The sequence below is a fragment of the Achroia grisella genome, unplaced genomic scaffold (genome assembly GCF_030625045.1).
Source record: "Achroia grisella isolate CSIRO2021 unplaced genomic scaffold, CSIRO_AGI_Agris_v1 utg359, whole genome shotgun sequence".
Classification (NCBI taxonomy): Eukaryota; Metazoa; Arthropoda; class Insecta; order Lepidoptera; family Pyralidae; genus Achroia; species Achroia grisella.
Window position 1 is genome coordinate 911,439 of NW_026712817.1, and position 72,089 is coordinate 983,527.

The 72,089-nt window shown below is 31.5% G+C and overlaps 4 protein-coding genes across 4 annotated transcripts; 2 read left to right on the forward strand and 2 right to left on the reverse strand.

The window, feature by feature from the left end:
• Positions 1-15,826: 15,826 nt before the first annotated feature.
• Positions 15,827-22,231, forward strand: LOC131843935 (transmembrane protease serine 9-like). Its single transcript, XM_059192721.1, has 6 exons — positions 15,827-15,893; positions 17,776-17,953; positions 18,625-18,741; positions 19,697-19,863; positions 21,289-21,440; positions 22,001-22,231. The coding sequence occupies exons 1-6, from the start codon at positions 15,827-15,829 to the stop codon at positions 22,229-22,231; spliced, it is 912 nt and encodes a 303-aa protein (XP_059048704.1).
• A 446-nt stretch (positions 22,232-22,677) lies between these two features.
• On the reverse strand, positions 22,678-30,498 carry LOC131843965 (SET domain-containing protein SmydA-8). The gene is made up of 5 exons (XM_059192751.1): positions 30,460-30,498; positions 26,814-26,998; positions 25,876-26,001; positions 24,038-24,160; positions 22,678-23,776 (listed from the first exon to the last, which is right to left on the reverse strand). The coding sequence occupies exons 1-5, from the start codon at positions 30,496-30,498 to the stop codon at positions 22,678-22,680; spliced, it is 1,572 nt and encodes a 523-aa protein (XP_059048734.1).
• A 7,000-nt stretch (positions 30,499-37,498) lies between these two features.
• LOC131843945 (SET domain-containing protein SmydA-8) lies at positions 37,499-40,469 on the forward strand. Its single transcript, XM_059192731.1, has 3 exons — positions 37,499-38,864; positions 39,457-39,641; positions 40,244-40,469. The coding sequence occupies exons 1-3, from the start codon at positions 37,553-37,555 to the stop codon at positions 40,388-40,390; spliced, it is 1,644 nt and encodes a 547-aa protein (XP_059048714.1). The 5' UTR covers positions 37,499-37,552; the 3' UTR covers positions 40,391-40,469.
• A 176-nt stretch (positions 40,470-40,645) lies between these two features.
• On the reverse strand, positions 40,646-45,683 carry LOC131843972 (ultraviolet-sensitive opsin). Its single transcript, XM_059192759.1, has 7 exons — positions 45,660-45,683; positions 44,749-45,052; positions 44,158-44,336; positions 43,197-43,319; positions 42,448-42,642; positions 41,332-41,505; positions 40,646-40,843 (listed from the first exon to the last, which is right to left on the reverse strand). Exons 1-7 carry the CDS (start codon positions 45,681-45,683, stop codon positions 40,646-40,648), a joined length of 1,197 nt encoding a protein of 398 aa, XP_059048742.1.
• Between the last annotated feature and the right edge of the window lie 26,406 nt (positions 45,684-72,089).

Consider the following 72,089-nt stretch of genomic DNA (forward strand, 5'->3'; position numbering starts at 1 on the left):
AACCACTAGATAAACAATACATACATATCAAAATAGTATTGAAAAATAAAAATAATTATTTCTCTATTATCTCTCTAGCACGTATTTTTCTAAGCTTTCTTTAGTACATTGATTACCTTTTTATATTGTACCAAACCTATTATACCTTACTACTACATTACCTTTTGTATAGAATTACGATTTATGTTGATCTCTACTTAACCATATTTTCTCTGAAAATTTCATACTAATTCCTTCAGCTATTTTTATATGAAATGTTAACACATGAACATACAGTTTTGGTCTCCTCATAAGTTTATATATATTAAAATTAAATTAAAATTAAAAAAGCCTTTTTATTTCTTGCTTATTACAAATTTATGGTGTTAGTAACTTAGAAATATATATTTACCACTATTTGTTAATTTATAATTATTCAAGTATTTTTATTATTATTATTATTTACTATATGTATTTGTATATTTACATATATTTAGTTATCAAGAACCCTACTTTGGGTAAAGGCCTCCTCCAAAGATGTTCATTTGTCTCTGTTTTGTGCTACTAATGTCCAGTTTGAGCCAGCTACTCGTTTGATATCATCCTCCCAGCGAGTCAAAGGTCTTCCTTTACTTCTCTCGCCTGGTGGTCCGCTCCATAAAGTTCCTTGCGTTGTCCATCTCTGGTCTGTTTCGCGATTGCCCATTTCCATTTGAGCTTCTTTGCATATCTCTTAGCATTAATTGCTTTAGTTATCCCTCTAATCCTGGTGTGTCTTATTTTGTCTGATTTTTTAATATTAAGCATGCTTCTCTCTAGTCCTCTTTGACATACGTTGATATATATAGCGATAAGTTTATATATATAAAGATAAATAAAAGAAGATTACCGTTAAATCTTACACCTTCCGTAACATAAGCTCTATTATTTCATAATTCAAGTTACCATATCGATAAAAATAAGCAGCCGCCGTTTCACCTGAAATATTAAGTTAAAACGTTTAAAATAATTACAGGACAATTTAGATAAGCTCCGGTTCCCGTAGTGCGATTCGACGAGTTCTTTTTTTCGGAATTTTGCCGCCACTTATATTAGTAGCTAGTTCGTAGACAATGCAGTGTAATTATCTGACACGAATGAAAATTAAGGTGTGGCGTGACTAAATCGTAAAGGGAACCTGCGTCGTACACATTATTAAGGAATGAGGATTTTGCTAAGTTATTGTTGAGTGGTAGTTGAAAGCGAAATTACTGTAGGAGCAAGTTTTAGTACACTATTCGTGTACAATCTAAAGAGAGAGTCCTTATAAACTAATGAATTGGTAAGGGTTTTATGTAAAAGAAAGAAATACTTTTTATTGACAACCAATAATACACAAATATTTCGACTGTATCGCATTTCACCCAGTTTTGCTATATTTTTCATTGCAGCATTGCTTCTGAGGTTGTAGCGTGATATTATATAGCCTATAGCATTGCTCGATAAATGAGATATCCAACACTAAAACACAAATATTTGTATAAATAAGGGTTTAAGCTGTATGTAGGTAAGAGGGTAATACATTTTTATGTCACATTCTAAATTATGAAGCGTCAGAGAACGAGCGATTCATAAGTCTGTTGAAACACGACAGATTGTAAAAAAAATTGTAATTCTGTTATATCGGAAACTAAAATAAACATAAAAGAAACAGATGTAGGTAGCATTAGTGTTTATTTTATAGAATGCGAGCGGTAATCAAGTACCCTAAATTTCCTTTATTTGTTTTAAACTAAAATAAAATAGTCCATATACGGCCCTAAAATCAGGAACAAGTTTGGAATAGCAGGGGAGTGCCCTGGATTGTTCCCTAGTTCGTCTCGTGTGTAGACGAATCATTAGGAGCAATTATCCCCTAAGAAGCGTTGTTGTCTCGTGAGTAGCGTAATCGGATCGATTTCATATCAATCTGTTTGTTCACAGCATCCAATTTTACCTCCATTGTTCCAGTATTACCTCTAATTATATGTGGAGTCGTATGTAGACCGTTTTACTGTGTGTCTATTGGAACTTTTGTTGATAAATTTATATGTAGTCAATAGAAGACAATGCGATTAGAATTATATATATTTAGAAAGTGTATTCGGTGTCTACAATTGTTCGGAAGTTTTGCTGTTGACAGGTTGTTGTGAGCCTTTTACTGTTATCAAATATATATACATATTTTACTTTTGTATTTCACTATATTTATCAACACTACGCATTAAACCCCTACCGTGTCGTTTATACCTAATTCTATGTGCTTGTTAATAGATTACTTCAATACCATTGTGTGGACTGTCAATTGTGTATTCTCAGTAGAAATTAGAAAAACCCAGCCTGAATGATCGAAACGCCCCTTAAGAATTATAAAGTGGTGATCGAGTGGATCGCAAAAATTGCGTTTCTGTGGAGAATGCGATCGGCGGAATGTCATTAAATTTTATGACCTATTTGAGAGGCGGTGAAACCGCATTCGACTTAGTAGGTACACGATGCAGGCACGCTTGCACGTACAAAAGTTTAGACTGCAATATAGTATATATACTGAGTAATCACCAACAATACTAAAAACGATATCACCAAGAAACAAAATTTTTATTTTTTTTTAATGTTAATTTTTTATTTTTTTTATATTAATTTGATTAAATTTGGCACACAAATAGAAATAGAATAGAAAAATAAAAATAAAAATTCTTTATATAAAAAATATCCAAATTTTTAATGGATAACCACACGTATTACCACACATCTTTCGCAACAGAACGATAGATTAAGGATGAAGTCAAGTCAATACCAATTTGGTAATCAACCAAGTAGACTTCAATATTTGAAGTTCATCTGATAGGAAACATACCCACTACTGGTAATTCCTTCCATGGGTGAATCCCCCTTTAATCGATTACATGTTTTCTGAAAAGCGAAGATGATGGTGTCAGTTTCTCTTAGCGAAGCGGGATCGGGTAATTAATGTAATCTAAAGTAAAAGTATTTATAGTTATAAATAGAGGGCACTGTGCTATATGACAGCTACTTATTTATTCATCCACTACTTATGTCTACAGGTATCGGTAACTGCCTTCAACTTGTTTACCAATAATGCTGCTTGCTATAACATAAAAGAATCATTACATAAACGCAACATTGTTGTGATCCAGTTTTGAAATCAATAAATTTAATGCACGCATGCAACAACACTTACGAGAATCCGCAAGGTGACTCATCGGTGATAGCTCTGGTTAACATTTCACTCTAGTGGTAAAAATAATAATAATTATTATTATTGCACTCTCCTCTACTTACATACACAACACACTCATAAATAGTCTGCAAACACTAAATATTTATCCTGCTAAAGCATATCTGTTACAAAAACCCACGACACTAAATGCCTGCCGCATTACTAGGATATTTCTGACTTCTTCGGTAGTTACTTTCTTATAATCCGCTACCTTTCCTACACTTGGCTAAGGTATCGATGAGGATTACCTTCTATTATCTATACAAATAAATAAAATTGGTGAGTCTGTTTATAACATTGAAATAACCGTTTTGACTACATGCATATAAATACGGTACATACACCAAAATAACATTTTTTTCAATTTTTGTCTGTTTGTTCCGGCTAATCTCTGAAATGGATGGACCGATTTTGACAGCACTTTTTTTGGCGGGTAGCTGATGCATTAAGGAGTAACTTGGGCTACTTTTATTTTACAAAAATAAAGTTAAATGACAAGCGGACGATGTCGCATGTGCAGCTAGTAACAAATAAAAGAAAAGCAAGAAAAAGAAAAAACATACCCATAAAACAAGCTCTACTTACCTTGGGACTAGATGACGGTGTGAATTATCCAGGGTTGTAATATTATTATTCAATAATACAATTAGAATTTTTCTGCTTGTCTTAATTTTAGTTTTATTATTATTATAAAATATAATAATTATTGAATTTCCGTAATTGCGTATTATTTCATTCACGTAGTGATTTCTGCTGTAAACACGAGTCATAATTACAACATGAAATAGCTCATCAATCAGTGCAGCGTGCATCCACTTTTTGTCATTACATTTTAATGTACTCTATATTTTATACAACATAGTTAATAACTCTTGTACAGTACATCTTATATTTAAAATGTAATCATTCAAAGACGGTCATCATAAATCGCTATAATATGCAGTGGTTAAATAGACAAATTACATTTTTTTTAATAATATATAGCATCCTCATGGAACAGACTGTCTAGTGTGATGGCGATGACCAGAATTCGTAATTCGTATATAAAAAAATCTGTCGGATGAAAAAACGAAAACTTTTTAGCTTCAATTGTCGGATGACTGTACTTTAAAAGTGAAAACTTTTCAGCTTTAGAAACTTATGAGCACAGCGGTCAGAGTTTGAAATCTGCCTAATGAAGTTTCAAAACTGCAGTCAAATATAGGCATCAAATTTTCTGATATCGGTTCTTTATATACGAATATAAATTTTTAAAGTAAGTTTTGCGTTTAAAAGTCAGAACAGAATTTAATAAAATTACATATGAAGTTAGATTGTACCATGAGGACGGACATAGAACTAACTTTTGTCTAGAAAAATAATTTGGAAGGGGAGAAATAAGGGATAAAAGTTTATACAGACGACGTTGGGTGTAATCGTTATATTAATGCATGAAGCTTTTGCTTCCTCTTTTTAGAAAAATTGCACAGACAGAGGACCATGAAATTTACCACCTAAACCTATGTGTTTATGTATTAAAATAAATTAAACACAGTACCAAATATTTGACACACACGCACATAGAAGTATATAGTATAATAATCATTTATAGGCGACAAAAAATATTAACAAATATATTTAAAAATTTTGGGCGACCGCAGTAATACATAAAAATAGTATATTACATGAAACTTAGATACTTGTCAACATTATCTAAATACTTAGATATGATACTATAACAATTCTATTCAGCGTTAGCTGCGCATTCAAAAAGAATTCGCCATTAGCACAAAAGAGATTCCATTTCCTCTGTAAGATGAAATATTGGCATTATTACGTACACTCCATCTCTGACTTCCGTGGCTTTAACGGTACACCAAAAGTATGTTACGTGTTCATATATTAGGGTTCTCTTGCAAAATAGGAAAACGGTATACGAAAATAGCCTTAACACTCGCATTATCTATCAGAGATATAGAAATGCGCGATATTTCATATATGGGTACCCCTGTCTTACCTATTTCAGCTGCCCAGTATAGCCTGATTTATAAACTGCGTTGTGAGGCATTAAAAAGATAGGTTGATTAATTAAAAGTAGACTTTTTATAAAATTATATAGGTCGTCTATTTAGCTGCCAAATATCCTCTTTAGAAACTGTTTTTTATTTAATTTGAAAATTACTTTTTCTATATGTATTATAACTGGAATGTAAACAAGCAGATATTCTAATTGATAAAAGGTGGTAACCGGTTATATAGTAAATACGACCATGTATGTAAATTTTGTGATATACAGCGCAAAATTTATTCAGATCCGCTAATTTAATCGCTAATTTTACCGCTAATATATAGTAACCATTTCTGGAAACTAAGGGCATGCTTCCGTACCCTGAAATATGACTGCCATATTTCATCCCACAACCGAAACCCAACTTACAAAACAAGATACTTGGCGGCTGAGATAAGTGAGACTGAGGTGAGTACCTCAGTAAAACTTTATTTACTAATAAAATATTAAAAGTAGATACATACAGAAGGCGGTCTTATCGCTAACGCAATCTCTTCCAGACAACCTTAAGAAAGAGAGTATTACTAAAAATAAAGCAGGTGGCACACATTTATTATAATAAATATAAAAAAAATATTCTGATCATTTCTGTTTGGCATACGGAACAACCATCTCGCGCGATCGACACGCTCTTGGCCAATTTTTATTTTATGTATCTATGTAGTGCTATGACATCAATGGCATTAATAAATGTTAACTTGAATATTTTGAATTACAATTGAATTTTTTACAATATTTTGGAATTCAGTGACGTGCCTATGTGTATAAGATTACAACCAGTCGGAAGTTATTTTAAACATCTGTAACTTTATATCTATTGATACGTTTATTTTTCTTACTAGTGGTCTGCCCCGGATTCACACTGATCCTACTAATTTTGTAAGTTTGGATATATTAACATAATATGCAATATATATCAGGTTAGAATAACATACCCTTTAGTCAGTAAAAAAATATGTTTTAAATATTTATACGGGACGTTTTGTCTCCGTGGGCAACACACACTTTACCAGTTGTCTTTCAGTGTAAATCCATCTTAATATAACCTACAAATTTCTTTGTATGTAATAAATTTCAAAGACTAACCGGATGATTACCACGTTTTGATCTTATTTAGTTCCCAATACTTCTGTGTTCCTACCATCCATCTGAAAATAAACTAGGAAGCAGTATCTTACTTTTTTCTTTCAATATTAAGTATGCGTAAATACGTCAAATTAAATTAGTATTTTTTTAAATATTTTATTTAATTACTACTAATCAGAATCTAAATATCTCTATCAGTTAAACCTGATAGAGATATTAAATATGATTAAGATTATTGTAAATATAAACCATTTGTACATACAAACTGTTACTTAGCAACAATACTTATTTTAAATGTGATGGATTATACTTTTTTTTCAATCAATGTGCTAATATAATTATTATTTGATTAAATCTCTACATTTAAATAATATACATAATATAAAACAATATACAGAAGTTTAAACAATAGAACTACTAGCAAAAAACGTCAAAATTAAATCTGTTAAAATACCAATAATTTCTGTTGTACTAACAGTCGCGAAAGTATATTTATAATATATTATATATATGTTTAATATCTGTATTGTAGTTTGTACACATTGTCTCTGTAGTGTTTAACTGCTCCAATGTATTTATGAATACAAAAACTTTAGCTAATATAAAATACAGGATTCACCTGCCGTTAACATTTCTTTGTTCCGCAGTGATACCGAAAGAAAAGGTCCATCGAATCGAGCTCATAATATTACCATAAAAATTATGCAGTCACCTAATAAGTTTTTATTGAAAACAACCCTTATAACTTTGGTAATAAGGCCGCTATAAAAAAAAACATATATTGTTGTGTGTAAATCGCAAAAGCATAACATTGATGAATCGCTTTCCGTATTAGGCGCAGCCAAAACTGATATATACACGAAGTTGAATTATAATTTTAAATAAACACAAGAGTTTTGTTGTCAAGCATGGAAATTATCGATAAAAATGAACCTGCTCTCGGAGTATAGTTTGGACAGAGTTTCGACCGTCTGGGTAAAAAGTGTAGGTGCATGCAGTTGTTTAAACGCTGGTATAAAACAAGATTACATTGTATTCAATTGATTATATCAGGACTAACTGTCTGGTCCGGCTTCGCTAAGGTACTTAACAAAAATTACAATTAATATGTATTGTAATACACACACACATCTTTCAATATTGATTGTCATTTCCTGAAGTCTATTCCAATGTTATATATTATCCGCAGAAATAAGGATTTTTTTTGATATATTTTTCACACGTTGGATTACATTATTGAATCATTTATAAGGGTCTTTGTTTCGATTTTTGAAAATATTCTATCGACTATAATTCATCGGGGATAACTTTTTGTCAAAAGAATTGGTTTGTATTTCAGACTCTATTTCAATGCAAACAAACAATCAAATTTGTCCTCTTTATAATATTATTATATACTTAGGAGAATATGTATGTGTTAAATACACAGCATATATTAATCTACAACTTTTACTAATAAGACTTTGTATAAATTGGATTGCATCTCACTTTCAAACTTCAGATGCTTCCTGAATCTCACCTATTTCAGTTGCCTATTGCTTGCTTCTTAAGTTGCGCTTTTAGATTTTAACTAAAATTACAGAGTACATAGACATGACATCATAGTGCTCCGGAATGGTTACCATTTACCATCAGATAAATCGTAAATTTGTTACTCACTTTAATGATTTAAAAATAACTCTCATTCTGCATGATTGCACAGATACTAGGTACTGTGAAGATATCTAATTTTTATAAGAATATATACAGGACATTTTACTAAATAATTACCAGTTAGTAAAATAAAAATTCCACGAATGCATTACTTACTCTTCTATTTTTCTGAAATATGAACGTATAATTTTCATATAATCTGAAGGAGGTACTTAACTTTCATGTTTATGAAGAGGGCTGCTCTCTTGATGAACTAAGTTCTGCTCATTACTCAGTTTCTGTTCATTACATCCTCTGATACTCTTCTGAACTTATATCATGAAAAAAGGTTTATCTTTTTGTACCTTTTCATGTAATGGATAAACTTGGCACGTACAATTAAATTAAAATTTATTAAACTCCCGCCATAAAAAGCAAATTACTTCATCCATTAGTTGTCAAGCATCTGAATACATTTTTATACATTATATATAAGAACTATCCCGACCATATCGACTTTCTACCATAAAAAACCTTATCAAAATTGATACATTCGTTTTGGAGCTATGATACCATAAACAAACGCACATATTAACTCCGATAGACGCATTAATTTTGTAACACATTACACTATTTGGAGGTTAAAAAATCTTTAATCTAAAAAGATCTACTTCATGAAGAATTAACTAATTACTCGTATTATGTTTAAAAAATATAAAATGCTGCCGCATATATATAAGTCCGCTAAATGTACTTTACTATATTTTGTATATTGTGTGCATTGAAGTTAAATAAATAAAAAAAAATCCTACATACGTTACGCGAAGTCAGGGCAGGTGGCGAATATATAATAATAATAATTTATTATTGTCAAAGAACATAGTCCAATTTGTTAGTAACGAGATAACACCTATCTTAGTAAAAAAAAATATTTCATACCTGTTATATATATGTTTCAGAATTTCAGAAGGACAGTCTATTTTACAGGCAATTGACTTAATAATGGAGTACCATTTTAAATTAATTTGAAAGTTGGCAGTACGCATTGATCCGTAAGCAATTAACATACTTAAGTTCAACAAGAGACAATGCCGCGATGCATATTTGACATTGTCCTAAATGCTTCAACGTCCTTAGCCCTGACAGTGTACCACATTTGTCCGTAATGTTTGTAGTCTGCGCGCGCATCGCCTTGATGCGCACGCGCATGATTATTATGAGAGTATTCCTTACCGACCTGTCTCACCGACGGGAAGGAACATTCATTTTTAGTCCATTGGAGGAATAAAAAAATCACAAATCTTTATGAATATAATACTGTACACTTTGATCACACTATGATCTACCCTTAGCTGTAGTGATAAATTGTAAATAAATACTACAAAAAAATTTTACAAAGCTTTATTTCTTTTTTAATTTTCTTATTACATATTTATAATTTATTTTATACAAAGTCGCCTACTACTACAACTACCGTTGTCCGAGAAGGACTTTGCTTTATAAGTTGTATTTAGTTATTTGACGCGACACTGCTGAGAAATTACAGTGACATAACCTCTTAATCTTGAGGAATAACACCGAATGGTGTCAAAAGCTATAATGTCGGTCGTGCTTTTTTGCTTTTTGTTTATGAGTACAAAATACGGTTGCCACTTATCATCAGAACTTCCTCATCTAATTATTTAATATTTATTCCAATTGCATAAAAACATATTTAATTTCATATATAATATATCCTTATTATTAGGAAGGCCTTTGAGGTTATTAAAAAATCAACAACAACTAACTAAAATTGAACTATAAAAAAGTTAATAATAAATCATATAAATAATAAAAATAAATCATATAAAAAAACTAGGGACAAGATACTTGCAAAAGTTATATTTATGGCAATCAGATGAATTGGTAACGCTTACTATTTATTTCTAAACTGTAATTGGTAGTATAAAAAAAACTATGAGAAAAACAATTTCCGAATTAAATATTTATTATATGCATAAAAATAAGGATGACTTTAGTATTTTTGTTTTAATAATATGGATCTGAACAGTACCTTATGTAAACCAACAAAGTGCTTTCAAATTTATTCCCCATATATATAAGGTCAATTATTGAATACACTACATAAACTGAAAGTAAGGATTCACTCACTGGATTGCGTAAACGATTGTTATATAATTTGTAGGCAATAACTTTATTGTCCTTAGGGCGTCGTTATTCTGAAGAGGTAATTGACTATAAATTTTGTTCATGATTAAAGTTTTTTATAAAATTGATATGAAAAGTACAGTGTATGTTACGTTACAAAATATGTGTAGGTTTTGTATTTGCCAACAAAATTCTATAACTGAATCATTTCAAATTTTGACCACACTGTATATTGTTTCTGAATTTCTGAAAAATTAATTAATACAACTTGCCTTTATAAGTTTCCAATTGTGTGTTGTTTTTAAACTGTTGGTACAGCCATACATAATAATAGATAGTTATATTATACGAAAATTACAAATCGCATAACTCTAGTGAATTATTTCGACTTCACTTGAGCTGAAGAAAATACATAATGTATATTTTTATTTGGGTTTAAATAAAAAAAACAATAATTTTATGAGATATAGCCTTTTCCATCCGTGATACAATTTATTTCAAGTTAAATTTTATAACCAGCTATGCCCATCGTTTCACACACGTGTAATATATGCTATTCTGATGTATAAGCTATGTTATTGTAAAGTTTCATTAAAATCCATTAAGTAATTTTTGCGTGAAAGAATAACAAACATCCATCTACACTCACAATCTTCCGCGTTTATAATATTAGTAACATATTAGCAAAAATGCTTTTTTTTTATTCCTTCGGGAATATTGTTATTATGGGCATTTAAAATCTCTATATATAATTAATATAAATATGTAGGCATGTATGTTGAAGGAAATCAATGCGGGTGAGGCTCGACTGCAGGCAGGCCTTGCCTCGACCTCAGTTGCGGAGTTATCGCCGCCATACAAAACAAACAGACAACTTTTCCGCAATTGCAGTTCCGTCTTTTTATTTTTAAAACTAAGGTCGTTTATGATAAGGTTTTTGACTCATATTAATCTGCTGATAATTAGATTAGTTGTTAGGAAACCTTGTGTTTTTTATCCTTGTATTAAGTCATAGATAAGTTAAACCAAATTGTTGTTTTTATTATATTTGTTAACTGTGTTTTTTAATGTCATCGAAATGCACGACGCTTCAAGATAGGGAAAGCCGACCCCCTTAACAGGAAGCAGCTAGGATGAAGAAGAAGTTATGGGTGTTTATTATGAACGGAGAGTAAATGACTCTAGTTTGTTATGTAAATTATTGATTGTTGTAATGATATCGTGTCAAGTATGATTAGTACTAAGCCTTTGGATAAATAGGTAAATGGCACAAGATAGTTCCAATTATGTATACACTTGACCAAGTAAAGTGCAATCAATATTCACTCATTACTGTAGGATGACCATGGCTTACTAACTATTGGGACATATTTATAAATATTAAATATACAAAAAATATGTTAAAAATAATAAATGACAATGAATATAACTCAGTCATGATATAGTAATTTACCTTTTAGAAAATATACATACATATTCGGGCCTAAATATTTTTGTATCTAGAGCCAAATATGTATCTATATTGGTATATGCGTATATATTTTATTGAAATGAATAAAGCTTTTATTCTAATTAGCAAAAGTTACTGTAGTCTAGCTGGCGAAGTAATAGACTAAATCAAAATATTTCAAAGGGTGTAGGAGATTTAGGAAAAAAAACTTTATACCATTTCAATATATACTCGTAATACAATAAACGACAATACCTTATCGTATTTTTGATATAAAACATTTACAAAGTTGTATTGTCATACAAATATATATTGTCATAGCTGTATTATTCCTTACACTGGACATCATGTAATAAAACTCCTCGAAAACGGCTTGACCAATTGTTATGATATTTTGTATATATAATAAGTGAATAAATAAGAGTTATTATGTTTTCTCATATATTACGTCTGAGAATAAAGAAAATAGCATATAAACTATTTTTCATTCCCCTAAGTGTTAAGGATAGCCAACACGATTTTTTATATCTTATATACAAAATTCTCAAACATCCATACATCCATCTTCCAATCTTCCCGTTTATAATATTAGTAACCGATTCAAAATGAAATTTTTTTAGCGTATCGGGAATAGGTTGAGAATCGGCCAACATCTATATATTTTAATATAAATGTGTAGGCATGTAGTCCAGGAAATCAATTTTTTTTTTTTCGATTTTAAGGCAAAACAACGTTTGCCGACTCAGTTGCGGATGTTATATATTTTAAAACCACCAACATATAATATAATTCTAACCTTTCATGTCTCTACCATCAACCCCTATTTTTAAATAGCAATATTAGTGTTTTAAAATTTATCTCCTCATACCAGTCGATAACTGTTTAATTTATATAGAAAAATAACGTTTTTAGCTTGTATTAAGTCTACTTATTTTTAAAAATTCTTCTTTTATTATATTTGTTAACTGTGTTTATGTGGGATCGTCTCTCTTAAGTTTGTGGCGCCTTAGGAGAATCTGGCTAGGTTGTCGTGTATGGGTGTTTTTATGAACGGAGATAAATTACTGATTTGTTATATATATATTGATTTTTAAAATATATATAGATGCGTATATTATCTTATTAATAAATATAAGTGGCACAAGATAGTATGGATGTGTGTACACTTGACCAAGTAAAAACTGCAATCAGATTTTCACTCATTTGTAGTAATATACCATGGCATTAGTAACATATTGGGACATATTTATAAATAAAATATACAAAAAAATATATTAAAAATAATAAATGACAATGAATATGAGTGTAATGCAAAAAAAAATTTTTCATTTTTCATTTTCAACATTTATATTTTCAGTCAAGTGGCGAAGTAATAGACAAAATCAAAATATTGCAAAGGGTGTAGGACATTTCAATAAAAAATATAACCATATCAATATACAACATTTTTGATATAAAACATTTAAGCCTTTTACTTTTTGACATCATGTAATAAAACAAACATCCATACTCACAAACTTTCGCTTTTATAATATTATTAAGATCATAAACATACTCACCCTATTTTGTGTCTCATTTGGCATTGTATGGAAATATTTCGTGAATACCAACCCATGTATTATTGACGGATGACAACCTGCAAGTTCCGCTTTCGTTATCGCTGTTATCGGCTGAGGTTGTGTGAACCTGACAATGAAATGGTCGTAGTGATGCGCATAAAAAAATCACAACTAACATTTTATCGAGGTCGATAAAACGTTTATAGTCATAAAAATTCGCGAGTAGTATGTAATAAATTGAAATAAATATAGAGTTATATTAGTTTATTAATTATATATTGTATAAATACGGTTTTAAACCTTTTTTTATTTTATACACTTGGAAAATTCACGTATACGGAAGGCATTTATACAGTGTAATCATCCATTTCTCTTATTTATTATCTCTTCAGTGGCTTCTGTTTTTACCTAATGGTTAACTTGTAGAATTGTCATATGGCATTAAGGAGTAGTAAGTAAATTTTCGGTTTTAAAAAAACAATCTAATGCTAGTAAGTATATTTTTATATAATAAATCTATCTCTTTCAGTATTACAGTTTAAGCAATGTTTAATTTAAGAGTACACGATCTCGCTTGGTAGGTAACTCGTGCATATTGTTTTTCTTCCAAGCCACATATTTACTAGACGTGACTTTGTAACTTATCCAAACCACAGAATATATAAGATTGCTGTTCGTAACCAAAATGTTTTTTGTACTTATTTTTATCCTTCTTTCTTTCACTAGATTGTTTTAATATTAAACTGGCTAGTAAGGAGGATCCTAGTATTTTATTACTAATATCATATTATTATACTGCTTACTATAGAGACTATTAGTTTATGTGATATTTGATTTTCTCGGATAATTTAGCAATGTATCACACCGCCTTACTGGGTTGTTGGTTTAATTCTCGACGATATAAATACGTGTATAAAAATGAATAGACTATATATTATTAATAACATTCAAATATCATTTTCTGTAAATTTTATAGTAATTTTATAAAATTACTCATTATTTGACCAAAAAACGTTTTCATTATTTTATTCTTAAAAATCTATAATATAAAGTATCTATCTAAAAATTGTTTCGTTGTCTACTCGGGCAAGGAACTCCAAAAAGAATAAATGAATATATTTACATATATAATACCTATTTAACATAATAGTGTTCCTACACAAAGGACTAACTAATAAAAACTTCACACTTTTTTCATAATCTGTATTTATATGATATAACGTCTTTTAAAGAACAAACGAAGGCTGTGCCAAAGGTGACCATAGTGGATAATTCAAAAATATATTATTGTATAGTATCATCACAATATACAAATGTAAATTAGCTTGACATTGGCCTACATATAAAATTATATATTCTAAAATTAGAGGGCAATGAATTTTGTTGAGTTCGTTTAAATGATAAGTAAACATACACGTGCCTTATTTAAAAAAAATCTGAAATTGGCTTATATTTTTTTAAATATGACTATAGAATGGTGTACCCATCTTGCACTAACGGTATATGCTGAGCATGATAAGATGAACATGAAGTCAACTCAGTGACTCATCGCGATAAATTCGCCACGGATTTAGCATGACAGTTTTTCTAAGTGGAACCGTGTGGAGATCAACCTAACGAAATACATTGCTAGCAATAGGATAAACAGTCCACTAACAATCCCCTTTCCCTCCAATCGACCAATATTATATAATATGTGCTACTTGTAATAAACACAGGTATAAGTATGTATAAAAAAAGTATTCAACTAACACTGCCCTTAAACGATGGATTAGATTGAAAATTTAAATTGTGTTCTTTTAAAACTTTATATTTTTTCTAAGAAACGTAGTAATAATATAGTATACTCTTACTATATACGAATATAATCTCTCATCAGAGATGTTTGCACGGCGCGTGCAGATGGATTTCAAGCCATAATGCGCAAAAGAGCTGCATCACTGATGTCTAGAATTCGGGGGAGCATAAATAGCATCCTAACAACTGTTGCGAGTATATCTGATTGTCTGCTGGCACTGGATATCGTTGCATTGTGGACCCAGTGCTTCTGGACGTGGACACAGAAATATGAATTAAATGTATCTCTGTATTATTATAAGTTACTAACATAGTTTTATAAGTTTTTACTAACACAATATGGATGTAATCCGAATTTAAATAAATAATAATATGTATTATAGCATTCATACTACTACTTTCTTTCTTGGTTAATGAATCATATAATGCCGGTAGACGGTAATATAGGTAAGCTTCTATATTGCTTCAAATTTATAATTTATATATATCTATGAATTACGTTTTAAAAATTATAAATCTTTTCTATTTTACAATTATTAAAAGAAAAATACATTGCATAAATATCGACTACGCGTTCTACTACAGTGTAGCATCACTAAACTGTATATAGGGGTCAGACCTTCAAACCAACGGAGGGTCATTTCAGTACAAGTTATTAGATCTTTATAAATCCTTAAGTGTATTCCTTATTGATCATTGGTGCACACACTTCGATAGGGTGTGTGCACTGATTTATTATATTATATTTATTTTTTATTTTTAGTTATATTTATTTATTTTACTTATCCTAGACCTAGTTAGTATTGAGGAAATATAAATACAACGATACAAGTGTCATCATCTACAGATAATAATTAGTAGCCGTGAAAATGTGTCGTTTGTTTCTTACTGTTGTGTTATTGTTGCTTTTCAATAATGGATTTTGTTTTATTAATCGTAAGTACTATTTTTCTTTTTCTTCTACATTTTATGATTTATTTTTAAAGGACTTATCTCTAAAAGAGATCTCTATCAAAATGTAGTGCTCAGTAGATACAGTACGTTATTGCATATTTGAGCTATAATTATTTAATATAATAATTATTAATAATATTTTAATATATATATTAATATATAATGACTCTAAACAATAAAAATTACATTTATAATAAATATTAATATATCACAATATAGTTTCTATCCCAGTAGATAAGTACGTTAGCAAGCTATAATTATTTAATATAATATTTTAATCTGTACCTAATAATGGGACAAATTAAACTAAATAATTTATGCAGATAGTTTTATAAATACATATAAATATAAAACAGATGTATACAAAGCGTATGTAAATAGTATTTGTTCAAGACATGAATTTAGTTTAAATGTTTGTCTCCTCCAAAAATCAAACCTGATACCATCGAAAGTAAGCTGGTGACCTAAACCATTAATTCACAGAGGATATTCTATAATATTTACTTAATTTAATTGCTAATACATTGCGATGATGATGATGACAATGCTCTTAAACTGCAAAGAAAAATATTTACCACTAAGAACAAACTTTAAATGTGTTTTCTGAAAAATATGATTTTTCAATAACACATTGTAGCAACGTATATGTCGCAAAACGTATTGTGTTTGCGACATTTTCGCGCAAAAACATCGTGTTTCATACATATTTCATAACATGTATAAAAAATTGTATAACTGCTCCATAAGTAAATATGTCTCATAAATGAATACAAAATCCATTTTTGTGTAAAACACTGCGTAAATTTACGCTTTATCTATATTAGTTATTTTATAGTTTTGTTGTAGTAGTATTAGTAGGAATATGAAATAAATTAATAACTATAAACATGATGTCTGTCTGTCTCCCAAACTCTTAAATAATATACTTACTTTTTTTTATAATATGCCATTATTTACTACGAACTTATGAAAAATTACCTAGCGGTATCCTAGGTCACATTGTTAATTACGTTTAAATAAATACCATAACTAATTAATATTTATAACTTTAACTTATGATCTATTCAATATTTTACAATTAAACATTTAATAACTAACTATGATAATACCTGTAAATAAATTAAATTACTTCATTAAATCTTATTTATATTATTGAAATAAAATATGAAATACTTTAAAATGTATATATATATATATATATATATATATATATATATATAATACAACATCAACGCAGAAGTAGAATTTTATTTTATATGAATAATTTGACGGCCTCGGTGATCTAGAGGTTTGGCACACCGTTTTCCTTCCGACGGTCGCGGGTTCGTTTCCTCGCACAGTACAAATATTTGTGTTAATGAGTATAATTGTTTTATAACGGTCTAGGTATTTTCTATATGTATTTTATTATTAATGATAATGGACACGACTGCGCTAACGCTTTACTCTGGTCGAAAACCAGTGGAGGATGATAAGATGAGCAGTGGAGGTTGATAAGGCGTCAGTTAGTCCATCGTAACAAATTCACCAGGAACTTATTATGATGGTTTCAAGGGGGAACCGCATAAAAGTCAACCTGACATGGTTCATTGCTAGCATGGGTGGGTTCATTAGTCCACATTACTGAAAATCCCATTACCCCATTTCTATGTATATTATGTATGTATTTATAAAAAAATATCTATATATATAAATCAGCTGTCTAGTATTCATAATACAGGCTGTTACCTTGGGACCAGATGACGTTTTATGAATAGTCCAGAGGTATTATTATTTTTTAACTCTAAAAAGCTTCATAGAAATTGGTTGTCTTTCCTGTCAATCCACAGTCATATGACAAAAACTACATATACCAATGTTTCAGTGTCTAACATCGAATGCGGCATAAGCACAGCCAGACGCGGCCGTATAGTGGGCGGTGAGAATAGCCTGCCCGCCGAATTTCCCTGGGCTGCCAGCATCTGGCGTCAGGGTGCGCACCAATGTGGCGCGACAGTATTAACTGACAGGTGGCTGCTTACTGCTGGACATTGTGTTTGTAGGTATGGGAGAGAATAATACACCTTATAATATTTTTTCCATATCAATAAGATGTTTAATTGATTACCGTAGGTATAGTAGAAACTTACTAAAAATCTTACGAAAATTAGAGAATGATTTTTGTATGCCTCGGTGGTCTAGCGTTACTTCCAATGACCGCGGGTTCGAATCCTCGCACTATGCAAACATTTGAATTCATTAGTATGATTGTTTGTATTGATTTTACTGGGTTTTTCTATATATATAATGTAAGTATTTACTAAAAAATATAGTTCTATCAGTTGTCTAGTACCCATAACACAAGCTTAGTGAGAATTATTTAAAGGAACTTACATTTCTATGTTCTTATTAATTTTTTTGAGAAGATTACTAAGAATACATTATTTCTTGTATACATACCTTTCAAACTAAAATTAAACAGCGAAATTTCAAAGTACAGAATTTTGTTTCTTCATAACAACCTTTCTCTCACTTTAAAATATTAAATACTTTTTTTGTCGTGGAAACATCTTCAAAAGACCGTCCTCCCTCGACGAGGGAGCGTGTGAGAGTCTTACTCTATAAAAATATGTTTTTAATACCGGTTTAGTTTTTAGTGCTGCTTGAGTAGACCTTCACGGAGGTAAATAATCTTTATTAAAAAAATATAGACAACCATATCTTTAAATTTCAGTGCCTTTGACGAGTTCTACAAAACTAAACAGTTGACGGTCGTTGTTGGTTTTACTGACATTTCGTCGACCAAGTCTAAAGAACCACTGTCCCTGATAGTACCTCATCCAGATTACAGGTAAGTGCGAACAAGTATGTACCTAAGAAAATATTCAATATTTATTTTAAAAATGACAAATTTACGGAACTGATGTAAAAGTTTTAATCTTTGCTTAATAGCTACACTTGAGATTTTCAATAATGTCTTTTATGTATGGTATATATTTTTAAATTTTTAAATGATCAATATAATCAATAGGTCAAATTCCAGCAAATTTAATAGACTTTAAATTGTTCTCTTAATATACTCTCTAATATGATCTTTAAATTATTTTATTTACTGTTTAAATTGTAAGAAACAAAGCGATAGGTATTTTACAAGCGAGATTCAACAATCAACAAATTCAATAAGTTTCAAAGATAATTTAATGAAAATATTTCGATTAGTCCACAAAACATGGAATGTTTATTAATAACCAAACTCTTGGCTTTATCTGTTCAAAATCAAACGACAAAACGCGAGCGTACGTAATTCCACAAAGCAGTTTCAAATAAAATTATAATCAATTTAATTAAAATTTAAGCAAAAGTTTTGTTTATAAGCATCTTGATTTGACAGAATTAATCGTTAGTATTTAAAACGACAAATATTGTTCGTAAGACGATTAGATACTGGTAATAGAAAGTTGTTTTTTCATAACTGAAACCAAATTATTTGTTTTTTTTTCTGTATTTATAATCATAGTAAATAGTGTTTTTAATAAATAGTCTAGATTATATTTTAATTTTATATATCTCCGTTTAATGTGGCTGCAATTATGAAAGTGTTATAAATAAAAAAAACTCAAATTAAAATATATCTATTCGTACAAAATATTTACGACAAAGCAGTGTATTTTTAACATATATAATTAATAGAAACATATAAATAAAGATTTAAATAATTAATAAATTACTGGTACTGTAAAACAAGTTACTAATTTAGAGCTATTGCAGTGATAGAATTACATTATATAACCAATGTATTGTTTTAGATGCAATCGAAAGTCAAATGATGTCGCTCTTTTGAAAACCGCCAACCAACTGCAATGGACGAACGCATTACGACCCGCGTGCCTACCGCAGGCACTGTCTGATGACTTCAGTGGAGCATTAGCCACTGTAGCTGGTTGGGGATTCACTAACGAAGATAGGAATATTGGTATTTATTTTGGGACTCATTATATTTTCTTTGAGCTCAATGTCCATCGTCAATGAGTTCCAATAGACGAACTCCTAGCTTCCGTACACAATTTCAAAATCCGGCTCGAAGGACTATAAAGATATATGAGTGTGACTCATGTAATCTGGATGATATAATGTTGTATAAATTCCAAGTTCCAGACTGCGTGCTAACTTGATTTATTGAGTACACGATGCTTGAATGTGGACTGGATGCTTAGTTATGTGTACTGAAGTGACAACGGGATGTTTGGGTGTTATATGGATGTAGAATGGTGTCAAATGCGAACGGTTGCACGGTGACGTACCGTATGTAATTTAAATTCAGGTCTCTTTACAATATTAGTGTTTTAAGTATTAATTATTTCCCTACCCTAATAATACTTGTTTTGTACCAAACATAACCAGTGCAATTTTATTTTGATCATATGTATTAGTTATTGCATAGAAAGATACCTCGAAAAATATGTATATTAGAGTAACATTTTAACATTGACAAAGTTTTATATTTTTGTTTTTTGTCTAATCAATTTTTTCCAAACTAAAAATTAAATTCGTGTAAACATCCGGGTTTAGAACTTTCCATTTCGCTCTTCGTTTTCCCGCGGGAGCACTCCGGCACTCGTGTTTGTTCAATATTACTTGTTTATGATTTTATGAAATATTTGATCGATTATATTACAATGAATCTATAGAATTTTTATCCTGTTTAATATGAGGAGTGGCATGAGTCAGTAAAATGTCATGTCACAAACCATGTCATAAAACTATTTTTGTAATCTTGCCCCATTAGAGGACTTCTAGATATCATGTTAAGAACTAATTTCATTATTAAATCCAACCTACTACGAGAAGATTTCAGGATCTTTAGTTTATACTTTAACGACACTAAATTTTTATCAGTACTGATTTGAGTATCTGAATATTTGAAAAATTTCGTATACCAAACAAACATTTGGTGCTTTTATAACTGATCATAGTACGGTACACCATGATTTTATCAACATAATTTAATTATAAAATAAAAAAAAGTTTAATATTCCGGAAAATAGACCTTATCAATATCTGGGGGATCATTGGAGAAATTGAGAATGTTTTTGAAAGTATCTTACAGTAAATAATATAAACGCAAGTTTAATTGTGAATTACTTAATATATTTTCACTTTGCAAACCTAATATATTTACATATTTAATAAAACCCGTTTTGTTGTATAATAAAATTATCATTTCACATATCACCAATTATATTTTCATAGCTAGATAATACTTGGCTACCTCTTTGATAATGAAATAGCAAAGCGTACTACCTCGTTCAATCGTTCTTACTCAAGCGTGCGGCAGAGTTAGCGTATTTAGATTTGCAAGTGTCTGCCAACTGCTTTTAATTGCCTGACATATTACCAGGGTCAAGACCTAATATTCTTCAGAAGACCAACGTGCGTGTAGTCACAAATGACCAATGTAATGAATGGTACCATTCACAAGGGAGTAAGATCAAGGTGATTCCGACGCAGATGTGCGCAGGTCATAAAGAAGGTGGTCGAGATTCTTGTTGGGTAAGTATTAGAAAAAATGTAAGGAAAATTGTATCGGCCAGTTTATTATAATAAAGATTACTATTTAAAAGAAAAATTGGCACGAAGTTTTCTCAGTACCACCTATGTCTATTGTATTAAGCAGTTAACTTTGCAGGCTAAGTTCTAGTATGAAGACTGAGATATACCCTGTAATTTTAGAATACGGAAGCGAAGAATTTCTAATCTTCTAAAAAGAAATTGTGCATGTCCTTACGTGCCATTGCTATATTAGATATGTAAGCTTGTTTGCTATTATAATGGTATAAATAATCTACTTCATATAGTCACAAGTAGTTGGTTTTATATCTATCGAAACGCTTTGTAATTCAATATAGAAGTTACTATTTTAGACAAGAACACATTCAAAATTATCCAAGGCCTATTTTTTACGATTTCATCATTTTAAGATTCCAATAATTGCTTGTACCACATTTATTTTGCATTGTCGTATGTTACTTCAAGAAAAGTTATTTAAGAAATTTTGTCTTAAATGACCGATTACTCAGAATTTTGTAAAGCAGTTCCAATATTATTTGCAGGCTGATAGCGGCGGTCCTCTTATGTTTCGTGAAGATAACTTGCACGCCATGGTTGTAGGTGTTGTTTCCACTGGCAATGGATGTGCTAGGGCTCAAATGCCTGGAGTCTACACTAGGGTATCCAGATATACCGAATGGATTATCCAGAGTATTGATAATGACAAGATCAGATCAGAAAGTGATGAAGTTCGATCTGGATTTAATTGGTATTTACATTTTGGTTCATATTGATTCAAGGATTGATGACTTAAATGTTCATATTCGCATTCAATCTTTATGTCAGAATGAATCGCGAACAAGCTTACTTAATCAAAGAATAATGCATTATAGCAATTTAATATGTTATACTGCTATGATATTGACAAATTAATCTGTATTAACTACATTATGATTCTAGTTCTCCTTAAACCGAAAAAAATATAAGGTTCTACTATAAAATTTCGTTACATTGTCTAGCAACTTATTATTTTCTAGAATTTATTCAATGATATAATTGTCCTAAACTGACATAACTTGAGAAAAAATATTATTTTTAATATATATTCTGTAAATCATTATATATTTTGTAATTAGATTCTATTATATAATAATGACATTATGTTTATCAAAGAAATAACTGTGATATTAATTTTAAGGCAACATAGTGCAAATTTTTATTTAAAGTATATTTAATAAAACTATTTACAACCCAGCTTTCTTTTCTTACAATATTTATCAAAACTCATTTTACTCTTCTTAATAACTTCAAACAGTTTTTTTCCAGCAGTCTCATCGATATCATCTTTTAAACACTCTAATGCATTTTCTATAGCTACTTTAGCTTCAGTAGTTATAGAGACTATATGATCCACATTTCTTTTAGATGAATCTATTTTCACCTTTACCTTTGATAATAAAGCTGAATGTAGCTCATGTTGTAGCACAGCATTGTATAGACTAAGTCTAGCATTTCCTGGATCTAAAGCTCTTGTTATAATAATCAAATCTTTGCACATCTTTATTTTCTTCTCAAGGATTTCAACGGACGTGTAACTCGGTTGTCTGCCATATAGCTGTATTAAAGAATGTTTTATAGAATATAGATGATAATGATTTGGATGTAGAAATGTAGATAATCTACATAGCAAACTTTCTAAAATTGGTACTGAGCCACCAACCATCTGAACATTTTCTACTTCCTCTCCCATTTGGGTAATAACCATATTTACTTGAGAACTATTTATTTTAATGGGACATTTATTACACGCCCATTCGGTTTCGTCATCTAAAGGATCTTCTGGTAAATGCACACCATCACATTCATTATTTCCATCACCAAGACACTTCATAGCACTCAAATAAGTACCGAGTTCTGTAGGATCACTGCATCTTGTACATCTACATGCAAAATATTTAGTATCCTTTAAATGTTGTCTTCTTGCCTGAGTGCCCCATAACGCATGTGTGTACATGGTTGTTACATGATGTTCCTTTTGTAGCGGGACTACAACTTTTACTGTAATTCTATATAAATCATTTTTATCTTTGGGCGATTGCATGAAAGTGTGTTTTGTATTTGGTATACAACTATGTTCCATTATGCACGTATTTGTATATAATGCATGTAATTCAGCGCCGTCAGGAAGACGTATTTCAAGCGCATTTGTGTCAATGATTCCGCACATTCTATGAATAAGTGCAGGCGAAACTTCGGGTATATATTTATTCTTAATTTCGTCTTCCAATTTCGATATAAAATGGTTCATTAGATATTCTACGATGTATTCATTCGCTTCACTGAAATTGAAAAATATGAAAATTTTATACACTTACATATATTTATTATTAGTCAAATAAGTAAGAATATAAAAGCAGTTAATAAAACTATTCAGGTAACCGCAAATTAGTTCCATGTTATTACTTAATATAATTAAACATTCATAGGACAACTGAAACTTCCTAATACTTAATTTTTGATACGTTGAATAAATGTTTTGAATTTGAATCAGGTCAATTTCCTAATATGGCTGATGCAAAATAAAAAAACAGATAACTTACTCGTAGGCTTCGCTACCAGGAATACGGCATTCCATATGTGATTGCAGTTCCAGAAGCTTTGTCCATTGTTTGACATCTATTTTCTGAAGTAAAATACAACGAAGCGGCAGGAGAGCATCGTGCCTGGAAACAAAACAACAACATTCAAAGAGCTAGAATAAGAAAATTTCAAAATATTTCATGGCATGTAATTAGCAGATAGAGAAAATTTAAATTATCTATTGCTTATCATCTATATCAAATCAAAGAAAAAATAATTTATTCATGTAGGACCTTTTAGCCGTTTATGAACGTAATTTTTTTTTATATTTTTCCTTACCGTCCAGTTTAGTATACAGATTCAATTGAAAATAACTGGCAAAAACTCAGCTCAACTTTTTTTAAAGCCAATTCATTTAATTATAATAGGGATTTAGCATTCAGATTAGGGGTCATCTGGAAAGCAAATTCCCACTGCACCTATTTGGAGCTTTCTTTGTTCTTTAAAAGGTATGTATATTATTCTCAAGTAATATAGGCTATATACCTATTACGTATGAACATATATATTAAAGATGTCTATAAATTTAATTGATAACAGTTATGGTTATAGTCTTGTTAATGAAAACAGAGGCATTCGGGAAAGCACTCGCAGACTGGACTACCCTATTACAAAACCGACCCTTAATATTATGAAGGATGCTGAAGGTTTCGAAGCAGTAAGGTTCTTTGCCCAATAGTCAATACACAATTGGAATTTTTTAAAAGCAGATTGCGTCCTTTTTTTCTGGGATAGTCTTTTCATAATGTTGATGAATTTATTAGCAGCAGAAATGTTATAATTCAAAACAATATAAATTGTAACTGAATCTTACTAATATTATAAACGCGAAAATTTGTGAGTATGGATGGATTTATTACTCTTTTACGCAAAATCTACTGAACGGATTTTGATAAAACTTTACAATAATATAGCTTATATTACTGTAAAGTTATATTACTATATAGCATATATTACTATATAGCATCAGAATAACATAGGCTATAAATTTAATACGGGTGAAGACGCAGGCACCGTTAGTAATAAATAAATATAAACAAAATACGTTGTTATCTCATATAAACAAATCATATTGTAAATCAGTCGACCTCGAGGAGCACTGATACTTGTAAATCGAATCGAGATCTTAATCTAATCACGTATAAAGAAACACGAGGTTCGTATCGAGTCCTGAGATTACGAATGTCAATGGTTAATCGATTTCCATGAATACACGTGTGATGTTACCTTGGGTTGGACCTATAAATAGAATTTAACTAAAAATAGAATTCTTCTATTTATTCAGAATAATTTTAACTTCTATTTGTATTGTTTTATTTGGCCTCGGTGGTCTAGCGGTTTAGCACGCTGCTTTACTTCCCATGCTTGCGGGTTCGATTCCTCGCACAGTACAAAGGTTGTATTCATGATTATTTTCGTCGGTCTGGGTGATTTCTATGTATATTAGGTATGTGTTTACAAAAAAAACGAAGTATTTATTATATGTATATCAGTTGCCTAGTAATCATAGCTACTGCTTACTTAAGACTAGATAGCGCTATGGGAGTTGTGCAGGTGTATAGAAAACACCCAGATCAATACAAACAGTATTATCATCACCATACTCACGAATACAAATAAGTGTACAGTGAGGGTAATCGAACTCGCGAACATCAGACGTAAGGCGGTGCGATAAACCGCTAGACCACTGAGGCTAGCAAATGGCACATTATGACATCTTAATCCTATGGAATGGCAACCTATTAGTGTTATCACGCCAGGTTGATTGACATTTACATAAAAAAAACAATATGAGAACCTGTAATAGTCGGTCATGTTGTTCAACACGCACTCTGGTCTAGCGCTGAGGATGTGGCATTCTACTCCATGATGTCTAGGGTCCTTCAGACCCGGACAGTTACCAGAACATACTGGCCACCCGCATCTGTAATTTATAATAGTCAAAATGAAACCCTATTTTTCAGAGAACAAAATCATTTATCCCGCTTCACCAATTAATCAAAACACACTAATTACAATATTAATACATATAAAAAAGACTACTAAGTAATTCGTTTGATGGATGATAATGGAATGTCACACCCGCCTACGCTAACGGTATACACTAGAGAGGCACCAATGTAGGGACTGAATTCAGGTCATTGTTGCGACTTCACCTGAAATTGACCATATTTCTAGGGCGCACAGCATGAAGATCAACTTGACATACAGTTGGCAGTAATAGGGTTAGATTATTTATTAGTCTCCATTAAACATCTTACATTAAAACTCCCGCCCCCTAATTTAGAACAATATCACCTCGATTCTGTTTTTTAACCCTACCTGCTGCCATTATTCTTTTTTTTAACCCTACCTGCTGTCATTATTCTTTTATTGGAATGATAACGTGATGACCTTACTACTATTCATAATTGCGGTTATCTAGCGGTTTAGCAGACCGCTTTACTACCGAAGATCGCGAGTGACCTTTCACGGTGCAAATATTTATATTATTGGATATGATTGTATCCAGGTATTTTCTATGTATTATGTATGTATTCAGAAAAAAATCAAAGTATTTATATCAGTTGTCTAGTACCAATAACACAAGCTCTGCTTAGCTTGAGACTAGATGGCGCTGTGTGAATTGTCCAGGGTTATTAATATTATACTTTTCTTAAAGTATATTATATCTATATATCTTTCCATCAGGTGGATCGTAAAATTGTTAGCCAATACAGATGCATAAAGAAATACCTGAAACATCTTTCACCGACTTCAGTTGATACTGGTTTATAGCATCCAACACAAGGCATACTGGCTTCGGCGTTCTGCATAGCTTTAGGGCCAAAGACGAGAGGTCGCTCAGTCAGGACCAGGTCTCCAGGTGCTAAGTCACGAGCCGCAACGAGATACCGCCCGAGCTCACCAGATGTTCTAACCTGCATAACATTATTAACTTATTTACTGTAAAAAGTTGTTTGAGTGGGTATCTCAGTCTCACCTATTTCAGCCGCCAAACTTACTTTATTAGCTGTGTTCGGTTGTAAGGTATATATTAGACAGTGAAATTTCAGGATAAGATGCGTGACATATTACTCCTATATACTCCTCTCTATGCATAAGTTGTATCTCAGGTGTCACATGATAACGTGATGGTCGTATTATTGTTCATATATAGGCGATGATAATTGCTTATCGTCTGGTGGGCCGTTAGTTTGTTTGCCATTTAAATTACATAAAAAGCCATACGATTATGTTTTAAGGCGTCTATAATATCATATGTATAGGCGATGGATGTCACTTTCCATTAAACAAGCTGTCAAGTTGTCTGCTTAAAAAAAATCTATGTTCTTCATGCTTTGAAGACCTTACCTACTTTTAGGTTGGAGAATGACACAAGTTATATTTTGAGTCCATCAAACATAACCACACGGATAAAGTCCCAAGACAAGATAATAAATGAATAAATTTTTATTAATAAATAACAAATATTTCAGCAACACCTAAGTACAAACAGAAGACAATTAGAACTACCAAGACTTAATAGTAATAATTTGTTGCGAACTGCTTTTGTAGCACATCTGGTTTCTATAAAATATTTTAAAATTTTACTTCACATTTTTAATAGTAATTTACGGCTCAGGTGGTTGGTCTAGCGGTTTAGCTCGCCTTCTTACTTCCAATGATCGAGGAATCTAGTCCTCACATAGTATAAACAGTTGTTGTATAAAAATATATATCTAAGTATTTATATCACTTGTCTAGTACCCATAATACAAGCTCTGCTTAGCTTGGAACTGGATGACGCTGTGTAAATTGTCGTGGGTTATTTTTTATATTTATTTATATTCGTTGATTCGTATCATACTGGGAGCATTTATCATTACAAAAGCCATAAACTGTCAAGAAATCCGTCACAAATTGGATAAGTCAATTTTAGTAGAGAAGTATATTTTTTACCTTTTTTATACCACAAAACCAAGGGATAATTTTTATCTGTCTGTTTTTATATAATATTTTACCGTTGTAATACATTTTATGAAACAACTGAAAGCAAAAAAATATTTTAAACTCTATTTTACAGAAACAACGTTCAAACTCGCATCATGGATATGTTGAATTACTTTCATTTTTTATACGTAATGATCAAACGCGTAATATAACTGTCCTTTTAAATCATATTCATAATAATATTATCATAAATGCCGTATCCACGACCCTTGCCGTTCTATTCTTCCATTAAATTTGCATTATTATAGGTAAGTAGCAGATGTTAAGCTTCTGAAATGAAATAAATTTTTAAGGGGAAAGGATTTTTGGTAACAGTATCTATAGTCCTGCTAGCATACCGTTAGTGCAAGAAGGACCATTCCACATTGTTCTTTGAAACAAAAAATTGCATAGAAATCGAAGGACGAAAACGTAATATACGTACAATAAGTACAATAAGTAATGTACAGCATATAAATCGATCAGAGGCATGTCTGATCGATTCCCCGTATTATTCAATCGGGGGTCGAATTACTAGTAATTAGTAGTTCAAACCACTAGCGATGCCCTAAGACTGAAGTCGTGTCCGTCAGGCCGGATGGCCTTCAGCCGCTGTATATATCCTTCCGCGAGTTTGGACTGCCATCGTCCCCCCCTCCGATCGATCCCCCGTCAAATTCAAACGGGGATCGAAATTACGACGGCTTGAGCCGAGGTTCGAGAGGTTCGAACCCCTAGTGGTGCCCTCAGACTAAAGTCGTATCCGTCAGGCAGGAGTTGGCCTTCAGCCGCTCCATAAGTCCTTCCGCGGGTTTGGAGTGCCATCTGCACTCGCCCCATAACGTCCGGTGAAGCTGTAAAGGCCAGCTACGGCCAACAGCATTAGAGTAGTCCGAAAAAAAAAAAAACCATCGTCCCCTAACGTTCGATGGAGCTATAAAGGCCAGCTTCGACCAACAAAATTAGAATATTAATAGGCATATAAAGGTAGATGCATAAATTTACCTTTAAGGTAAACCTAGAAAAGTTTGTAAGACATTCATTATGCATTTTCTAACAAATTATTTTGTTTAGTAAATTGCTTTTATTTATTTAGTAAATTATTATAATTTATTAAAACAAAAACACCGAACACCATCACCTGACGACTCTTTATTGTGAACGGTAATGAGTCAGTTGAGGTAGACTTCAAAACTAAAATAAAAGTTTCATTAAATCCGTAATAGTCATTTTGATATTCATCTTGTAATGTCATTAGATAAGTATAGATCTTAAATATTGCACAAAAAAAATACAATAAAATAATTCTAACAACAGCTGGCAAGTGTCTACCACTTGCCAGCTGTTGTTAGAATTATTTTGAATGTGACAAATAAATATACGACCAGACTGAAGGTAAGCCGCTTAACAGGCATAATTCAAGGGTGCCCTTAATCTCCAAGGATTGCATGTAATTATATTGAAATACATTGTGACAAAAGAACAACCAAATTTTGTACTCCGATTTTTACTAGTGTTTCGGAGAAAAGAAATCAACGTACAAATTATTTTTCTTGTCGACCAGATTACTGTTCAAACATCCTTCATTATTAACAAACAAAATTTATATTGAAATTACCTTTAAGCTAGGTATTTAGGTACTAGTAGGTATATGTAATAATGAAATTAGGTATCTAATTTATAATTACTAACTATCACCTCGATTTCGTCCGCGTGGAATTTAAAATAAAAAAATATCTGAAATAATAGCAGCCTACATAAATTATTCCTTATTACATCAGCTACCTGCCAAAAAAGTCCCATCAAAATCGGTCCAGCCATACAAACAAACAGACAGACAGACAAAAATTGTTAAAAATGTTATTTTGATGTATGTACCGCATTTATATTCATATGCATGTCAATAGTAAAAAATGGTTATTTCAATATTACAAACAGACACTCAAATTACTACTTTAGGTACCTTGTTACTATTTATTTAATAAGAAGAGGGCATAGTTCTCATTATGTGAATTGAGTTTATTGTTTATTAATTCGAAATATATGTACATAAATAAATTTACGTTTAAACTCACATGTTTAAAACTAACGTTCCTATCTTCAATGTACCGCATCACACTTGTTACTAGTTCTAATTATTTTACAATTCTCTTTCAAATGCACTTTCGATTGTTATTTTTAGTACTGTAAATGCATTTCCAATTGGCTAACGACATTATTTCTTTATTTGCAAAATTTCTTGTTCAGCGCCATCTAGTGAGTACTGAATAAATTAACAATGACATGAAACTAGTATCTGCTTTTAACATCTTTAGGAATCCGTCAAAAATTTATTATATTTGCAGATAACCCCAACAGATGGTGCAGTACAGATTTAATACATTATATTAGGATATAAAATTTTACTCACCTCATACGGTATATCATTGATACCGTTGCACTGTGCCATTATTACGATATCTGAAAAATATATTCCATATTTAAAATAATTAAAGTTCATTACAAAGAAAAATGCACGGGATTTTTATTTAATGTTAGACATGTACACCAATGTAAGTAAACAATGTTATATAAACTGGCTTTGGAAAAAATGTACTTAATTCAGTTGGATTTCTTCGCAGTTCTTCTGAATTGAATTTGTAGTTATGTATACTAATAGGGTCCAGCCTATCATCTCCACTGGTTCCCGCCAACATTAGCGCAAGCAGGTGCACTCTGTTTATTTGGGAATAAATAGCGTTATGTGAATTATGATAGGTTAATAGTACAATTTGCTTTCATATATATACATAATAACCTATGATTGTTCATACTTGATAATAATAACCGTAAGCGTTCGTTTTTCTCGACATTGACAACGCGTTCGCGATATTGGGCTAATTATCTAACTTCGTTCGCAACGATTTTCGTATGTAACGTAGTGAAAATGACGTCATCTGTCAATAATGCGATTATATTTACGCCCTGTTCTCAAATCGAGGGATGATGGAGAACTTTTAACATAAGGCGGGCCGTATTTTTACTACTACAGTCCTTGTGTAAAAACCATAAAATATAAGTTATATAGATATATTTATACCTATCGCTTTGTATCCGTTAGTGTGAACGTTCCATTAAAAATAGTAATTTCTTGGCTGACCGCACTAACGTGATAGATCGGTCCTATCAGGTGCAATAGGGTTGCCACCACACTTGTTGTCCCTTGAAGCAAATTATAGAGCTTTAATTTATTATAATAATACATATTGCAGAAACTTGATATCCTTTTTTACGAAAATTACGCGAGTTGAAGCGAGGAGAATGAAATTTGATATCACGGCCTTATGCATGCAAATCGGGGTAGTGAACGACTACGTTAATACGCCGATTTTCATACAAAAATCTATTACTTCAAATTTGACTAAAGCAAAAAAAAACATTATGTGCCAATTTATATTCGTCTGACTGACTCTCTGTTGAAGGAAACATCGATATTAACGGTATGTTTGTATGTTTTTTATTTATTTTTATGTGTAATATGGGTGCTTATTATTAAACTTTCGTGTTTAATATACAACCGAACTGGACGGTAGGGGAAAAAAATTATAATGTAAAAACTTGACGTTCATAAGCGGCTTAAATATCCTACATGAATAAATGATTTTTGAATTTGAATTTGAATTTGAACATTATTATTATACTTAAACGGGTTTTAACACAAACAATTTTATGGTAAATAAAGGTATTTACCTCTCTCGAAGTTTCGACTAGGTACTAGCCGTGGTCACGAGCTGACTGGAGTAACAGTATGTTGTTAGGTTATGGGTACAATTTAATATAGGTGTATCTAAGTATTTCCTACAAATATAGCTTCCACTTTATTTAGATCAATTAGATTTTCCCAAAGTTAAATAATTACAACCTTGATTTTCTTGATTTCCAAAAAACAACTACATGATAGCCCTAGGTGCATAACATTTATGGGTCAAAGTAACGTGCACTTATAGAAGATATATATCAGATCCGGTCAAGGTACACATTAAGGGTGTAATTTATTTATAAATAAATAAATGGCTTTCAATCAGCGCAGTCGGATCATCATCATCATTATCATCAGCCGAATTTATTTATATATTTCAGGCTACTAGTCCTATATTATAAATACCTTATAGACTAACATATATATGCATTAATATTATAAAACTAATATATTGAAATTGTTTGTGTGGTCACGGCACTGACGACGGTAATCTACCACGGTATCTGTATGTATATCAGTATGTATGTGTGTGTGTGTGTGATCAGTCACAATGCGAGTTTCATGGCGTTTGTGCCCTGGTCCCCACCAACATGCTGCCCACATTCATGAAGGAGGACTACTGACGACTGCTGCCGAAGGATGTGGTGCATCGGCGCTACAGTGGCAGATTGCCGTCGTCAGTGCCGTGACCATACAGATAATTTCAATACATCAATATATAAGTTTTATAATATTAATTCATATGTAAGTTAGTATTTGTTGTTTATATTGTATTTTTTACATTGCACTGAATAAAATATTTTTCTTTCTATCTTCCTTTCTATACGGTATTCATAATATGGGCCTAGTGGGGGGAAAAGCGGATTGGTAATAATGTGAACTGAGGATCATATTGCTAGCAATGTACCATGTCAGGTTGACCTCCACGCGGTTCCCTCTGGAAACCATCGTGATAAATTCTAGGTGAATTTGTCACTATTGGCTAACTGATCTGACTTCGTGCTCATCTTATCATCCTCCACTGCAGCCCCGCCAGCGTAAACCGTTAGTGCAGGCAGAGGCACCATTCAATTATCATTAATAAAAAAAAAATGGTCCTAGTAGGTACCCTGAAATAAATAAAACATTAACACCCACAAAAAACCTGTAAGTATGGTGTTTTGTGTATGTAATTTAGACGACATGTGTAAAGTACCTAAAAATAGCTCACTGTAGCCTAGTTTCAGAAGCCACTAACTGGAGAAACAGTTTTCTTGGAATGTGCCAATTTTAATGAAAATAAACGTCGACAACACTGTTGTTTATTATATCGTCATAATTATTACAACGGCTTCGAAATTTATCACATTTACTTAGTATTGGATGGTCGTGGGTTCAATTGTCGTACACTACGAATATGTATTCGTTACTATGTTTGTATTGGTCTGGGTGTTTTTCTCTATACCTACATATAAACTAGTAGATTTTTTAAAAATATATACATACTACAATATATGTAAGTATGTCTGTTAATTAGTTCCCTAGTAATTATTAAAGAAGAGATCAGCTTGTTTCAGAATACTGTGTAATATTTACTATTTCACATACTGGTTGGCTTTATATGTAAACAGCTGTACATTTAATAGTAACATATATCCTCCATCCACATACATATATCCTGTTAAATGTATGCTATTTTATACCCATAGCCTATGGGATAGGATTAAAATTCGGCAAACAATTAATATTGTCTTAAAATTATCTCTGTCTTACAAATTCAGCCGCCATGCAGCTATCTTCGTAAACTGTGTTTCGGTAGAAGGATCTCTATGCCTATGGCAGTGAAATTACAGGAGATGTAAAAAAATGCAAATGATAACGTGTGTTCCCTGATGTTGTTCATGTATACTGGTGCCTGTTACAACTTACCATCAGATGGACTGACAGTTGCCATTCTATTTACATAAATAAAAAGTTATCTTTAATTGCCGATAAAAAATAACAAGCATATCGTTATTTGCAGATACCGTGTTAAGAAAACACAGTTTCAGTTACACAGAACTATTACAGCTACATTGCATGGAAGATTTACGTCATTCCGGTTAAAATATTGCCAAGCTTTTGAGTTATTCCACGAGTTAAATTTAAACAAGATTCAGTAGTAAACAACCATACATTTAGAAATTTTCACATTGTCTTAAAAATACGTCATAAATGCGAAAGTGATATTGTTTGTTTCTTTATATGTAGCATTTGGGTTCAGCCGCCTGCGGTAACGGGTTACTCTGGCGGGGCACCAGCGAAAGGTGATATGACGAGGTCTGGACCAGAAATTAACTACGATTATTTATTTTGATTTGGAAGAAGACTTTCAGTAATATAAATTAATAATCTCATTACTAACAAATGTACTATGTCATATTGACCAAAACGCAACCGCAGGTTAACGTGACATGGTGTATTCCACCTGGTTATTTCTGGTGGTATAGTCCCCCTGGAAACCATCATGTTAAATTCCTAGTGTATGGATGGGTTAACTGACAAGATCTCACACTTATCTTAATCATCCACTGGTGCCCCGCCAGCGTACACTGTTAGCGCAGGTGGTGGTGCACCCACTTAGAAAATCTACGATGGTTTCCATGGGCACCACCGTTGTAGTAATGGGGTTACTAATCCCATAGAGTAGGTTAGTGATCAGTCTCAATAACACACTCCGTATTATTACCTTTTTTAATCCTCCAATATTTAGTTTATGTATTAGTTAAATATAAGAAATATTGAATAACTAATAAAAAACAATACAAAAAAATAATATTGGAATTTTGTTTGCAATTTCAAATTAACAGTATTTCACTAAATGCTTACGAAAGTGTATACTTATATAAAAAAATATCTGAAATAATTCTGTCGGCTTGTAATGTTATAAGGAGTAACTTAGGCTACACCCGTTTTAGAAATGTCATTTAATTAATTTAAAAAAGTGGATCCATGGAATTGCAATGCTATCAATTTTATTACTTCAGGATAGATTGCGGTCAAACGCGTTGAATTTAAGAAACAAAAAAAACTTACTCGTTCTTTAATCCTTGTAATATTTCATAGACAACACAGTATTTTTTATTATAAACTTTTTACACTTATTTAAAAACTACTCTCACGTTCTAATTAACAATGTAACAACGAATGCTCAATTTATATAAAATTATGAACGAGGAAAAAATATTAAAAATCACTGAACGTTTTCCCGCGTTTTCGATATCTTTTTCTTTTTAATTTTCCAAAGGCGCGCGCACTGGCAAAGGCAGTTAGCAGACTACATTTTACTAAAGAATATCAGGTTGCGTAATAGAAGCTGAATGAACGATGTATGAATGATGTTATGGATAAAATGAATACTCTATGTATTAGTTAACACGGGTCTATTTTTAGATTATTATTGAATGATTTTCAATTGTTTATTAGTCAGACGCAAAGTTTAACAATTACAATTCTAATAAAATAATAAACTAACAGGGAGCCACTAAATTTTAGAAATAACTCTATTACGTCATTTTTGTTTTATGTTTAGGAATAGACACGGCAAATATGATACTGGAAAATTTTGTCTATTGCAATAACGGTTATAATAGTCGTTGCAAAATTAATAAAACCACAACTTCCTTCCAATAGATTTGTTGGTTGGCATATTTCTAACATAGTTCGCTAAAGCTTTTAATGTAAATTCTATAGCGTAGATTTTATATATGTATATCGTCTTATATATGAAGAAGCCTTTATCTACATACATATGTTTTAGTTAATTAACATTAATTTGTTTACTTTATTTCAATATAACTGGCAGCTTACCTAACTGTTTGTTTTAATTTTTTTTTTATTTCTATGTTCTTTTTTTTATATACATATATTTTTTTATTGATTGCAGGCTTAATACTAAAATGTTTTAATTGCAAATCGATTTTAATAGCAATGAGTTAATGCAGGGTCCATTATATAATTCAAACATTACAAATACTGTGTTCGCGCGTCTTCTAAAACCATAAAAAAAAAAAATAATAATAGGTTGGTAAGCCGCCACACTGCTTTTTCCCGCCCCCCTTTCCCCGGCACAATATGGACAATTCATTATTCGCCGCCATCTAACAAGTGAAACAACCACCGCATGCATCAATTTTTAATTAATCAAGGAGCTCCTTAAATATTATAACAAACTGTATTTGTGTCGCGAGTGTGGTGTATTGTAACTGAAAACTTCAAGTGCTTCAAGTCGCCGACGCAGATCATCTATATTATAATTTTGTACAATTTGGGTGAGTTCCTTATTTCCCTTTTCCTACGATCACTGCAGTGTGGCTAAAAAATACATCATACTGTAAATTCGACCTTAAGTAAGTAAGTGTTCAAAGTAGATCAAAATTAAATTAAATTAAATCAAAATCAAATCAAATTATGTTAAAAATATTTAAGATATCTCGATCTCGATACTGTTAGCACTGATTAGGGTGTATGAGACCATATAAATGTAGTGGTAATCAGTCGGCCACACTGAATCAATTAATAATTCTCTGTCCACTTTTTTATGTAATCAACTGGGCTATTAAAATAAAAATAGTTTGAATAAAAAAATTGTAAATTAAACTTCTTAAATAATACTAATTTCCATGTTCCAAGGGTAAATCGTAGATTTTATTAAAAATAAACTATAAATAGTACCCACTACTTATAGTTAATAAAATAATATAATATAATAAACAAAAACGGATGAAAAGTATCTACATGTTTTATAAGAGTGAAAGAGAAGTTGTATTTGACATCCGTAATACCACTCATGCATTATCATTCTAGCAAAGAAGTTAAGAATCATTATCATCAGCCCATTGCAGTCCGCTGCTGGACATACCACTGCTAGACCTCTACCAAGGGTGGGTACCGTTTTCTGCCCTTCTCAACCAATTATTACCCGCAACGCACCCAGCTGCGGGGCGTCCTCCTCCACGTTTGTCAATTCGCGGTCTCTATTCTAGAACACCCCTATTCCAGTGAGAATCGGTTTTGCGACAGATATGACCAGTCCACTGCCTCTTCAACTTACAGATACGAAGAGCTATGACCTTAGTTCTCTGGCGAATTACTTCGTTTCGGATTGTCCCTCAGAAAAACTCCAAGCATATGTCAGGAATGTAACGCTATAATTTCACTGCCTAATCTGACCCAATGATCGAAACACAGTTTACAAAGCAAACTGCCGGGGCGGGTGAGGGACGGCTGGATGCAAACTATACTATTTACAGTTTATCTCGAGTAAATTTCACGAACATTCCACTTGGCTTTCAGCTAGATGAATGGTTACAAAGTATAGGCAGAGATTATTAAATTTTAGTGTTATAAATACTATATAAGCGAATCTCCTAATGCAACATTAGCAGTAGATATTATAGTAATTTCAGATTATTTAGTTGATGAAGGAAAGTGGGAGAGATGAGAGATAGTGTCTATCCAATATATTTTGTTACCAATCAAAATTAATGAAACGTTTTTTTACTCATTTATATCAAAATGTTTAGAAACCAGTATTTAGTATCAAAAAATATTATAAACATTTTGATTGAGAATTTTATAATAATTTATTTTATCACAAAACATTGGTACCATAGTAATCTTAATCTTGGCACATGTCCGAGTCTTTCTGCCGCATGTTAATTATACATATCTATTTAAGTCGAGTATTGTATTAGAGACCAAACGCGCCGGGCGTGCATCTCTCAGTGTACATAGAAAAACAATAATGGACCACAAAAAGGTCAAAATACCAACGTGCGAGGTGTGTCAACAACCAGCAAATCAGATTTGTGGAGGCTGCAAACTTGCCTACTATTGCTCCAGAGGGCATCAAAAGCTTGGATGGAGAGAAGGCCACAAGTTCAAATGTTGTGCATTCAAGATTCAATATTCAGATACGTATGGCAGACACATGATAGCTACGAGGGATATAAAACAAGGTGAAATGATCCTAAAAGAGAAACCGGCAGTCATTGGGCCAAGAATGAGCTGCGCTCCACACTGCTTGGCATGCGGAAAGAAGCTGGAACCACTGAAACGAGAAGATTGTTTTGATTTCTACAAGTGCTCCTTGTGTAATTGGCCAATGTGTGGTCCAGAATGCGAGAAAGCGGATATACATAAGCTCGAATGTAAAATAATGTCAGACAGAAAATATAGATGTGCTATCAAATATGAACAGGTGGACAAAACCGAAGCAGCTTATTGTGTTATTGCACCTCTTCGAGTTCTATTAATGAAGAACTCAAATCCCCTTCAATTTGAAAATGTGATGAGTTTGGAATCTCATTTAGAGGACAAAAAAGATACTCCGTTATATTTAGTTCTCAGGGCCAATTTAGTGACATTCATTGTTCAGGTTTTAGGTATGGAATTTGATGAAGAAACTATATTAAAAGTTGCTTCTATATTTGATATGAATGCATTAGATGTGAGATCAACTGACGGATCTAAAAGATCAAGAGCTATTTATGTTACTGCATCAATGTTGAACCACAGTTGTAAACCTAATACCCGTCATATATTTCTCGATGATGACTATAAAATTGCAATAATAGCGACATTGCCAATTTCCAAAGGTGATATTATAACTACATCCTATACACAAGCCTTGTGGGGAACCTTAGACAGACGAAGATATTTGAGAAATCAGAAACTTATTGAATGCGAATGCGAAAGGTGTAAAGATCCAACTGAATTGGGCACTTACATAGGTAACATATATTGTTCAATTTGTAATGGACCTGGTCGTGACAACAATACATCTAAACCAATGTTGGTATCAAATAATCCTTTGGACGAAACTGCTCTTTGGAAATGTGAAAAATGTGAGCATTTCATTCAAAGTAGGCAAATGTTCTGGGGTAACAACGCATTGAAGCAAGATTTGAGTAAATTAAATAAAAGTGAACCTAAACAATATGAAGACTTCATTCGTAGATATAGTAATACTTTACACCCACTTAACCATTTAGTGGTTCAGGCCAAATTGGCTTTGATACAAATTTATGGAAATTGTAAAGGATATATTCTAACAGGTATTATTGATCTTATCATTATCATATATTTTAATCTAGCACTTTTAGCCTAAACTAAATATCTATGAAATATATGATCTTCTAAATTTTGGTATAATCAAAAATATCTCTGCTTCTTCTTTAAAAGCATAAATAGCTATTATTAACAAGTACTAGTTCAAAATATATTTACATTATTTATTTAGATTGCCATGACCCAATACTATTAACATTTGATGTCGAGTCATAGACATTGAACAATTCGTTGGCGTCAATAATCCAAATAGGTCAAGAAAAGTGCAATTTATTGCCAATGGGTTTACATTCACGACTGACCAATATAATACTCATCTTTTTTGATAATTTGCCAAGAGATCAATCAAAGAAAAGGCTTACGATAAGTATATTTGAAAAGTTAAATACGTGTCTCCAACAACATCAACAACAATATTAATTCAATTTAGTATTATACAAAAGTAATTTTATATTTATTTGTTAAAAGGCATATATTTTTATACATATATACGTATCCATATATATTTTTTTAACTATTTAATTCAATATATTTTTCTTTAAGTAAATATCTTACTAAATAATTATAAATATTTTACAGAAATTTCCGATCAAATTTTAAAAAGAAAAATTGATTTATGCCACGAACTTCTGGAATTGTCTGACAAATTAGAACCAGGATGGACTAGGTTTCGTGGTACATTACTGTTAGATCTACAAGCGGCAATGACCATGCAAACGAAGAGAGAATATGAAACTGGGAAGATTACGAAAGCTGCAGCTCAGGTAAGGTGAATTAATTTTGTTTTTATATCTATACTTCTCTCTACTATCCCACTTTATGTATGTCGACTGAATTTGTATCTTTACAAACATAATTAGGATTGAGATCTTATAATATAAAGACTTTATAGTGGAGAATAATAATTTCAGAAGAAACATTAATGATAATATCTGAAACTGAATTATTGCATTCCTTTGGAATGTTAAACATATACTATTATGAATCAATTATTATTATAGTTTCGGCTAAATAGCACTATTTAATGCAATACTAAATCTGGTTTAGAAATATTGGATGAAAGCCAAAACATGCTGATAGCGTGCTAAAAACACACGACTAGATTTTTAATTTTAAAAATATACCACGATGCTGTATTCTCGGATACAAATTGAAGTAACTTTAAGTAATAATATAATAAATGTAAGTATTTATATCAGTTGTCTAGCACCAATAACACAAGCTCAGTTTAGTTTGGGACTAAATGGCGCTGTGGGTCTTGGCTTATTATTATAATTAGTTTTATTTCATAGTATACGTAGAGAAAGCTAGGAAAAAATATAAGAATAGTTCAAAAGTAAACTAATATACTTTTAATTACAAACAGGATCAACTAATGGAGAGCATGGTATTATTGCAAGAAGCTACAAACATTTTAAAAGTAGAACCCTATATGAGAACTGCATTAGAGGCTAAAATTCAAGAGCTATCTTCTCAGTTAGATACAGCAGAAAATGGAGTTGCCAATAATTAATATTATTGGAATGTTTACATTGCAACATTTATATTTTACAATTTACGATCTACTGTAAAATAAACATAATTAAATATTGTACAAAAAGCATATGAGTTTTAAACAGCATTTATCGATTTGTATGAGAAAATTCAGTAGGCAATATTGATTCAAACTAAAAAATATTGAAGTAGGTACTATAAAGACGCCTCCTTCTGGGAAGAACCATGGATTTATCTATTAAAGAAGTAAAATATTATTTATTACATCTTTATTTTATATTTTCAAAGGAGTGATTTTAGTCGGTTTTGTAGTAACTTCATCTATTTTAACACTAAAATCTAGAGTTTCCTTATTTATATGAAGTATATTCTTGATGACGTGTGCCAACTTCCTGTTTGGTCGAGGTGTGCCTTCAATAACAAAAACTTTTTCTGTATTTTTATCCACTTCAAGTATACGTTTTCTTTTATACTGAAAATAATCAAACACTCTTGAAATAACGAATAGTAGATATAATATGATCAGGATAGGTATTAGGACTGTTATTAGTGTTACGATTAGTACCAAACACAACATTTAAAGTAAGTATCTAATATGTATTTTTGTTCCTTTTTATGTAAACGAAATGGAAACATTTGCCGCCTCATCTGATGGTATACAGTTTTGTAGTGCCGTCGACTATAGTTGTAAAAATACACCTGACAACACGTTATCGTGTGACACTCATGATACCACTGTGCGTTGCTATTCCAGAGGACTAAAGCAGGCTACTTGGCTTTTAAAATAGGCGAGACTTAGGTGTAGTACCTGAGTTTTTCCAGTTATTGTGTAAGAATATTAGCCGAAAAACTGAGAGAGTTAGTTTTTTCAGTAGTAGATAATAATAGTCGAAGTGATGATGTTGTCTTCAGCATATGTAGCACACTTGATAATATTTTAAATACATGATTAAGTCTTACCACAGGATAAACACAGCACCAAGATCCAAACTTGCACCAAGCAATGCCAGGAGTTCTATCCATAGCTTTTCTGAATCTTCTGTTAGTGAACCCATAAATCAGCGGGTTTACAGCGCAATTCATGTAAATAAGATAGTTGGCAGCAAACCACATAGCATCGAAACTACCTTCCACCTAAGAAAACAAATGATTACAAAGCAATAAAATTTACATTCAAAACATTTGTTATGCAAAATACTTTGAAATAGAATGACAATATTAACATCTTAATCAAATTTTCAAGACATGTTTATAATTGTGCTTTAAATTATAATATATATGACACAACTTGATAATTTTAATAATATCTAAAAATAAAAAAGAATGAAAAGAATTACAAACACTTTCGGTAAGAGATATATGCTAATTTAACTAATTCTAATGCTGTTGGCCGAAACTGGGTATCACCGAACTATAGGGAGGAAAGTATAAAAGATTGGTTTTGAAACCCACAAAAAAACTTATGGAGCGGCTGAAGGCCAACTCCTGCTTGATGGATACATACATACAACTATAGCCTGAAGGTACCTTTAAGAATCCGAACCTTGAGTCAGGTCCTCGTAATCTTAATCCCCATTTGAATTGGACGGGTGATCGATCGGAAGGGTTAAATTAAAATCCAACATTACTGAGATTGGAAATATGTGTAAAGGACCATTTTTTACTAGGAGTAATAGAGAATATACATAGAGAACCACCCGACTTTATAACTCTACACCCATAGGCGGATATTGTGGAACTCTTACCCACTAAAACCCCTTGATGTTCCAATCACCGTGATTAGTCGCTGGCAGTTCGGGTGCACTTTCGCAGGCATGATCCTAGTCATCTAATAAATTTAACAAAGCTGAGAAACAGTGAGGTAAAGAAAGCTAATATTATGAAATATATAAAAATCGTGTATGATCTCTTGTATATCTCAATTGGTAGTGTGATGACAGGATCAGTGGTGAGAGTAAACACTTGGAACTTGTGTATTACATGTTGCTACTCTGCGACTTCTCAAACATACACTGGCTCATCCCGTTATTCTTCGAGTTCTATTACTAATGACTAATATAGAGAATTTGTACTCACAGAATTAACTTCATTACTTAGACGATTTCTCCAATATATGAGAACAGTATAAGGTATTCTGCAAATAACGGCGGTTATGAGGACACACGCTGCAATTCTCATTGCACTGGTTTTAGCTTTCGATACAGCCATCCCAGCGCCTTTTGAAGAAAGCTTCTTGGCACTCCACTCTAAACGCCACATGATAGCACCGTACTACATGTGAAAGATATATTATATACTTATAAAATCAGCTAATATGTACGTAATGATATGAATCTAATAATTGGAGTTTAATTATCCACATACATTTTCTATTTCATTTCTCTCTCTTTCGTTATTGTACTTCTCAATACTAATTTACTTTACACAAACTATATTTAGTTTTAGTGACACATAGATAATTAAATACTACCTAAAGAAATGAAAAGATAGAATTATCTATTGTTAAGAATTTAATTTAACATTTTTGTTATATAAAAAATGTCATCCTATATTTTTATCCCAATCTAACAAAGACGATATAAAATATATTTCGGGGACTTATTCCCAAGAAAAAAATCTCTGTTATGGCGACTAATTTGGATAAAAATACCGCATAATTGTCATTACTAGTCTATACGTACTAGAAAAGCAAGAAAAGATAATTAAAGAGATAAATTTTATGGTAACGCATTTGAAAATTTCAAGACTGCATTTTATTGATGATGTTACTAAGGTAATATACAATCTGAATAATAGAAGTTGTAATTTAAAAATTATATACTTACAGTTACGACCATTAGACCTAACGGTATCCATACCAATATAAAAAGTGTGAAGTGCCAATATATCCCTAGTACCTTTGGATCTTCCGCGCAGAATGTTTCTAAATAATCAGCCCATTGTCTTTCCTAAAACAAAACGTTAATTGTATAATATATAAGAATTGAAAAGAACCGATGCGTTGTAGGGTTTCTCTCGCAAATTTTGGAATTGGCTAAATAGCTATCACACAATTGTCTACTTTTACAGTGTAGTACAAGACGACAAAACAAGGGTTTTGTTACGTTTCTTTTTAATTTCTTCTTAATTTTGTGAACTTGTTTGGTTATTTTATGAATACTTATTTACTAAATAACCTTAAACAGCTAAATGAATTGGATCTAAATAGCTGCAAATGACAACACAGACGGCTTCGGTGGTCTAGCGGTTTAGCACACCTCTTTACGTCCGATGGTTGCGGGTTCGATTCCTCGCACGGCACATTCATGAGTATGATTGTTTGTATCGGTCTGGGTATTTTCTATGTATAATATGTATGTATTTACGAAAAAAAAATATCTATGTATTTGTATCAGTTATCTAGTACCCATAACACAAGCTTTAGCTAGCACAACTCGAGTCTAGATGGCGCTGTGTGAATTGTCTTGAGATCATTATTATTATTATTATTATATCTTCATACATTGAATATAATTATGTGAGTGTAAAGGGATGGTTAATAATATGGCCTAATAACCCCATTGCTACTATGTACCACCTACAAGCGGTTCCCTCTGGAAACCATCGTAGTAAATTACTATTTGCTAAATAGGCTGACTGACCTAACTTGAACTCAAGCTCATCTTATCATTCTCCACAGATGTCTGGCCCGCGTAAACCGTTAACATACGTGGATGCATCAATCATTATCAATAAAAAATATATTATTTTGGGATAAATTTCAAGTAGATAATTAAAAAAACTAACCACATATTCTCTATGGGTAATCCATGGTAATGACAATAACATTGAAGCTATCCAAGTAATTACTATGAGCTTAATCGCAGCGGATTTGGTGACGCGGGCATCCGGTGTCAAGCCAGCAGCAGCCAGCCTGTCGTATGATACTAACATTACAGCTCCTACACTGGTCAAAAGGAGTGATGCTGTAAAGAAAAAAAACTAAAATAAAAAAGAATAAAATAAGACAGAAAAAACATTACAAAAATTAGTGTTTATATACGCCACCTGCTAAAAACATTTTGGTGGTAATTATAATTAATAATAATAATAATAATAAACGAAAATCAGTAGTATTGCCAAATATTATATCTGCTATAAGTTATATATAAACAGCAATAAAAAACTATTAAAAGGACAAATCATTGCAAATCAAAATATAATTAGCCAACAGTATTTTAATATTATTCAATATTTTTAATTAAACATAATTATTTCAATAATATTTGTAGATATTTAGATATCCCACAAAAAATTATTCATATGAGTAGTTGTAATATAATTTGAGTACATAAAATCAAGAGTCTACTAACTGCACCTAAACCATTTTTCACTCACCTTGTAGAAAACCTTCAAAATAGCAACCAAAATGCTTTAAAACGTATTGTTGATAAAAGTCCCTCACCAGCATGAACCAAGGACATAACAACAGAGTGATCAAATCCACCAGTGCCAAGTTACCAATGAGGTAATTACTTGGGCTCCATAACCATCTGTTCTTAATAAGTATGTGCAGGATGATTGAGTTGAGAATTATTCCAATAATTCCAACAATTAACATTACAGTCACCTTGATGGCTATCTCTTTTGGTGGCTTTATGTGCCATAGTGTATTTGGGAATGGATATTTTGATGTATCAAGCTGAAACAATATATTGTTTATGCTTTACATATAATAATCACTTGATAAGCAATTTGTTTGTCTTACTAATAACCGATGATCGTCGATAATGAAAGCACACAAAAAATATCTCGACAGCATGTAACAAAGTTGCTTCAGCAGCCCGTTCGCTTATATCTTTTAAATTGCGCAACAGATTTTAATGCACTTTTCAGCAATAGATAGAGTGATTCAAGAGGAATCTTTATATCTATAATACATGCGTGTTATGGTATATAACAAACTGAGAAATTTTAAGATTTGTAACCCAACAGTGCGAAGCTCGGACGAGTGGCTAGTAACAATAAAAATATAAACAAACATTCAAATGTCAACATGTTTTGTGTAACATTTAAACTAATGTATTTTGACTATATAATGAATTACATATATTCGAAATGTAATAATTTTCAATATTCAACCATCAATGAAATATAGTGAAATTATTGCAACTATACGAAAATCAATATTAGTTAATCATAGTTATGAATCACTGCATACGATATCAAGTACAATAATAACAAATCAGAGATATGCCACAGTTGTAGATAAACACAAAACTTGTAAAGTAATCGCTGTAGAAGCTTACATCAAGCCAATGGTCGTCACCCATACCGAAGAAACAAAAACATTTGTAGAATAGAACTTTTGCGAACGAGCACTGTCCAAACGTTTATCTTTCGAACTGCGAGAGATCCTGTCGATAAATACTTAACTTATCACGGTTTCAGTAGTCCATTACCATAAAAGCTTTTTTATCTTGAAACAGATTGATAATTATAATATCAGGAACGTTTTAGGCATTCACGGTACTTGGTTTTGTTTTGGAAACTACTCTATACCTTATTAACAACAATTAAATAAATTAATAAAATTACATACAAGTTTAAATAGATTGACTTGGTCCAGCTACGTACTTAGTTCTTCCATAAAAGCAATACATTTATAATATCTCTGGACAATTCACACAACGCCATTTAGTCACAAGCTGAGCAGAGCTTATGTTACGCGTACTACACAACTAGTATAATACTGAAATACATGTTACATATTTGTACATACATAAATAATAAACATAGAAAACACCCAAACTGAAACGAACAATCATACTCATATAAATGTTAATATTACTGTGCGACAAATCGAACCCGCCACCATCGGAAGTAAAACGGAAGTAAACCGCTAGACCTAGAGGCAGTAAGATTATTCATATGATCTTTGTTGTATGATGGCCTATACTTTAAACAAACCTGTCAATCTCGTTTTTCAGAACCTATTTGTATTCTGCGTATTATCAGTTTTATTCGTGTCATATAGTCAACGATCTAATCTAAAATTTTAAACTGTTAAACTATCTTAAAAAAGGTGCCAGAAAAAGTTACCGTTGCGTCTAATTACCCCATTTCCGATTTAATATACTCGTACTTTTATCTGTAGTGTCGCGTTTTCTTTTTGTTGTACAATTAATAGAAGTAAAAAAAAATAAATAGAAGGAAAATAAAAGTTGATTCATTTGTTTTAAAATAGGATAAGTATAAGATAATGTAATATTTGTCATAGTACACGGTTAGCTTTGCGGGGTATATATAAGGTTTGGCTACAATTCGACGCAGTTATCATTGCCTTATCGTTCTATCGCATGCATCGCATGTATTTACTTAATCCATAGATTAATCAATGCAATAATATAAGTATTTAACTATAAACAAAAATAGAATGAATATTTAGCCTTGTAGAGATTTTAGTCCAGTACAACACTCCTGAAGCTGAACATTTCCACTAAGAAACAAAGGGCCAATCCATTTATATCGTCACGTCAATTACTATTGTATATTACCCCTAGTGAGAGGGCCAAAGACTTTGCATTTGTAAGAAACCGTCTGTGTTAGCTCTGTTGCATCTATTTCAGACAGCCCTAAAGCAGCTTTGTTTTTATTTAAAAAAAATCTGTTTGAGATTAAGATATAGCAGTAGGATAAAAAGTATGGAGTCATAACATTATAGTTCTCAGGAATAGCAGCGTATTAGGAGCATTATTATTATATTACTAGCTAACCCCGTGAACTGTTCCAGCTACATAAAAAAACCTACTCATTTTGCTTTTATCATCATAATTTTTTATTCCATTTTTGTTAGATTGTAATTTTTCGTTATAGTGCCATCTGTCGTCTACAAAACAAACTATTCTAATTATTTTTAAAGCATCCATTTGAATCACATTCCTGTGTTGGGAAAGCCTTCTGCTCCATACAGTATTAAAGTTGAACCATTTTCCAGTAGATGTCACTGATACATTTTTTCGAATGCGAAATAATCTATTATATATAATATATATACCTATAATATACTTTTAACAGCGGCCTTTATACTGAGTGCATAAATAGGTATATGTAATTTATTTCTCCAGTGTAACTATAGTCTGATATGAAATAATAACATAACCCACTACAACCAAAAGATCTAACAATTAAAGAACAAATATTGATAAGGAGGCATTGAGGGCGGGGATTGTTAGTAATGGAGACTGGTAAAATATCAAGTCAGTTGACCTTCACACGGTTCTTCCTGTTAAATTTGCCACGATGGGCTCACTGAACTATCTGTTCATCCTGTCATCTTCTACAAGTAGGTACCTATCCCGCCAGCGTATACCGTTACCGCAGACGTATACATTAATCCATATTCATTACAGTTGCGGGAAGAGACGAGGGATATAAGGGAACTAAAAATATAGTATTCTATAGAATACCAGCTGTACCCGTGACTTCGTCCGCGTGGAATTTAACTATATTTTTCTAAAATAAAAGTATCCAAGTTACTCCTTATTATATCAGCTACCTGCCAATAAAAGTCCCGTCAAAGTCGGTCCATATTATAAATGCTGGAATTTAATATTTCAAAGTATCCAAGTTACTCCTTATTATATCAGCTACCTGCCAATAAAAGTCCCGTCAAAGTCGGTCCAGCCATTTCAGATATTAACCGGAATTAACAGACAGACAGACCAAAATTGTAAAAAAATATATTTTGGTGTACCTATGTACCGTATTTATAAACATATACTTACATGTAGTAAAAAACTAATTTTTCAATATAACAAACAGACACTCCAAATATATTTATATGTATCTATAGATGTATAGATTATATTTTTTTACTTGCCTCTCAGCCGTGAAATAAATCGTACGGCCACGCTCTCCATTACTAATGATAACATTAAACAGACATTTTATATTTTAAAATGCTCGGCGATTTGCCGACATGCAACTTATTGTATGACCTCCGTCACACATCAAAACGACATTTCCCAAATGTCATGTGAAAATAGAAACAATAAAATTAACTTCATTATAATATACTTAGCGATCGCATCAGTGATCTTAAATGTATGTAGAATAGGTAAGTACAAGGAATATTCTCGCTGACACTAATCACTCGAGAGGCAACTATTCAAATGGAATCTATACGAATATTGTTAACAGAGGAAGCAGATTTTATTATCCGTCGTTTACATTCCCGTAAACGACGGAACTACTGAACAGATTTGAGAAATTCATTTATATATTTTTATTGGATGATAATGATGTGATACTTATTCCTGCACTACCAATATACTATACGTTACGGCGGTACAGTGGAGAGTTACAGGATGAGCATGAGGTCAGGCGCTTCAACCTGTAGTTAAAAATTCAGTAGTAATTTATCAGGATGGTTTCCAGACCACGTGACGACGAAATTTTAAATTTTATTAACTCTATGTATTATTTTGATTTATACGCTACATTACAATAAAAGATCATCAAGATTGTTCCCTTTTGTATTTTGAGGGAAATAGATATCTATCTTAATTTATTCATTCAAATAAACTCTCACATCTATAACATTCGTAGGATATGTTACTTAATATTTTTGCACGTTTTCGTTCACAATAAAACTTCTTTAGTACTTAAGAAGGACGAAAGGACGAGGATATAATAATATAAGAAATAATAATAATAATAATCTCAGCACAATTCACACTTCGCCATCTAGACTCAACTTAAGCTAGCTGAAGCTTGTGTTATGGGTATTAGATAAATGATACAAATACATATATTATACATAGAAAACACCCAGACCGAAACAAACAATAATACTCATGAATGTTCGTAACATGAATCATACAATGTTTGTGCCGTACGAGGAATCGAAACCGCGACCATCGGACGTAAAGCGCTGTGCTAAACCGCTAGACCACCGAGGTCGTCAGAAATATTATTATATTCTCCTCTTTTCATCTTTCTTCAGTATGCCTCCAGTCAATCCCCTCACACAACATCAGGGGATCGTTATCACTCACAAAACACCTATCGCGTGAGCAGACAAACAAAATGTGGAGTTAACGACATAATGTAAAAGTAATTTCGACCTATGTGTGTGACGTATCATTGCACTAAGATCTAAATGGGTTCGGCCAGCATTAAAAAAACCGAATGAATTGTTGAGAATCCCATTGTTTCATAGTAAATGATATGAGCGATAGTTTATGGTTTGTTTAACTTGAGGAAACAATTATTTACGCATATAAATTTACTAAGTACTTTTTATATTAATCTACTTTTTATGATAAGCATCTTGTTTACTTATCATTAGCAGCTTTTAATAAGTAGATAGGCATATCTAGAGATAAAATTATCAATTCATAGATAGGTTACTTTTAATATTAATGAAGACAAAAGCACGTAAATATATAAAAGTCGAGTTACGTATTAAAATGTGTGAATGTGTAAAAATAAGAGGCTGACGGCAAACTTAATGGTAAACGGTAGCCTATATAAATTCATAAACACTACATCACGATATCATGTGATATAGTAGTAGTAGAGAGTATACTCGTGCGTTCTCAAGGACTAGTAGTCTTTTATCCTGTAATTTTAGCTCATTTTCTAAAATAATATTAAATTATAAGAAATGTCCCAGAGCTCTGTCTAGTACCAACCTAAAACAAGTTTATCCAATGGGTACCAAAGAACAGATAGAAATACTTAATACTTTAATATTGTTATTGTATAACAATAGCTATGAATAAGAATTTTTATATTTTATGGTCATCGAACCTGGGACCGTTGGAGACGCAGTAGGTAGTATGTTATATGTAAACGCTGCACCACCTTAGTTGTGATAATTATTATTTCCTTTTTAAACATTACATTACATTTTTTGTTTTTGGGGGTAGACGTAGCAGTAATTAATTGCCAAGTTTCCAGGGCCGTTACTCGAAGACAAAATTAGAAAACTTTGATCACCGTTTTTTGGGAACTGTTAGTAATTAGACAAGGAGAAACTTGTAATATCGCAGTGTTCCTTAGTTTAAAAAACACAGGACTATAATAACTGACACTATAGTGTAAGATTGCTTTATATTTTAAACTAGCTGTACACGCGACTTCGTCCGCGTGGAATTTATCTTTATTTTTCTAAAATATTTTTTTTTTCTAAATAAAGGTGGCCTAAGTTACTCCTTATAGCTAGGTAGCTGATATATCAGCTACCTGCCAAAAAAAGTGCCGTCAAAATCAGTCCAGACATTTCAGAGATTTGCCGAAACAAACAGATAGACATACAAAAATTGTAAAAAATGTTATTTGAATATTACAAACAGACACTCAAATTTTATTTATATGTATATATATACATTACTTAAATGCTATGTCATATTTAAAAATTGAAGTCGATTAAAATAAAATAGTGACAACAAAAAATGTACCCGTTGAGTTTTTATCAACTACAGTAGCTAGCCGAACTGTACTTTAGTTTAATAGGGACACTGATAAAGAATATGATATTCATAAGAGGCGTAAAATGTTGCTTGCTTGCTTCTTATCCAATTTTATTGTTTAATCTGCACTCTACAACCGAAACACAGCTAACGAAGTAAGCTGTTTGGTGACTAAAATTGGTGGTGACTTAAAATAAATAAAATAGCTTATCTAAATACATATAACTCTAAGGTGACTGACTGACATAGTGATCTATCAACGCACAGCCCAAACCACTGGACGGATCGGGCTGAAATTTGGCATGCAGATAGATGTTATGACGTAGGCATCCACTAAGAAAGGATTTTGATTAATTCTACCCCCAAGGGGATAAAATAGGGAATGAAAGTTTGTATGAAACTTTGTCAATTTTAAACCGATCGGGCTAAGACTTTGCATGTATAAAGCTACTATGACGTAGGCATCCCCTAAGAAAGAATTTTGATAAATTCCACCCCTAAGCGGATAAATTAATGCGAGCGAAGCCGCGGGCAAAAGTTAGTATACTATAAATACTTTCTATACAAATTGTTATGAGAAATTATGTAAAGGTAATATTAAGGCAGTATTGTTTAGTGTAATGTGACCATAATTGTTTGTCTGTTTGTGCATTAACACATAGCTAATGACAGCGAAATTGCTGGAAATATGAAGAAAGAAGCGACGGGGCGACAACCTTGTTCATAATTACAAATGTCTGGGAGTTGCGAGTTAAGAATAATAGAGTGAGCATTATTTAATAAATTTCAAGAATATTCTTCACGATGTACACTACTGTATTTAATAACTTAATAAAAAAGGATTTAACACAGAAAAAAACATATAATTTACTTTATGGCATTATAAACTATGGTTTTATACAGTAAATAGCTTTTACCCGCGGCTTCGCTCGCGTTATTTTATCGCCTTAGGGGGGGAATTTATTAAAATCCTTTCTTAGAGGATGCCTACGTCATAACATGAAGTCTGCGATGCCAAATTTCAGTTTCCCGATCCATCCAGTTGTTTGGGCTGTGTGTTGACAGATTCCTATGTCAGTCAACCTTTGAGTTATATATATTTAGATATCTAAAATTCTCGTGTGACAGTTTTAGTTACTATACTTTTCTTAAAAGGCTTAACCGATTTTGATTAAATTTTATATGTATACTCAGTAGGACTGAGAATAGAACAGACAGACAGTTATCGCCTCCACGCGATGGTATGATTTTGATTCAAGAAATAATTCTTTATTCGCTGATTTGAATAAATGTTTATTTAAATAAATTCACATTAATAAGTAAGAGGCATGCGATAATCAATACCACTACGCACTTATTCTCTGTGCAATCTAATAATATTGTCAGTACTATGAATTTGAATTATTTTCTACAAAAATATTATTAATATACATACACATATACATATGTATGATAATATTTTATATTAATGTGTTATAATGATATGATATCATATTTATATGTCTATATTCATATGTCCAACATGTGCGCAACTAATAAAAATCTTTATTTTTATGTATAATGTTTACACATTACACATAAGGGTAAAAAATATTATCAGTTGCTTCCTCTAAATTGAGCATCCTCCGTATTACAAGAGATATACATAGAAACATATTTGTAGCTCCACCGGAGTTAATTTGCGAGAGACGTGCAATCTCACACGCCGCCGCCTCATTCGTTTAGAGCTGCTAATACTCACTGCATTTATTAATTTTTTCTTGTGTTACAAAACATTAGCTAGGGACGTATTCTATGAGACATTTTAAATCACTTGCTTTTAGGTAAGTGTTCATTTTAATTTATATATTATATATTGACAAATAGGATAATGATTAAATTTTCTTTTCAAAACACATATGTATATGGTAATGAATAAGGGAGAGCGGGATGTATCTTTGACATCCTTACATACTGGTCATTCTAACATTATATTTTAGAAATTGAGTACTTTTTGAAAGAAATTAATATTACAATAATTTGGATGAACATTCTCTTCAATATAATACATTTATTATTATTATATTTTATTAGCAACTACATTATATTTCTTCCCGTCCGGTTCCCATTTCATATAGGAGTATTTCATCCCACTTGAACAAAACTCTAACGAACCCTAATGGAAACGAAATGAAAATCCATTCAGTAGTTTACGAGGTTATCGCGAACATACAAACAGATCTTATTGTTATAATATGTTTTATATTAATTTAAGAGATTTCAAAATGCTAGTTTTTTAATTTTCAAGTTTGAAAAACGGCTTTATTTATTTACTTTTTATTGCACCAGATACATTACATGAATCAAAATTAAGGTGCAAAAGGCGGCCTTATCGCTTATGCAATCAGTTGATTTTAGTGTTTTTTTAAGTACATGAAATTAATACATAACTAAATAAAAAACACTTCAATACCGGTGATATCAGTTCATTTGTAAATTGTAAAGAAAGTGTAAATATGATTCTCAGAATATGTCTTTTGCACCTAACCGCAACTCGACAGTAATTTCGTACAGATGAGGTTACTTTACACATCTCAATTCTTATATTACGTATTCAATTTTCTACTTTATGTCCCTACAATAAGCTTTACGATTGAACAAAACATATATTGTAAATGCTTAATTGAAATCGTGACATGTATTTGACTGAATCTGAAGATGATGTTTAGGAGTTTTCATATTGTTTCTGACATGTCGACAGAGATAACATAATATATAGATAGATGGAGAATTTTTTGCTTGAACTTGTTTTCTTTACAGTGTAGATCTTACAAAAGAAATAGGGTATAAATTTACGCATTATAATTAGGAGGCATGCATATTGTAATTGTTCTTGGTGATTACATTACAAAATAATAATGAGAAAATTAAGTGTTGTGTTAATTCTCGTACATCTTCTTATATATAAAATTCTTGAGTCACAATGTTAGTTACCATACTTCTCCGAAACGGCGGCTTGACAGATATTTATTAAATTTTATAAGCATATTCAGTAGGTCTAAGAATCGGATACTGTCTATTTTCATACCTCTAAGTGATAAGGGTTGTCCACCCCTAACATTTATTTTTTTCTTTTTTGGACAAATCTGGAAACCACCGTGATAAATTGCCATTAGTCAAGATGGGCTAACTGACCTGTCCTCATGTTCATCTTATCATCCTCCATGGTGCCCCGCCGTAGTAAATCGTTCCATTATAATCCATTAAAAAAATGATAAAAAAATCTGTGATCCCCGTATGGTTGCCAGTAACTATATTCTTCTTCTTATTCGATACGCTCTTGACAGAACGGTTGTGGTCTTCTCATTATGGAGTAGAGTGGGGCAGATGTCATCCTCCTTACTGCGGGCAGCCATTCTGGGACATTTATGGAGTGGACTGGCTACCGCTGCTGTACTATATATGAACCTTAGTTTCTTTTTTTTATATAGTACAGGTTACAAACGAGCTTGTGGCTTACCTGACGGTAAGTGACGAGCACTCGCAACACCAGGGGAATTGCAAGTGCGTTGCCGGCCTTTTAAGAAGGAATAAGCTCTTTTCCTTAAGGTTTCAATATCGTATCGGTACCTCTAGGTACTTCACGGAAAAACATATAAAAATCTCATTTATGAACATATTCATTATTAAATATACGAATGCCATTTTATTCATTTGATGATTTATATTCAGTACCGCAGACAGTGGTAAATGCGAGAACGCAGACTTCATGAAATCTAATAAACTCCGTCTCGCTGAAAAATTTACGAAGACATACGCGAACAGGAATTAAACGTGATTGAATGAAATGATGCGAGATTCGTATCGAAGGGTGACTTCGGTTGGTGAGCCTGTTGTTTCATTGATGGCGATAAGCGATTTCTCATAAATTCCTCCATATTCTTTAAATGTGTACAAACTATATTATTAACTAGGTGTACATGTGACTTCGTCCGAGTGGATTTTAACTTTGGTTTTTAAAATAAAAGTAGCCTAAGTTACTCCTTATTACATCAGATACTTGCCAAAAAAAGTCCCATCAAAATCGGTCCAGCCATTTCATTAGCCGGAACAAACAGAGAGACAGACAAAAATTGTAAAAAATGTTATTTTGGTGTATGTACCTCATTTATATTCATATGCATGTAATAAAAAATGGTTATTTCAATATTACAAACAGACACTCCAATTTTATTTATATGTATATATGTAAAGATAGAGTAACTTAGGCTATTTTTATTTAAAAAAACTAATTTAAGAAGTCGCGGTCACATTTTTTTTTCTCAGGGTTTCATCAGTTCATAAGATCAAATAAATTGTTCATCTTTCTATCAGTTAAAAAAACTAGTGTGTTATATATGGGTATATAACCTGATTTTAGAAACAATTAAAAACTACCGAGTTCATTCGCCGACCTTTTCACAATGGCACTGGCCTCAGCGGATTTCAGAAGACGTTTAATGTGTGCACTTCTTATCGTGCGGCGACATGCAGTCTGCGACATGTACAGACAGCAAAAACGAGTCAGTGGAAAAGTAACATGACCGTTTAAGCAATTTTCTTTTTTTCATATTTGTCCTTTTATACTTTGTAATAGCAATAGGAGAATTGATGATTATATTTGGTGCACTGTGCTTCATATATAATTTTTTTTCAATATGTCATTTTTGGTTCAGGATTTCATCAGTTCATAAGATATAAATAAATCGTTCATCTTTCTATCAGAGCCGGATAAAGTAATAATTTCTTTCGAAAGACCAGTGGTTTGGTTTATTTTCTTAATCATGGATAAAACTCGTAAAAAAAATCACTAAACATAAGAATTTATTGGTTAGTGTTGGCCAATTTTGTGAATAACGTTTTAAAAATCTGAACGATACCAAAATTTTTGTGAGTCGTTTTATATTTCTAACTTTCTGGTGATGTAAACACTGATAACAAATAAAAATTATTTTGACAGACAGCGGTACAAACATATTTTGCGTTTACCACGATGTTGCCACCTGACAATGTCACTGACTATACCATTTGGCATAATAATCTCAAAGATGCATTTTTAATTATAATATTAATCACAATCACAATTTCAGACATAAATAAGATATCCAAATTATTTGGCACACTGTACTCAAAAAGTATTTAGAAAAATAGTTAGTAGCGGTTTAGCTCATAGCTTTACTTCCGATGATCATGGGTTTGATTCCTTGTATGGTGGAAATGTTTGTATTTATGAGTAAGTATAATTGTTTGTATCGATCTGGGTGTTTTCTATGTATATTATGTATGTATTTACAAAAAAAAAATATCTAAGTATATCAGTTGTCTAGTACCTATAATACAAGCTCTGCTTATTCTGGGATTAGATAGCGCTGTGTTAATAGTCCATGGTTATTTATATATTATATAAAAAAATCTATATTTTTTTGCAGCCAGTACAATAAGCAAATATTCAGCACATTATCGGTGCATCGGGCGTATTTCAAATATTCATACAGTAAGTAGAAAGCATTAATGTTCAATGAAGCTTTATCATAGGGGGTAACCGTCTGTCCTAAAACACGCTTGTTGGATTTATTCGAATAATTTCAGAGGAACACCCTTTGCATTCGAAATCAAATAATGGAAATCATTGAATTAACTTAGTATTAGAATACTGAGGTACTTTATATTTCATAACAGGTTTTTCATTTTAGTAGATAAAAAAAAAAGACTCTAAAAGTTTTGTATCGGGTTCGCTATTGCTTCCAAATGTTTTAAATTAATTGTCTGATTAATTTAGATTCTAATATCTGGCACGAAAACTAGATATTGAATTTGATTTATCTTTTTGTATCGATATATCATATAATATTTGTACTTTATGTTCAACGTGAAATCAATGTTTTAAAGTCGTTTTTTAACATGTCAATGACCTAAAGATAAAATCAGTAGAAATTTATAGGTTCCAGCTAATAGAATTAATACTGTACTGATATTAATACTATTTGAATCAATAACTTTGCTACAAGCAGGCGAATAGAATACCGATTTATTGCAATGAATTATAGGTACATACGTAATACAGGTAAGTAAATATCGACTTGAATCATTGAAAAGATAAACAAGTTTTGTTTTGTTAATTGTTTATAACTAAATTCGAATAAAGTGTTATGAATTACAGTTATAATATTCTGAATGTAAAATATATAAAACGTACAATTACGGATTCAAAATCCGGTTCGATTGGACCAACTTAGATGTAGATTATGACTTTGAATTAAAGAAGAAATCTGTGGTATTTTATTCACCTGCCTGAGAAAGGTTTGAATATCCCCAGAAACCAGCAGAAGACTGTGTAATGACAGAAATAGGAAGGAGAAAGCGGGACTCACCGACCGGGCTAATTTGATTGTAAATTGAAGACCTTGGGTGCACCCTTCGTCCTTGACTCCGATTCCACACACCACCAGCAGTTTATTTTACTTGTAACTGGACACGTAAATTCACACAGATTTTCTTGTTAAATCTCAATTAGAATATGAGTAATGTCAACTCAGGTATTAACGGCAGCCATAATGAATTGCACATTTCTTTTTTCCGGGGTTCACACGCTCACGCAGTTAGCACCGGTTGGCGGGAATATTTGAAAATATAATATTAATCACAATCACAATTTCAGACATAAATAAGATATCCAAATTATTTGGCACACTGTACTCAAAAAGTATTTAGAAAAATAGTTTAGCGGTTTAGCTCATACACTTCTGATGACCATTAGAAAAAAAAAGATGTAAGTAGTCTGAGATATTATAATTTTTTTAAATAATTTTTCTAGTGAAGAAAATACATGGTTATTTATATATTATATGAATTTTTTTAGATGCAAATATTCAGCACATTATGCAGTAATTTTGATGTTCAATGAACACAGAATTAACTGGTATTGAAATTACAACCTGAGTACTTTATATTTCATAACCATTTTACTCAAAAAAAAGTAGGTCTAATAGCGATATTGAATCGATTGATTTAGCTTTCAGAGCCTACCTTTTTTGTACTTTACAACTAAAATTAACTAAGAGTGTAAGTGTTCCAGCGTTGGTTACAAAGTCTCCAGTGGCAAAAATTGGCTTGATGCTTTTCACACTCTACCATATTTACATCCGATGAAGCTGTATCTATAGGTCAGATACAACCAATATCATTTTTTTGATAGATGATAATGGAATAGTGCACCTGCCATCGAAAACCAATGGTTTTCGCTGGTGAGTGCACCATTGGATGGAAGGGGGTTGTTCATCATCATCATCGTCATTTCAGCCCGGAAGATGTCCACTGCTCAACAAAAATCTCCACGACGATCAGTCCTGCGCTGCTCGCAACCAATGCTTTCCAGCGATCTTGACCAGATCGTCGATCCACCTTATCGGAAGCCTTCCCACGCTGCGTCTTCCGGTCCATGGTCGCCACTCCAGGACTTTACTGCCCCGTGGATTGTTAGTAACATGAATTGGGAACCTGTTTGCTAACAGTGTACCATATCAAGTTGACCTCCACAAGGTTCCTCCTGTCCTGTGAAATTTGCCACGATGGGCTAACTGACCTGACTTCAGGCTCAACTTAGCATCCACCACTAGTACCCCGCCAATTCTGTTATCATTAAAAAAAGAAACCGAGAAATTCCATGTTAAGCGACGTTTGAAAATCATTTGCTTATATTAGGAATTTAAATTAATATATTTTCTGCAATCTATGTGTGGTTTCTCAAGTAGCTTAGATTTATTCAACGGATTTTGCAAATGTAAAAGCTTATAATATAATTATTTCCACAGTGAATGGCTCCCTCGAAGCGTTCGTTATAAATAAATTAACGGAATAAGCTTAGTCATTCGTTCGTATTCATTAATTAAGATCACATGCGGAGACTTAAACCAATCTTGAGAACAATTGGCTTCTAACTCGGGAGGATGGTGACCACAATCTAGTGGCCACCATGGGACATTCCTATTAACCAAGTTTTCATGATATAGGTACATTACCTGCACTTCCATACCTTCACAGCAGAATTTATTTATTTTTAGGAATAGACTAAAAGATAATAATAATAATAATAATAAAACTTTTATTGTGTACACATAAAATAATGAGAAAATACATGGAGATCAAGATAAGATCAACATTACTGATATTGAATTTGATTAGAAATATAATATTAACTTTAATTTTATTCACAATTACATTTTTATTTGCTGACGAAATAAAAATGTTTATTTATGTGACAAAAATATTTCTATATAATTTATTATGTAGGCTTAACATTGGAAACAGTAAAAACCTAAATTAACTTTGTAAACTAAAGTTGCCATAAGTAATAATTTAATTTAAATGGATTATATTCTAAAAATATCTGTATAATGCAAATATAACATAACAATGTACTTAATTTCTCGTATTTTATTATGACTTTTAACAAAATATTAAAGAGGATTAAAAATATTTATCTAATTATTTTTGAGAAGTGTCTGTAATTTTTCTTATGTTATTGTCACCCTATTCTTGAGACAAGACGTGTATAACTCAAAGTTTTGTATAGAAATGAAAAGAAAGGAGACCGACGGAAATGTAGCCGGGGCGGAGGGGAGGGGGAGGCGCTAGGGGGTAATCATAACACGTTCACACACAATTTCATCTCTCCACTTTATACAGTATCTACTCATCTGCCATAACAAGAGTATCTCTCTGTTGCCTATTGAAATGTATATTTTGACCTTATTTTGAATTCTATTTATTCATTTATTACTCATAATTTCTGTATGGGTAGAATATATTTTAACATAAATAATCTATACATATAAATAAAATTAGAGTGTTGGTTTGTAATATTATATTATAGATATTTTATTTTGTTTTTGACTACATGTATATAAATATAAATGCGGTACATACACCAAAATAACATTTTTTACTATTTTTGTCGATCTGTCTGTTTGGTCCGGCTAATCTCTGAAATGGCTGGACCGATTTTGGCAGGTAGCTGTTGTAATAAGGAGTAACATAGGCTACTTTTATTCTAGAAAATGAAGTTAATTTCCATGCGGACGAAGTCGCGAGTACAGCTAGTAGTTAATATAATTAATCCAACTAAGTTTGATGTAATTTCAAAATTTTCGATTTTCCTAGTGACTAGTGAGTAAAATTATATATTTATTTAACTTCAAGGCTTGTAGGAACTAGGAAAATTTAGTTTTCCTAGTCCCTACAATAGAAAAGTAGGAAACCTTTTAATTCTTATAATTCATTACCGTCCCATTGCCCTTCATAAAATCAGAATTTAGTGTACCGCCAGATTGGTAATGTTGTGGTGCTCTAATCTTTCTCTGCACCACTCATGGTCGACAAGTAGATAACGCCGCAAAGTGTTAGTAGCGCCATATGTACATTGCTTTTGTGCCTTAAAGTTAAATAAATAAATAATTTGTATCATATTACAATGCTAATTTTATAAGGTTCCTTCTGTTTCTTTTTGATGTGAACCAATGTGATGTTCGGTTAATCAAAATTCTCTAGAAAAAATTATTATTCACATGGTATTCCTATATTGTCAGCACACGTATATTTTCCTATACAAACATTGCAATTTAAACACAGTACTCCAAAAATGGACTACGAAATGTACGCGTATGAATTTCCAAGTTACAATGATGAAAGAACTATTTTTCTGCTCAAAAATAAGCTAAATAAAAGATAAACAAAAACCCATTCCCGGGCGGGATGCACGAAATCTCAACGTAACAATGCTTAATAATGGTTTTGTGAATTTGCGATACATTCATTAAGACGCCTATTGTTCTCCAAATGTATTTGGGGGTAGGCAAAAATTATAACATACAGTGGTATTGTGGGAGGGCGTGGAGACGTAGTATAAGTGGCGAAATATCACCATACAGGGTTGTCACTCATACATTTATAAAACAGATATATTTTTTTTAAATATGTCAGTGATAACTAAATAAACTAGAATATTTTGCTTACAAAATATATTACAACAACCTGTTAAGTAACGTCATTATGTCTAACTGGTTTTATATTACATATTAAAATTTTATATTTCTATATACTTATAGACTATATAACTACGTTTTCTTTGATTTATATTTATTTTTTCACAATGTAACTATGCCCGATGTAGTGAAGCCTTGGTAATTTATTTATTTGTATTATTTTATTAATACAGTTGTAAGTAAATTAAATTAATGGTTCATTATTTAATATTATAGAGGTATACATTCAGATAAGAAAAAATACATAATACCAAACACAAGAAATATGTTGTATTATTGGTATAAATAATATCGATATAAGTTGTGCTTAGTTACAAAAATATTTACTTATTATAAATTCTAATATGTATATAGAGAGGTACACGATACTTTCTAATGAACCAAAAAATATTAAGAAGAAACTTGGAACTGTATCCTATTAATATTATAAACGCGAAAGTTAGTGATCACAGAGGAACGTTTGTTACTTTTTCACGCAAAAACTACGAATTTTGATGAAATTTTACCGTAATATAGCTTATACATCAGAATAACATATAGGCTATAAATTTGACGGGGGCGAAACCGCGGGCACAGCTAGTATACATACAATCTTTTAATTTAATTTTTGGGCAATTTTGATTTTTCAGATAGAAATGGGTAAATTGTGAATGACAACCCTAGCATGCATAGTCAACAGATTTAAAGCACCGACGCCTACCTCCCAGTAATGCTAAGAAAACAGCGTCTACAGGGCGCGCTAAATTCATTTGTGAACACAAATAAATAAATTCGTTTGGGGATCTTTCTTCATACGTTCTGCTTACGTAATTCATGAGAGGTTTTCGTTTTTTTTACATCTAAACCTCAAGATTAAGAATTATAGCTTTTTATTTCACTACAGGTATTTTTATAAGTATTTTCTGTACTAGCGGTTAACCGTTACTTTGACTGGTTCTTTAGATTAGTACATATATGTCCTTTTGATAAAATCTATCTGTTACGAGTATATGTAACCTCCTTATCGATTACGGTTGTTTAGTGTCAAATAAAGATTGATATAATTGTAAAAGTTATTAAAGAAATATTATTCTATTCTGCAAACTAACGTATTGTTCATGTATTATTATTTACCGTATGGTCAATATACCATCTCAACGCAAAAGAACCCAACCACAACACTATTATCAAAATTTTATATTCATATTTAATCTACTAAACGATAAAACTTAAGATTTATCTGTAGATTAAATATGAAAAAGTACAGTGAGACAGAAATACTTTCGTATTTATAATATTACTGTTGCATTTGAATATCTATTCATTTTCATTTTTTCATTAAATACTGAAGTTATATCCTCTAATGATCTGATTTTGCGTTTTACCGCTATTGGCAACCTCAATTGGTAATCAAATTCTAGCAGAAGTATTTCTGAACCAATAAAAGAGCATACTTCTTTATAAAAAGTCCACTAAATACCTCTAAGTTCTATACTGTCGTAGTTACTCATGGATACCAGCTGGTTTATCGCCAAATCTATAAAAAATGTGAATAAAAATGTAATTACACAATGGATTATACAAAAACATCTCATATGAGATTATGAAATAAACGTTTTTAATATTATTTATCGCTTCCATAACCAGACTTTCCAGACAAAGTCTCTTCCAGCTTTATTTATAATATCCGTCATATTCACATATACCTATTAATTTAGATTTCATAAATATAATCAACCTGTACGCAGTACTTATTCAAAATATTGAACCTCAGTTACAGAACGGGTGAGCACGCAAATTAACAATGTCACACGCATGACTTTGCTTGTGTTTCAGGCTACGATTAGTTATTTTACTGTTTCATGTACAAGATCCCATTGTCTTACACATCTACGGGAATTTTGACAACATTTTTCTTAGTTGATACACACAAATATGTACCTACTTATATTTTTGTGAAAAAGAATCAACCGCCATTTGAAGTAGGTTGAGAAATATGATTTTGAGACTTCTGTTTACTAAATACCACACACGTCTTTAATAATTGAACTATAACTGCAAGTATAACTCAATAAAGTATAGATTGAACTAGTTTTTTAAGCAATATATTATTATTGGTCTATACTTGACCTGTAGGTATGTATATATATATAATAGCCATGGAACCGATTAATAAATAAATTTAATTAATGTAAACAGAAATTTTGAAAAATTTGAAAATAGCAATTTGCGTGTATTAATTACTAAAATAGTGTGATAATAACAAAACTGCAGTTGAAAACTAATTCAAAGCAGATTCATTATATAAGTTCCGCTACTGAACGAGAGATGGCGCTACGAGTCTGTATTCTCGAATGATCATAATGATATCACACGAAAAGAGATTGTTGCAGTAAAGTATATATGCGATAAATAGATATAAAATCAATGTATTCCTTAATTGTACCGTTAGCATTTTTAATAAACTCTCTTAAAGTAATCCAGAGAAAAGGTTTTAGTTTTTTATAATTAACTCTCTTTTAGCGGCAGTGCCTACAAATATAAACAAAAAATATGAAATGTGATTCATCCCGTCGTTAAAAGTATAACAATCTGCTTTTTTATATTTCTATCTGAAATAATGGAACTTTCAAACAGTGAAAGAAATCAAAACGGTCTAGTAGTTCCGGAGTTTACTTTTCTCATAATAAAATCCGCTCTCTCACTCTTTTTATAATATATAGCACTGAATTTTAAAGCTAAAAATTTAACGGCATAGCCAGAGATTTGAAATATAATACAGTAACTAATTATATGATCATCATCGCGAAGCATTAGTTCTCACACGGGAACCAAACCCGGATCTTGCCTCCAAAAACAAGCCCAACTGATATCAGCATCTAATAAGACGTCAACACGTCAAAGTGTATTCGGCAGATAGCATTGTTCTAATGCCCATAATATCTCGGACAATCTCGGACACTTAATTGTACGAACAACGTATCAATTACTACATATATAAATATATACATATATAAATATAGACCGACAAATCGAATGCCGATCGCATATGTCTAAGTTTAAAAAAAAGATATTAATATGTTTATGTTAGGTGATGAAGAATAAAGCGCTTATTACACGATCAGTAAATCAGCAATAAATTATTAATAGAAAATTGATTAGTCGCATAGACGGATGTATGGCTGAATTCTGCACTGTATATGAGTTATGAAATGCATCCTGCCCTACCAATTTGTTAAATCTTGTTTCAATATATTGTTGTTCGTGTCCATTACAGATATTAATGGGGTTTGGGAATTATCAGTAATAGGGATTATTAGCAATGTATAATACATTGCTGACAATGGGTTAGATCAGGCCGACCTCCACTCGGTCTCCTCTAGAAACTATCATAATTAATTCTCGATGAATTCGCTACGATTAGCTATTAGATCTGACTTCATGCTCATTCTATATCATACTAGAGTCCCGCAGGCAGACGACTGGGCCGTTTCATACTAACCACACTCATCCATTTAAAAAAGGTATTATAACCCTATTACAACTCCAGAGAGTTGTAATAGGGTTGGGACAGAGTCCCACCTATGGATTGATTGGTAGAAAATGCGCTGTGCTGTTAAGTATTTTACCTTTTATATTCTGTGCATTTAAGTTAAATAAATAAAAAAAAATTTTTTACATATTACAATGTTAACAAGTAATATATATTCCTATATTGTTATAAACATTACAATATTTAGAATTAATATATTATTATCAATCACTATTGATTGATCGTGTATAAGCCGCCTAATAAAATGCATAGACAATCCAAACCTATGGTATCTAATAAGTTCATAATACTGATCTATATTGAGATTGTTTGGATGCTGTCTGTATGTAGCCGCTTTGTTCTGTTAATTGGGATGATTATAACCGTTTGATGACTTGTTTGGATGGCAAGATATGACTTTTTTTACCGGTTCACTAACCATGTACCGATGGTATCATACACAATGTTTTTATGGACTTTCTTTTGAGTGGACAAGTTATCATAAGTACGTTATTTATTTATTTATTTCAGGTTACTTAATATTATTATACAACAATATTGGCCCATATTATATATACCTTATTAGACTAACATATATAGAAAATGATGTAAAATAGTATATTTCATTGCACATAGTGTGAACTTTCATTTTATAGCATCAATAAACTTTTATTAGATATTTTTTAGATATCTAGTGTGACAGACAAGCTTCTGATGGTAAATGACATGAAGAAAATTCCGAATGAATACGAATTAATATATAAATGACGGACATGCTGCCAAACTATAATTTTAAGCATAACTTGAACTATTAATTAATATTATAAAAATGATTAGATGTATGCCACTAAGTTTTACTCTACTCAACTTCAATCGCATTATTAAAAATGATTGAAAAAGTACTTATCAATTCTTGATAAAATTTACATTACAAGCACCAGTTTACAAGCAAAAGTCATCGAAATCAATAATTATATCTGTTTGCACTACTCTTTGATTCAGCTGGGAATCTAGTCTTATTAAAAAAAAAGTATTTTCGCATTTACGCCATTAGCGCTAGGTCCCATGGATTAAATTAAAAATAACATATTGTTTCAATGAATTCAAGAAAGGCAATCTGTTGTGATTTTCCTGCATCATAGGTTCCCGGATTTAAGTAAGTTTGGTCGTACATTATATTATCTGTGGTCGTACATATTTGTTTCCCAGCGTTAAATATTTAAATTAGAATAATAATACATCTATATTCACACAATATTATATATTTATGAATTAGGAAATTTATTTAAATTCAAATTTAAAAAGTGCACAATACTATACAAAAATAAAATGGTAACTGGCATTCTACAAAAATAACTATTCCGTAAACAATTCACTGTAAAAATAAAACTATAACTGACAAATATATTATTATATTTATACAAATGTGTTGATAAATGTTTCAGGGTATTTTTTTCTCAATCTGCGCATAAAATAGCTGCAAATAAAATGAATCACAATGGTCTAAGCATGTAGATATAAAATATCATTTCGTTAGACAGGCAGTGGCTAATAACAACCGTATTAGGCACATTGTTTTTGGAATAAAAAGTGTAATCCATCACATTTAATATTGTATGTAGTTGCTAAGTAACATGTCTTGCATATAACTGTGATACAAACCAGATTAAATTATATTTACTGCTGTATATCCACTGAATATCTCCATTAGTATAATGCAAATAAAAGTATCTATAACTATCTACCTGTCTATTAACAAATATATAACTCACTAACTCACTGAGAACTTATATTAATAAACACTTTATAAAACTAACCGGCCGAGAGTTTTACCATCCTCTTTGCCAAGTAGGTACAGGTGAAGTGATCTGATTAGATGTTTTCGTAATTCCTCATTATATCTAGTGCACGACTGCCAAGTTGAGCCGACATGTAATTAGTTGCGGAGGTTTGTAGAGAAATAATACGATAGTAGAGCCCAGTATATTAATTTACTTTAGTTATACCATAGATAAGTGAAGATGTCTATAGGTACTGTACTTCGTTTCAATATAACTTACAGCAAATTTAAACAAGCATTTCATCATAGTAAAGGTCCCTAATGGTCGAGCTCATAGAGTATCAGATGGTAAGTGGTAGGTCACCACTTAAACATGAACAACACTAAGGACATTATAATAATAATTGTAAATTGCAAAAGGAGGGTATTCGTTCTTAGAATACAAGTTCCTACTTAGTTTAGGTACCAGGGAACAATTTAAATTGTAAATAATTTATTAAAAATAAAAATTATCTTCTTTATTATTGTTACATATTTATAATAATAATAAAATATTGTTATGTACTTGGCTTAGGTCCGTGCAAAATTACCGGCAAAAGCCAAGAAGAAAAATAATAAAAAACTTCTATAGTATTTAATAACATCTTCACATAGGACAACCTTTCCGACTCGTGGCTAAGGCCTGTGTGGGTGAGTATCACCTTCTTTTAAACAAGATAAAACAAGACAAAAGAAAAAATTATAATATTATTACAATATTTCGCTGAAATCATACATCATACTTCAAGAGAAATACATCTTACAAAACAAGCTATTTGGCGGGTGAAAAATACTTTTTATTCTTTTTTCAAATTGTCTAGTTAAGACTACACAATTTGAAAAAAGAATACATGTATCCGAATACACGTCAAACAAAAACTTTCGATACTTTTCGATCGAGATATCGATTTAAAATTGGACAATGGACAGGATGTGGCCGTCGCGTTCGAACGCGCATGCGTCTTGGGGAATCCGTTGGTTTGTATTCAAAATTGGAACAATCTCTTTAACATCTACGCTTTAAAGCTGAAATTAGAATGTCAATTAGTTTGATTAACGGAAAACATCATGTGGTAAGGTCGCGTGCGTGCAAATCGATTATCGAAAGGATTAACGATCGATGCGATTATAGATCAGAGGATAAATTCGAAGATAAATTATTGTGAATCTAATATTATAAACGAAAGTTTGTACCTCTTTTGTTGAGGTGAGATGAGATTTTGTTGGTTACTCTTTCACACGGTTTACACAAAAACAACTATCTAAATGGATTTGAATTAATATAAAAGCACATTCTAGATTACAATATATAAAAATTATTTTATAATAAATAAATAATAACTACAATATTTTTAACTATTATATAAGTTAATCTTGAACCACTCCTTTTAATTTATTTTATAACGTAATTTTATTAGTAAGAGATTAATTCTGTGTATTTTTCTTGTTATTAATCAGGTATATTCTTCTAATCTGTTTCGAGTTTGATAATAATTAAGGTGCAATAAAGAACTAACTAAGTAATACTAAATATACATGTTAGAGATATCACTCGAACAGCTGATTTTAATGCATAATAATATGTATTTTTAGTTGTTTAAGTTATTTTGCAATGTGCCTGTCAATATCTAAAAAATAATCTTCGGATTTATCAGAAGTATTAGCTCACATTTAACTCTTTTCCAAACCACTAGATCGTTCCCACGGCGTCTGCACATCACTACTCAGACATCGTTCGTCTTGAACTGAACAGGGCCAAACATAAGCAAAAAGCAACGTATTTTAGACTTCAATGTTAAGGAGTATAAGGTTTATAATATTGTTTTGTTACTCAATTTGTAGATGCCTTAATGCAAGTTCTTTTTTAACTTTGAAAGTCATTGTTCCAGATAGCAATAGACAAAAATACTTCTTATGGTATTGTGGTAGCGATTTATTTTGTTTGCGAAGTGTTGGCAGATGAGACCTTTTCAGCGGGAGCAAAATATGTAATACAGAATTCAAATATTTCGTGAATCATGCGCATTCGTGTGTATAATTACGTTTTTACCAGAGCTTAGTTTATTGGGCAGGGGTGTGCAACATTTTGTTAACTTTTTTTTTATTGAATACGTGTATTTACTTTAAAATAGGAAAACGAGGGCTATACTAAACATATATGTAGTATATTCTGTAATATAAATAAAAGTTTAGGTATGATTTTGTAATTTATTTTGTCCAATTATTTTCGTGACAAATTTACTATATAATAGTACATTTTTGGTCTCAAAGTTGATTGGGCATAATAACTGTTATTTTATTTTTCTAACACAATTAGTATTCTTATATGTCTAATACATTAGAGAAAACAAAATGTAAATTATTGTAGATCATCAAAGATGTCAAAGAAAATTTAAAAAATAATTTTATTGAGCATAAATAGAATGTAGGGCGAAACCTTTTGTCTCAATTTTTCTTACAACTTCAAAAACAAAACTAAAAATGTTTTCCAGCCCTACCGTAACGGGCCTTGCGTAGCTCAGTAGCGGATTTGCATTTGACCAGTATCATGCCGCAACTGATCTGTGACCTTTATAATGAGACTCTATCTTGCTTACTTTTTGAAATTTCGAATAGCATTTCAAATTATTCGTTCCAATTTCAAATTTGAAATTTGATTTGTGTTCGAGAATTTATTGATATTAATAATTTGGTTCGATTAATTTTGTTTTTATAATACTTAATGCGTAATATTATTTATGTATTCATAAAATTAGTTTAAATTTAGAACAACGATTGCCTTTTTATTAGATAGAATTTTGATATTTATATAATGAATATAAAAATTCTTAATCTACACCTAAAAAAATAAGTGTTGTGTACCTAATTTTGACAGTTGAATGGTAATTTATGTGTTTCAATAAAATTTTCGTATTGCAATTATAATTAAAAGTGGTGAAATATGTGGACCATTTTGTTAAAAATAACATTTAAACTAACTTTTTATAATTATACTGTATTTCAAGGAATTGAATACTTTTATTTTCTCTTACTTGTGTCGTAATTCAAAATACTGATCGGAACTTAATTAGGTTTATATAAACCTTCATGAGAAAAACTCTCTATGTATGACGATTTTTTCATTATTATTAAGATAATTGCAATATGATTAGTAACATATACAATTAGCAGCTTTTAAATAAAAATAGATTCATCAAAATCGGTAAACCTAGTAAAAAGTACTAAGGCTAACCTGAAAGTTTGTGAGTATGGATGGATGTTTGTTGCTCTTTCACACAAAAACTACTGAAGGGATTTTGATGAAACTCTACAGCAATATAGCTTATACATTAGAATAACATGTAAGCTATAAATTTCACGCGGGTGAAACCGCGGACACAGCTAGTAAAAAATATACTCAGATTGAAAACCTACTCTTTTTTTAAGTCAATCGAAAGAATTATGACTGAATTATCTAGATTGTGTTGGGTCTAGGATTGATATTATGTACCCACCTATAATGATATGAATTAATATGTCTATGTGTGGGGTCCATTCTCCTATAAGAGTGATGTATGTATGGATATAGTTCGAATGTGTGTGTGAGCAATAATTATTGTCATTTGTGGGCGTGGTCAATTCTCGAGTAACCAAGATTGCGATTATGAAGTTAGTGTTGTAGTCAATTGTATTAAATCATTGAGAGTAACGAAAATATATATATATATACATATATACATTTTTTTTAATCAAACAAAATCTATTGATCGAATAAAGGTTCATGCAGTTACAATGGTTTAAAATAAATATATAACCATGACAATTCAAAGAATTAGAGTTGAGTTTCTTGTCGGTTCTTCTCAGCTTGAAAGCACTCCGAACTGATGATAGATTTGACATATCAAAAGAATATGTAATAATAGAACATATGTAGTAATAATAGACCTACACGAATAGATATTTTGATTGGATTTGATTTAATAAAACTTTTCTCTATATGAGCTTTACAACACTTTTGATAAGTAGTTCTGATTCTACCAAACAAGCAAAATCTTCAGTTTTATCATTTTAATATAGATCCTATAGTAAGGCACATAATTTATTTTGCAGTATGTTAACCGTTATGTGCAAATATGACTTAGCCATTCATTGAAAACTCATATATAAGGATTTGTCCGCAACAAATGCATGGCCTGATTTACAACCACTGTGGCCCCCACACGATGGCTAGTGACCGATTTACTTACATAAAACAGTCTATAACATTACACTAACTGATATCGAACACGATCTATAAGACATTCTGTATCCTATTACGTAAACAATAAAGCTCAATATTGATTCAATCTTTCATATTCGAATGCACGATAAAATGGCCGATGTTATGCAAAATGGCCGCAGTGTAGAATTGTCAATATAACAAAATGGCGTGTTGTAGTCTGTTGATTTATACGAGGAGACGCTATCTGGGACAACGACATGCGAAACATATTGCTCAATGATGTCTGCTGATAGTTGGGATTCAATTCCTTGGTATAGACGATTTTGATGTAAATTGCTTTTACACAGGTAAGGTCTATTTTGTACTAAATAAATATGAGCAAGTAAGAGAAAACAGTTTTTTTTTACCTATTCTATTGCCGTTGGCCTATACAGCTTCACTGGACGATAGGGCAGAGTGCAGACGGCACTACAAACCTGCGGAAGAACGTATGGAGGGTCTGAAGGCTAACTTCTGTCTGGAGGATAGCACTTTAGTCTGAAGGCGCCTCTAAGGCTTCGAACCTCGGCTCGAGGCGTCGTAATTTCGATCCTCGCTTGAATACGACGGGGATCGATAGGAGGCAGAGAAAACGATGCTTCACTCCATATTTTTAAATAGTGGTGCATGCTACATCGTGCGCGGGTACAATATAAAAGCGCCATCTATTGATGACAAATCGAAGGACAACAATAAATAAAGCATCTGTATAATACCATCTCTAATATTTTTAATGAAACACTAGATTGTGAATTGAAAATATTCAAAAAATTCAATATTATCTACCATTTGTTGGTATTTTTCGAAGGTGAGACTAATTATTGACAAGGTTTATTAAATTCAAAAACATTAAGGCCTTACTGTATTGGTAAGGCATTTTATTATTTTATACATTGTATTTACATTAGTTCTTACAGTTTTTCGTTATATTTTTTAACTAGTTATGTATAATATAGTAAACTGTCATGATATCCTGTAGGCCTGGCTACCCTGTAGACTATCATGACAATTTCTTTAGGAACTAAAATATTTCCAAGCAAAGAACACGTTACATTACACATTGCTAGCAATTACAATTGTTTCCCCTCCCACTATCAGTTAAGATAAATAAAATTAAATCAACAAATGTTGAGAACTCCTTGCAGCTCTTTACCTCAGACTATGATCTTTCGTACTAGACTTAAGGTGGCCTCATATTACCAAGTTTAAAACCGATGGTCCTTGCCGATGACAACATTTAATTGGCGCATAGGTTGCTCAGTCACGCCCTTTTTGGAAATTTGCCAATTGAACGGGGTTCTTGGGACTAAGTTTTATAATATAGAGCCCACTCTTGAAGAGTTTGTTTTCCGCTGAAGAATGATAATAATAATAATAAAAAAACTCTCTATTGTGCATAAAAAAAACAAATATTTACAAATAAGGTACTTAATATAAAAATATACTAACAAGGCGGCCGTATCGTTCAAAGCAATCTCTTAAACACAACCTGGTAATGCTAATGAATTTCTACAGGGTAAAAACATAGAAACAAAAGTCAGTTTAAAGTTATTTCTAGTTCTGAATAATTTGATATATCCATTTTTTTTATGAAATTGCTTAACTAAATTTAATGATTAATTTATGAGCACTG

What these genes read in the sequence shown, in the direction of transcription:
- LOC131843935 (XM_059192721.1), top strand. Translation starts at nt 15,827, where the DNA reads ATGTGTCGTTTGTTTCTTACTGTTGTGTTATTGTTGCTTTTCAATAAT. An exon ending in TGGATTTTGTTTTATTAATC is followed by an intron (nt 15,894 to 17,775) that starts GTAAGTACTATT and finishes CCAATGTTTCAG; the next exon opens with TGTCTAACATCGAATGCGGC. An exon ending in TAACGAAGATAGGAATATTG is followed by an intron (nt 19,864 to 21,288) that starts GTATTTATTTTG and finishes ACATATTACCAG; the next exon opens with GGTCAAGACCTAATATTCTT.
- LOC131843965 (XM_059192751.1), bottom strand. Translation starts at nt 30,498, where the DNA reads ATGGCACAGTGCAACGGTATCAATGATATACCGTATGAG. An exon ending in TCAATGATATACCGTATGAG is followed by an intron (nt 26,999 to 30,459) that starts GTGAGTAAAATT and finishes AATGTTATGCAG; the next exon opens with GTTAGAACATCTGGTGAGCT. An exon ending in GTCGGTGAAAGATGTTTCAG is followed by an intron (nt 26,002 to 26,813) that starts GTATTTCTTTAT and finishes TATAAATTACAG; the next exon opens with ATGCGGGTGGCCAGTATGTT.
- LOC131843945 (XM_059192731.1), top strand. Translation starts at nt 37,553, where the DNA reads ATGGACCACAAAAAGGTCAAAATACCAACGTGCGAGGTGTGTCAACAA. An exon ending in TAAAGGATATATTCTAACAG is followed by an intron (nt 38,865 to 39,456) that starts GTATTATTGATC and finishes AATATTTTACAG; the next exon opens with AAATTTCCGATCAAATTTTA. An exon ending in TTACGAAAGCTGCAGCTCAG is followed by an intron (nt 39,642 to 40,243) that starts GTAAGGTGAATT and finishes AATTACAAACAG; the next exon opens with GATCAACTAATGGAGAGCAT.
- LOC131843972 (XM_059192759.1), bottom strand. Translation starts at nt 45,683, where the DNA reads ATGGGTGACGACCATTGGCTTGAT. An exon ending in TAGGTCTAATGGTCGTAACT is followed by an intron (nt 42,643 to 43,196) that starts GTAAGTATATAA and finishes TTTCACATGTAG; the next exon opens with TACGGTGCTATCATGTGGCG. An exon ending in GGTGCTGTGTTTATCCTGTG is followed by an intron (nt 40,844 to 41,331) that starts GTAAGACTTAAT and finishes GATTATTTTCAG; the next exon opens with TATAAAAGAAAACGTATACT.